The sequence below is a fragment of the Schistocerca gregaria genome, chromosome 5, assembly GCF_023897955.1.
Source record: "Schistocerca gregaria isolate iqSchGreg1 chromosome 5, iqSchGreg1.2, whole genome shotgun sequence".
Taxonomy (NCBI): domain Eukaryota; kingdom Metazoa; phylum Arthropoda; class Insecta; order Orthoptera; family Acrididae; genus Schistocerca; species Schistocerca gregaria.
The window spans coordinates 101,859,827-101,931,915 of NC_064924.1; positions in this window are offsets into that span (position 1 = coordinate 101,859,827).

The window sequence follows — 72,089 nt, forward strand, 5'->3', positions numbered from 1 at the left end:
CTCAATCAGAGAGGCTACAGAATATATACTGCACATCGCAAATTCGCAATATGTTTGAACAAGTTTCGTAATTCCGACCGAAGTTAGTTTAACGAAACTTTTCTAATGGTCTCTGCAGGGAAGTGCCTCAGAGAGGGGAAGGTGGCAGCGGGATAACGATAGGTAGTTGTTGGGAGAGGGGAGTAGGGGGGGGGGGGGGTGGAGGAGGGCTGTTGAAAGAGCGCAGAGCACGCTGTCGCAGGCGCTGACCTGCGCTATAGGACAGCGGTGGAACGGCGGTTCTCTTAGATCTCTCTTAGTACAGACGTGAGAATTGCCTCTCCCACCCTAGTGCAGGCTTTATGAGTGCGTGTGCATCTCTCCGTAGAAGCGTTCCTGCCGTTTTTTAATTTTTTTGACAAGTCCTGTATAATAATATAGTGTTAGGGAGATCTGCCAGTCATTTTTTGTGTTGGTAGAAGAGACAACACCGTGTTACGAGTGGAGGCCGAAATGCACGCGTTTTAGCTCACGCAGGCTGACGTGAAGAGGGAAGAACTATACTGACGTGAGGTCTGGAACATGACAAGGAATGAGAAGTCAGGAAGCGGACGTAACTAGTTTGACACTTAACTTTAATCCATTAATGATGAACGTCGCTCTTGACGGTACATGACTCACAATATTATCTGTTCAGAATACATTCTTGAAGTAATTATAGTAACTGAATATGCTGCCTTGCTAGGTCGCAGCAAATGACGCAGATGAAGGCTATGCTAAACTGTCGTCTCTGCAAATGAGAGCGTATGTAAACAGTGAACCATCGCTAGCAAAGTCGGCTGTACTACGGGGCGAGTGCTAGGGAGTCTCTCTAGACTAGACCTGCCGTGTGGCGGCGCTCGGTCTGCAATCACTGATAGTGGCAACCCGCGGGTCCGACGTATACTAACGGACCGCGGCCGATTTAAAGTCTACCATCTAGAAAGTGTGTTGTCTGGCGGTGACACCACACATTTGTACACAAATCGTGTGGGGGGGAAAGGTCGTTTAAGTGAATTGTAGGCCTGATGCATATTTTGTTGATGAATAAAAATTGTCTAACGGTGAATATCCATGTTATTCGTTAGATTACCGCGATGTGGTGATTATTTGACCAATATTTTCAAGCGTAAGTTCCTCAGCATAGCAGTTGCTTGTGGAATACTAGGAACGAAGATCTTTAAAACTGTACTCAGCAGCCATGTTTTTTTTTTTATACATTCACAGTGGATCTTCCTAAAAACGGCGAAATTACCATAAAACTGTAAATAGCGTCATATGTTGAGGTGCCTGCGCGAAATGTGTAATGCTGGTATTTTGAAACCCACATGTGTCTTCATAAGAAATCAAAATAAAAAATATACAAGAAGCCAATATCTACGTGCGGTGCAATCAAACACGAAACGCATGTTTAAGTGCATCTCCTTAAAAAATCGTCAAAAATAGTCAAGAAGCCCGTATTTAGGTGTATGTTCTTAAAAAGTGTCCGAAATCTATAATATAGCAATGAAATGCGTGTCTTTTTAAACATCGCCAAAAATTTGCGCGAAATCGAAAACAGTGATATATGTAGCAGAAAATGGCATGGGTGCCGCATATTCACAAAGTCTAGCCCAGTGCCTCTGGGTGCTAAACTATGCTGGTAATTTGCGGTATCAGGTGAATTAACTGATGGTCCTGCTACTGCTGCTGGAGTGACTTACAATGTAAGAATGACAGTCTCATGGTGCTGGATGACGCTAAGGACCAGTGGAGGTGGTGGTGGTGGTGGTGGTGGTTGGTGGTGGTGGTGGTGGTGGTGGTAGTGGAATGACCAATACCAGCACAATGGGGGGTCATAAATTGCCATAATTAAAAATGACAATTATCATTTTACCGTAAAACCATCTGAGCACCTGGGTAACCATGAATTCTTCGCGCCACCTTAGCCATAATTTATGATAATATCTTGACAGTTATTGCCCTTCCATGATGTGCTACATAGATAAAACATGCAGCCAAGTGTTTACATACGGGTCATTAAACTAGGCTACCGCAACTGGCTGGTTTGTTTAATTAAGAGAACGTTTCCCGCAGTTGAGGTAGAACTGTCATACGCACATTACTATTACCGTTTTGTAACCTCCGGTATCAGCATTTCTCCACTTTTACGCTTCTTTTCCCTGCTACAGCAGGGCATGACACTTATATGAAACGAAGTTTATGGACCAGTAAAATGTCGACGGTTTACTTACGTGAACTTAAACAACACAAACTTAATCATTTTACGTCTCAGATCGGATTTTATGTGCACAAAAATTTAGTATATGCTTCAGTAATACAACGTGGGGTTCCCAGAACACTTCTATTGATAACAAAGACACTTTACACCATATTTCTGCGCGTTACGTCACTTCATAAATTTTGTTTTCACCTCACGCCGAATATTATGTGCGCAAGGTTGTTCGAGATCGGGTTATTAGGAATATACCGTACAAATTTTAGCCATTAGCTGTGAATAGCATTCTTGGAATCCGTGGCCCGGTTTGGTTATCTAAAACGACATTTCCCGGGGTTTCTGCGGAAGATTAAATGTCACTTCCTTAAGCTCCATAACACGTACCATGGGTCATATAAAATTCAAAGAGAACCAACATATTTGCTCCATTTGTCTAAAATGGAGGAATTGTGTACGGGCCAAGGAATTACTGTTTAATCGCAGATTAGCGTGGAACCAAACTGCTCAGGTCATCGGTCCTTAGATTTACACACTACTTAAACTAACTTATGCTAAGAATAACCCACACACCCATGCCCGAGGGAGGACTCGAACGTCCGGCGGGAGGGGCTGCACAGTCCGTGGCATGGCGCCTCTAACATCACGGCCACGCCGCGCGGCCTCAGATTAGTACATCTTGAGAGACATCTGGCTCAGTGTCAAGAATATCTGTACTAGCTGAACTTCGAAACAACGCATTTATTAATTACGTTAGTGCACCGAAGAATATACACTGGTGAACCCGAAATTTGGCGTTAATTGACTGTGGCAACAGACGAGTTGCGCGACTGCGTTTGACTAACACTACGACATCCCTGCAGCTCCTATCCTGAGATCTTTACCACATCAGTTGGACTCTAGACAACTGGAACACTGTGGCCACATCAGATGAGTCCCGATTTCAGTTTGTAATAGCTGGTGGTAGCGTCTGAGTATGGCGCTGAATCTGCGAAGCCAAGGACCAAGATCGCTGTATGTTTGCCTTCTCAGATATGGTTGCGGGACCTCGGATGTTCGTATCAAATTTATCTTTGAATGTATTGTTTCGAGAGTTTGTGTAACAGTCGGCATATGATGTTTGAATTGAGCGCTGTATCAAGCAAAAATCTACGGATCGCAGTCTTTGAATGCTGGCTAGATGGAAGCGATGTTGGAATGTTCGTACACGCCGGTCAGGGGTCTTGAAGATGCCATAATATATCGCCGAATCTGGTAGCCAAATAAAATAACAGTTTGTAAATTAGTCGTCTGAAAGGTGTTTGATTTGACATTCGACGGGGCTAATGTTATCAACAAGGCACTGTACCAGCTGCTAATGGTTCGAGAATGCTGTGGGCTGTGTCTACATGAAATGAACTGGATCCTCTGGTCAAACTGAATCGATCACTGACTGTAAATGGTTATGTTAGGCTACTTGGAGACAATTTAAGAGACAATGTAAGTAGCACTATTTCATTTTAGATGACGCTGTCATTACTGTCTTGTGACTTCACTAGATGATCAAAAATAATTCCAAAATGATTTAGACAAGATGTCTAAATGGCGCCAAGTGATTTACACAAGATGTCAAAGTGGTGCGAAAAGCGGCAATTAACTCTAAATAATGAAAAGTGTGGAGTCATACCACAAGTAATCCGCACATTTCGGTTACGCGATAAATCACACAAATCTAAAGGCTGTAAATTCAACTAAATGCTTATAGATTACAATTACAAATAACTTTAGTTGGAACGATTGCATAGATAATGTTGTGGTAAAGGAAACCAAAGCCTACGGTTTACTGAATGAATACTGGGAAAATCCACAGATATACTAAAGAAACTGCCTAAACTGCGTTTTTACGTCCACTTCTGGAGTATTACTATGCGGTGTGAGATCTGCATCAGATAGGATCAACGGAGGACATCGAAAAAGTTAGAAGAAGGGCAGCTTGTTTTGTACTATCGCAAAATATGGGATATGATACATGAATTGGGGTGGCAATTTCAATATTTTTTAAAATAAAAATATAAATGACAGGTTATTTCGTTGCGGCGGGGTCTTTTCATGAGATTTCTGTTACTAACATTCTCCTTAGTGTGAAAATATTTCGTTAGTGCCCACCTAAATAGGGAAGAATGATCATCACGTTAAAAGAAGATAAATCAGAGCTCGCATAAAGGGATTTAAGCGTTCGTTTTTCCCACAACCTGTTCTAGAGCGGAACGGTAGAGTAATAGGTTGCAGGTGGTTCGATGAATCCTCTGCCAGGCACTTTAGTGTGGATTGCAGAGTAATGATGTATATTCAGATATATTAATGTGAATATCTTTTGCTATGGAAATAGTTACTGTTTTACTTTTATACAGCACTGGACATGAAGAACTTTTCCAGTATGTCACAGAACATGTGATACGTACGCTCTCTCAGAACTCAAAATTAAAAATCTCTCCATTCCGTAGCCCTGGTTACTTATCCCTAGAAAACAGGCAATAAAAATACGCAAGTGAAAAAGTAATAGCACCAAAGTAGTTCATATGTTACATACATTTCGCATAGTTATTTGAACAGCTGATTACAGCCATAATAAAAGAATGAAAAGCAACGGAAGGAAGAGACCTACATAAATACCATATGTGGCCACGAAATAGCATTATAGCTCACCAAATTTTTTCAGGCTCTCAGCGTAAAGGGGAGTGAAAAAAGTCATTTAATACAATGGCAGCAAGAGCTGTGCGGTCATGTAACGTTCACGGTTAATTAGCGCCATACATTAATTTAGGAGTTAGCTTGTTTGCGGTGTAGGCTTGTTTAATCCGCAGCTTGTAGGCAGTGTCTTGCTAAAAAAAGTAAGGTTGACCTAAAGTGATTCTCATACAGTGTAGTGATACATGTAATACAGCCTTGTAACGTTTCCTTGTCTTCCGATTTGTGGGTGAGACAGAACAGACGCCCCCACTAATCTGAAGACACGAAGCTCACACAAAGTTTGGCGGTCTTGCCGTGCGGACGTGATTCAGATGGTCGAGCATCTGCGAACGCTTCAAATTAGTGTAACAATACCGTATAGTTATCTGTGAACTAGACAATTACTCTTGCAAATAAGGCGTCGCGAACCTTGTGAATGATTTCATTCATTTTTCCCTGATGAATGGACAACTTTCAAAGTATGCCTGAAACTCAGGCACTTACGTATAAAAGAGATTTCTTCAATCTCCTGTACGGTATACCGTGACACATGCAGTACGCTCGTTTGGTCTGTTTTCTTAATTAGAAACAGTATTGCATAGACTGCGGACTATCGGATAATAGAGCAATACTTTGTCTGTAATAATCATTCGCTTTATCTACAAATTGTGCTGTATGAATGCTTGGGGCACTTTTACAGTAAGTCAGTGATTACACCCTCACAAATCAGTTTACTACACAATCAGTTTATGTTCGCAAACGTAATTTCTGTGACCCGTTAGCTGTTCAAAGCAAATATGGAAAGTGTTTCTTGGAAATTATACGAATGGCTTCAGACAACTTAAAGTTCTTGGAAAACAACATAAATAAGCCTCTACGTGAGACTATCCACTGAAAAGTTCTCTTGCAAACGAAAGCGACTATCTTCTTAGACATCAACAACAGGCAGAAAATTAAAGTCCCTTCTCACGAACACTACAAAGAGATCCAGCTATAGAGTCCACAACCGGAGCTGCAGGTTGCGATGCCTGGTTGGCCCGGGGACCAAGGGCGATGTCAAGTGTGGGCGGCGGCGTGGTGCTGGCGATCTTCTGATTCTGCTGACGGAGACGGATCTGCCCCCTGCTACCTGAGCGAGGGCAGTTATACCCGCGTGGTGGATGACTACCAGTTAGCTATTGGTCTAGCGATGTGAACTTGGATTGGCTGAGGAAAATGAGGTGGCGGATGCACCAAAAAGTCCGTAGATATGGCGACTGCAACTGCTGTTGAGCGTGCCTCTGAACTAGCTTGCTTCCCGCAGGCCAGGCAGAGTTCGGCTAACTTCGGCTGGTGTGCCTGCGGAGCTGCAGCGATGGCCCGCATAGCGGTGCTGCGTTGAGGGTTAGCGACATTGCAGGAGACCCCACAAACACGACAAACACTTCGTACTGACACAGTTGCAGTTATTTAAAGATCAGATAATTGAATCCTGGGATAATCTGCACTGTCGGAAAAAAGTTAGTAGACTTCAAACGTTCAGTGGACAAACAGGAAATTAAATGCAAGGACTGGACGGACCGGTGTTCACATCATTCACCTTTGCTTATTACAGTAAAGCGACAAAGAAAGCGGTATAGGAAAATGTATTCAAATGCAGAGATATGTAAACAGGGAGAATGCGGTGCTATGGTCGGCAACACCTTTATAAAACAGCAAGTGTCTAGCGCAGTTGTTAGACCGGTTGGTGCTGCTACAATGGCAGGTCATTGAGATTTAAGTGAATTTGAGCATAGTGTTATAGTCGGCGCACGAACGATGTGACACAGCAACTCCGAGGTGGCGATGAAGTGGGGATTTTCCTGTACCACCATTTCACGAGTGTACCTTGAATATCAGGAATCCGGTAAAACATCAGGTCTCCGTCATCGCTGCGGTCGGAAAAAAGTCCTGCAAGAACGGGACCAACGACGATTGAGAAGAATCGTTTAACGTGACAGAATTGCAAACCTTCCACAAATTTCGGCAGAATTCAATGCTGGGTCATCAACAAGTAAGTGTCAGCAAGCGAACCATTCGACGAAACACCATCGATATGGGGCGAAGGCCCACTCGTGTACCCTTGACGATTGCACGAAATAAAGTTTACGCCTGGCCTGGGCCCGTCAACATCGACATTGGACGGTTGATGACTGGAAACATGTCACCTGGTCGGACGAGTCACGTTTCAAATTCTAGCGTGCTGATGGATGTGCGCGGGTATCGAGACAACCTCATGAATCCATAGAACCTGTATGTCAGCAGGGGACTGTTCAAGCTAGTTGAGGCGTGCAGTTGTAGTGATAAAGGACACCTGATACGTCTAGACACTACTTTGACAGTTGACACGTACGAAAGCATCCCGTCTGATCAGCTGCATCCATTCACACCCTTTGTGCATTGTGACTGACTTGGGAAATGCCAGCGGGGCACTGCGACACCCTACACCTCCAGAATTGCTACAGAGTGGATCCAAGAACACTCTTCTGCGTTTAAACGACTCCATTGGTCACCAAACTCGCCAGACATGAAGATTATTGAGCATATCTGGGATGCCTTGCAACGCGCAGTTCAAAAGAGATCTGCACTGCCCCGTACACTTACTGACTTATGCATAGTCCTGCAGGATACATGGCATCACTACTTCAGACATTAGTCGAGCTCATCGTCGTGTTGTGGCACTTCTGCGTGCCCTACGAGATATTAGGCGTGTGTATAGTTTCTTTGGTTGTTCAGTGAAATTATATATTTATTTAAGACAAATAAGTAAAAGCTAGATTAACAGTATTACAAACAACGCCCTGAACTTTTCAAATTTAATAAATTACACGCCATTGTTCGCTGACAGTTTAAATAAGGCAACAGTTAAAGACAAAAGTTGTGTCTGATAGCGGTTCTTAGAGTTCAGACTCAAAATTCCCACCTTTGCGAACCACAACTCAGATAATGGTTCAACAATTGAACAAATAATTAATATTTGGTAACATATGGTTCTTAAGACAACATAGAAGAATAACTTATTTCAGAGGTTAAAAACTAATAGCTATACGGGAAGACAGAGTAACTTACAACTGCCTCGTGACAACTAGGAAAAGTAAATTCTTAAAATACATCTCCAAGGCCATCTAGATAATTTAATAAAGTAAAGAGATGCACAAATTTACAGAATTGCCTTAAGGTACATGTTGAAAGTATCCTTAAATCTCGCCCCAATGAGCAGTCAAGTAATTAATAACAGAAAGAGCGTGCACAGATTGATATAACTGCCTTCAGACAGGCTGTGAAAATTCTCTTTAGGTATACCCTGGAAAACTCTTAAGTGATTCAGTAAGTGAGTGTGCATGCATGGCTCCTGAAAAACATTTAAAAAGGAGGAGAATGAATAACTATTACTCAGAACCAACTTGTAGCAAAAGGTAAATGTATAAATAAATAAAAGGTGATGAAAGGCCACCCCATGAAAACATTTAAATAAGAAATGTTTGAATAATTATATCCAGTAAACTGTAACATTTACTCTTCCACTCACAAATGGCTATCTAACGAACACACAGGAAACTTCAGAGCATAGTAACACTTAACAGTTTTACACCCTTTTGCTTTTTACAACCTGTGAACCTCAAACGGGCCAGTTAGTTCTTGTTAAAGGGGCTATATTTTCACAAGTCAGCACGACATCTCAATATGACACTTGTGATTCATATCAACCGACCAACATGTGGCTGCCCTATCGAGGTACGACACTATGTCCGAGAAGAGCACGTGACTGACCAAATCCCCAAATATCAAAATGTGCACAATTGTAATACAAAATTCAAACAGTAATTTACATAATTTGAGTGAAGGTAGCCCAGGGGTAGCCGACGGCGGTGCATTCCATGAAGCCCCTATACCGAGGCGACGCTAACAGGCACAATACGATGAGCAGATCCAAGCCAGTCGAAGAGTGCAACAACAGTAAAAAACTGGAACAGACTAAGGGAGTGTTTAAAGTCCACTGTAATTCTCACTTAATACAGCCCCATGATCATTGAACTTGTGCAGATCAACGGACACTTCAGATGAACCTCTTAAAAAATTTGTGCTAAGACTGAACACGATCGCACCTAAAACAATATATAGGATTAGCAAATCATCGCATACACTGCTGAGTGTGGGAAATTTAAGTGCAATAACAAGTGTCTCAGGTTGCTACCCCTTCCAAGTCAACTCGTCAAGGTATTAAGTCGCGCCAAACGACTCAAATCAGGCAGTTTACCGAATCGAAAAGCTCCTTGCATGATGTGATTTCCACTGAGAAGAACCAACATAAAATTCAAGTAGCCAAAACCACACAAATGTTCCGTCTTTTGGTAACACCTGTGGGCACAACTATTAAATGGAGAAAACGTTTAAAGGGCTACCAACCACTTGTCCAGTTCGGCCGAACGGCACCTACTGACCACGGCTCTGGGCTGCCACACTCTGATCCGGCTTCGAAACGCCGACCACCCCGTGCCGCTCATCGCCGCCCAGGGCGACTCCACCACGCCCCCTGGTGCCACAAGCTCCGAGCCACGAGAAGGTGCGCGAGGCGGGAATTCAAAAAGGGAGTCGACCTTGGCTCAGCACCGTTTTAGAAGCTTCCAGTTCACTCAGGATTTATTGTTGCAACAGGGCATAAGGTGTACATAAAATTATTACATTTGCAGATCAATGGCACAAGCGGATCAGAGGCACCAGGTAGACCCATTCTGAAACACCCATATTAGCACGTGGTGCAACCTCTGCAGGCGGCAGTGCAGGCGCTGACTCTGGCAACCAGACGATCCTACAGATGGTGAATACTGTCCTGGGATACATTATTCTACTCCTGCTCGACCTGTTCACGTGGTTCTGCAAGAGTTGATGGTTGACGAGTCGCATGAGTCACATCTCGTCTCATCCCATCCCACATGTTGTCGATTGGGAAGTCCAGAGATCGTGCTGGTAGGAAAGTTGTTGCATGTCTTGCAGAGCCCTTTGAGTTTAACGTGTAGTATGTGGGAGAGCATTATCCTCTAGGAACAACACATCACCTTCCTGCTGCATGAAAGGCAAAAGAATGGGTCCAACAACATTCAGCATGTACGGAGCGCTGGTCAGCGTCGCTTGCAGCAATACAAAAGTGGCCGGCCGCTGTGACCGAGCGGTTCTAGGCGCCTCAGCCCGGAATCGCGCTGCTGCTACGGTCGCAGGTTCGAGTCGAGGCCTCGGGCATGGATGTGTGTGATGTCCTTAGGTTAATTAGGTTTAAATACTTCCAAGTCTTGGGGACTGATGACCTCAGATGTTAAGTCCCATAGAGCTTAGAGCGATTTGAAACATTTATAATCACAAAAGTGAACGGGAGGCCATAATGCCTTCGGCGTGGCCAGTGCGTCTTGGAAAAATGCACTTTGAGAGACAGTGCTCATCAGGTTTACGTCATAAGTGCAAATGACCATCACTAGCGTGCAGAAACAATATGCTTTCATCACTGAAGACCGCGTCGCGCCGTTCCACCTTCCAAGTGATCCTCTGACGGCACCAGTAGGGCCTTGCACGTGGATGCCGCAGTGTGAGTGGAAGTCGGGCTAGAGGTGTGGTTGTCACTAGTTGCATTGCAAATAACCAATTTGTAGCAGTTCGTGTTTACATATCTCAGCTCACAAGTCATTTCATCTGTGGTGTGGTAGCTGTACGATCATCCACTGTTGCCGTTACAATAAGACGATCCTGGCGGGCATCTGTCCTGCGTGGACTTCCAGAACCTCGTCTACGAGTGTGAGAATGTTCACGAAACCAGTGATACCAACATCGTTGCACAACTGATGAAGCACGTCCAGCTTGTGTGGAAATTCCTCAGAAGGACGATACCACCATTTGAAAGGTCACAATTGACTCGTTTCAATAACTCGATCAGTTGGTTGTAGGAAGCAAAGGTGCTTCTCCGTGGCATGGTTACTTTCTTGTTTCAAACGTCTGTACCACTCTGAGTCTTCTGACTGTGAGCATTCCCAAGTAAAGGGTACACACAGATGGTGCACAGTTCGCAATATTAGTACATCTACTTCGTCCCATGTGGCATATGCTGTTGTCGGATCAAAATCGACGTAGTCTTTGCAGGTGTACTAACTTTTTTAAAAAATGAAATTGTATAAAGGGAAAGGGACGAGAAGGAGATCTTCACTTCAATGTTTGCGAACTTTAGACTAGCTGGGATCCTGAAAGGATTATGCAAAAGTCATTCACAGTGTTAACTCAGACACTACCTTCATACGGCCATACATATACAAACATCGCACACATCAAGACGTTAAGTGACATTTACTATAACAGTAATACAAGCAAGATACTGACTGCAAGGGTATCAGACTGCACAGAAGGTGCAATATTTGCGTTAACCAATCTGTAATAAAATAATGAGAAGCAAATATAACATTTATAGACGTTTGTCCCAGTAATAATAACTGATGCTACAAAAATAGATAACTATTCCACATAGATGCACTGTTTATTGCGAAAGCGTTAAATCGTGTTAAAAATGGTTCAAAGGGCTCTGAGCACTGTGGGACTTAAAATCTGTGGTCATCAGTCCCCTAGAACGTAGAACTACTTAAACCTAAGTAACCTAAGGACATCACACACATCCATGCCGGAGGCAGGATTCGAACCTGCGACCGTAGCAGTCACACGGCTACGGACTGAGCGCCTAAAACCCCGAGAACCCCGCGGCCGGCAATCGTGTTAAAACATAAGTATGGAAACAGTATTAACTTTTACTAACTTCATCACAGCTTGAATTCCCGTTTCTTTGTAAATCAAACAGTTACCTCTTATTGTACAGTTGCGATTCATTATATACATACTTCATGCCTCACTTCAGCTTAATAATCGTCAATTATCTCCTGTCATTCGATAACATGCTTTATTAATTTAATCTGCATCAAAGCAGGTATAATTAATTGTGGAATGTTATAATGAAAACTAGTGAAGCCATCATTATAAATGGAAATGAACTCACTAAAATGCACACTGCGGATTAAACACATTATTATTGCAAAGAGTCATAGAACTGAAAGACAGACTTCGGCTTTACACTCAAATTACTACCTATCTTGAACATGCAATACGCCTGTACTGACCGTCAATAGCAGCATAACAGAACTCAAGCTGAATCGTATCTTACGATCACTACATTACTTGCTTCCACCATTTAGAATAACTATTGCTCAACTCGTTTCTTCCACATTTGCAACATTTCCGTTTGTTACTCTCGCGATTAATTGATACATCTGGCTACGTATCTCCTGCCAATTCGTCAAGCCAACAGCATGAATTTCGACTGTATTTACTTCGCCAGTTGTAGGAAACTCTCTCCAACCTGAGAGCAATCTGGAACCAGGTTTTCACGAGATTTGTAGTGTGATCCTGTGCGTGCGTTCGTGTGTGTGTGTGTGTGTGTGTGTGTGTGTTTTGTGTCGGTCAGTGTTTGTGACTGCATCAGGATTAACAATTCCGCACGCCACTCACTCCACTCAGTCAACAGGGTAGCAGGATTCTCCTCGCTGGTCGACTTCCCCCTTTTTCTCGAATGTCATTCGTGTACCAAGTTTTACTTGCAACCCATTAACCCAATTGTACTACTGTCCCAACAAACAATGTCAACATTTTACAAATGGTTTTTCTTTATTATTTCTACACTAGTCACTTAACACTTCCGGGCTGAGATGCCGTAGTCCATACATAAGACTCTCCCCTGACGTTTCGCCTTCGACTGCGGAAGGCATCCTCCGAGGACAATCGGCGAGCAGTTCGCCGATTGTCATCGGAGGATGCCTTCCGCAGTCGAAGGCGATACGTCAACGGAGAGTCTTATGTATGGACCACGGCATCTCAGCTAGAAAGTGTTAAGTGATGGCAACACGTGCCGTGAAAGCCTACATTCTATCTCTACACTCTCAACTCATTAATTTTTAATGAATATTACATACAATTTAAGAGTTTTCAATATGATTTTAATAAAAACAAACATGCAATAGGCATTTACAAATTTCTCGACAAATACGCTGACAGAAATAATCACAACATCAAGAACGAGTTGTGCAACAAAAAAGAAAGTTGGTAAGCGTGTTTCTATATCTGGAAAATTGTGTCTGTACAAATTTCGTGCCAGTCTCATAAGAATGGTGCTAGTGGTGCCAATATGAAGATAAAAAGCAGGTTTGTTCTAAATACATGCTGTATTTCAGTTATCATGGTGATTGGACGTGATGAGTTGGTGTCATTCAAGCATGTCTTTAAGGCAAGAAAGACGCCATTATTAGCACCTCACTGAGTTTGATCAAGGTCGTGTAACAGGGCTTTGAAAAGCTGGATGTTCCTTCCACGATATTACAAAAAGACGTGACAGGTATATAGCCACAGTACTTGATTTCTGGCACAGGTACTCACGAGAATGTACTGCATCTGCAACAGCAATTTGAGCAGCAGTTGGCAGCACCTTGACACAGCGAACTGTAACAAATTGCTTACTACAAGAACAGCACCGAGCCAGATGCCCTGCGGCGTGCATTCTATTGACCCCATACCACCGCCATTCGCGACTTCAGTGGTGTCAAGCGAGAGCTCATTGGCGGGCACGGTGGAGGTCTGTTGTGTTTTCTGATGAAAGCTCTTTCTGCCTCGGTGCCAATGATGGTAATGGGTTCGTTAAGAGGAGGCCCTTGAGGGCCTGAAACCAACCTGTCTGTGTGCTAGACACACTGGACCTATAGCTGGAGTTATGGTCTGGGGTGTTATTTCTTGCGACAGCAGGAGCACTCTCGAGGTAATCTCACGCACCCTGACTACAAAATTGTACGTCAGTCTGGTGATTCGACCGGCTGTGCTGCCATTCATGAAGAGCATTCCAGCGGGTGTTTTCTATCAGGGTAATGCTCGCCAACATAGCGCTGTTGAAACCCAACAAACTGTACGGAGCGTCGACACGTTTTATTGGCCGGATCTGTCTCCAGTCGAGCACGTGTGGGACATCATCGGACGACGACTTCAGCTTCAACCACAACCAGCTACAACCATCCCGATATAGACATACCAAGTGCAACAGTCATAGAGCTCCATCCCACAAACTGATATCCACCACCTGTACAGCACATTTTCATGGTTGCGTTCAACGGTCTGGCGGTTACATCGGTTATTAGGTGTACGAGTGTTTCACGTTTGCAATGGCTTGTCTCGTGGATCTTATAATGCTAATCACTTAAATACACTCCTGGAAATGGAAAAAAGAACACATTGACACCGGTGTGTCAGACCCACCATACTTGCTCCGGACACTGCGAGAGGGCTGTACAACCAATGATCACACGCACGGCACAGCGGACACACCAGGAACCGCGCTGTTGGCCGTCGAATGGCGCTAGCTGCGCAGCATTTGTTCACCGCCGCCGTCAGTGTCAGCCAGTTTGCCGTGGCATACGGAGCTCCATCGCAGTCTTTAACACTGGTAGCATGCCGCGACAGCGTGGACGTGAACCGTATGTGCAGTTGACGGACTTTGAGCGAGGGCGTATAGTGGGCATGCGGGAGGCCAGGTGGACGTACCGCCGAATTGCTCAACACGTGGGGCGTGAGGTCTCCACAGTACATCGATGTTGTCGCCAGTGGTCGGCGGAAGGTGCACGTGCCCGTCGACCGGTTACCGGACCGCAGCGACGCAAGGATGCACGCCAAGACCGTAGGATCCTACGCAGTGCCGTAGGGGACCGCACCGCCACTTCCCAGCAAATTAGGGACACTTTTGCACCTGGGGTATCGGCGAGGACCATTCGCAACCGTCTCCATGAAGCTCGGCTACGGTCGTGCATACCGTTAGGCCGTCTTCCGCTCACGCCCCAACATCGTGCAGCCCGCCTCCAGTGGTGTCGCGACAGGCGTGAATGGAGGGACGAATGGAGACGTGTCGTCTTCAGCGATGAGAGTCGCTTCTGCCTTGGTGCCAATGATGGTCGTATGCGTTTTGACGCCGTGCAGGTGAGCGCCACAATCAGGACTGCATACGACCGAGGCACACAGGGCCAACACCCGGCATCATGGTGTGGGGAGCGATCTCCTACACTGGCCGTACACCTCTGGTGATCGTCGAGGGGACACTGAATAGTGCACGGTACATCCAAACCGTCATCGAACCCATCGTTCAACCATTCCTAGACCGGCAAGGGAACTTGCTGTTCCAACAGGACAATGCACGTCCGCATGTATCCCGTGCCACCCAACGTGCTCTAGAAGGTGTAAGTCAACTACCCTGGCCAGCAAGATCTCCGGATCTGTCCCCCATTGAGCATGTTTGGGACTGGATGAAGCGTCGTCTCATGCGGTCTGCACGTCCAGCACGAACGCTGGTCCAACTGAGGCGCCAGGTGGAAATGGCTTGGGAAGCCGTTCCACAGGACTACATCCAGCATCTCTACGATCGTCTCCATGGGAGAATAGCAGCCTGCATTGCTGCGAAAGGTGGATATACACTGTACTAGTGCCGAAATTGTGTATGTTCTGTTGCCTGTGTCTATGTGCCTGTGGTTCTGTCAGTGTTATCATGTGATGTATCTGACCCCAGGAATGTGTCAATAAAGTTTCCCCTTCCTGGGACAATGAATTCACGGTGTTCTTATTTCAATTTCCAGGAGTGTATATAAACAAGAGAAACGTATTCCAGATATTCCAGATATTAATTATTTTGAGGTGTTGGGATTTTTTTCCTTCGTGTGTGTGTGATAATCATCAACAGTTGGCACTAGCATACGGAAACCAGCATTATCTAATAGTCATAGCACAATGAAGTACACGTATACTTCATTCACCGAAACGAGAGACTACCTGTAAACACACAGGATCGCGTGACTATAGCACTGCTGTCGAGGGGTGAAGAAGACAAGGCCGTGTAGCCGCATCCGTTGCAGGCATAAGCTGCTGTTGGTTATCAGAGTACGTATAAGTAGTTATAATTGCATTCAAGAACCGTGCGACTGCTACGGTCGCAGGTTCGAATCCTGCCTCGGGCATGGGTGTGTGATGTCCTTAGGTTAGTTAGGTTTAAGTAGTTCTAAGTTCTAGGGGACTAATGACCACACCAGTTGAGTCCCATAGTGCTCAGAGCCATTTGAATTGCATTCAGCATTCACTGTTTCTGTGCCCGTCTAATAATATTGTATTTTTTTCCATTAGCATCACGTGTCAGCAAACTCATAATGCAATTCTCAACGGGTACAGCGAACGATGTCGACGTGACAGTTCTGAGTACACCCAAGAGGTTAACAAAGAAGAAATCGGGGCTCTTAATGTGTAGAAATCGGAGCTGTTATATCCAGAGCAGTCAGTTTCCCGATATTGTTCTGATAACAGTTGCATCTACAGGTGTTGCTCATTATTAAATGTATCGTGTGATAAGTGAATAGAAGGCCATACACACATTTTGAAATCCCCAACAAAGAAAAATCACCATAGAAGCTCTCAGAATGTGTGGATGACATCGACAGAAATGCGATACGGAGAAAAGTTCATGAATTTTTTTTCCTCCTAATGAATTGCTAACAACTGACAAAGTGTTTTCTGCCGTTAGCAAAGATCCAAATTTAGGCAATGTTTGGAGTACCTCTTTTTATGACTTATTAAAAGAAATGAATTTTAAATATGTTTGGCGTGCCATCGTTTTATGGAAGTGGCGTTATCTACGAAACATTAAATTGTTGAAAGATGAAGGAAGTCCACTTAGTGTTTGGACGAGAGACAGTTCCACACAGGACATACTTGAAGTAACTTCTGGGAAGATGACACCATAAAATTCTCAAAACGAGCGTTGTCCGGATTATCCACCGGAAACAAAGTCCCACTTGGTACAGGAAAACGCCAGGTTTTCATACACGCTGGGAGAAACGGAGGTTTCGTTGAAAGATGTTTGTGGATTTTCGAATCCACAGAGAATGGAGATTATCGCGAAGAGATATGCATCGATACATTTGAGGAGTGATTTCTAGAAAAAAAGAAGGTTGTAATGTAAATTCCAATTAGCGAGATGTATCAGAATGGCTGCAATCTAAAAATATAGCTTTTGAAGGCTGTATGTTGAGGAAAGAACTAGATATTATTTAAAAACACAGAGTAACGCACAACGAACACGCAGCAGACGAAATGGCTAAGAATGTGGGAAAAGCAGGTCAAATTCCTCCATGCCACTGCAAATTAAACACCGTCAAATTAGTTGGGTCCAGAATCACAGGGTTTGTTAAAAAAAGAAAGAAACGGAACATGCAAGTCGGAAGTCAAAGAACTGCGCTCAAGTGCCAAAGAAACTGGTACACTTGCCTAATGTCACGTAGGTCCCCGCGAGCACAGAGAAGTGCCACATCACGATGTGACATGGACTCGACTAATGTCTGCAGTAGCATTGGAGGAAACTGACATCATGAATCCTTCAGGACTGTCCATAAATCCGTAAGAGTACGAGGGGCTGGAGATCTCTTCTGGACCGAACGTTGCAAGGCATCCAATATATGCTCAGTAATGTTCTTGTGTGGCGAGTTTGGTGGCTAGCAGAAGTCTTTAAACTAAGACGAGTGTTCCTGGAGGCTCTCTGTAGCAATAATGGACATGTTTTGGGTCGTATTGTCCTGCTGGAATTGCCCAAGTCCGTCGGAAAGCTTAATGGACATGAATGGATGCAGGTGATTAGACAGGATGCTTACGTCCGTGTCACATCCCTACCTATCACGTAAACATTCAATGCAGGTAGTGGTCGGTCATGTGAAACTGTTTTGCTTTCGTCCCAGCTCTCAGTGAATAGACTACAGTTACTAAGTGTCACCAGTGGATGGAGGTGGTATGCAAAAGCCGTAGCTAGCGGCGAGCGTTGTTAAATGTATCGTTATACACATATCAGTATTCATGTAAGATATTCTTTGCTCAAAATTTAACTATCACACGACAAAAGACAACCAATTTTCGGTAGCCGTAGCTGTTCTCTAATACGCTTTTTTGGACAGAACATGATCCAGTGGGAACGAAAGACAATTGTGGAACCAATGGCTGCTGCTGTGTAAGAGTCCAAGAGCACGTGAACACCGTAACTTCTGACACCTTTCGAATTTATTGGTCTTTTTTCTTTGAATGCTGTTAAACGTAATGTAGATGCGGTAATCTGAAATACACGGCACTAAATCTACCGTGCTGTGAAACCTGACATCAGGATTCTGAGCACACCTTCACTTGTGCACGTTTTAAGGAGCTTCTGCGCATGTCCAGCTGGAGTGATGTAACTGCCTTACGGGCCAAATACATACGAATCTGATAAACAATGTGCACAGTACGCGGTGTCCGCTTCTGGTGGCTGAGTGTTCAGCGCGACGGAATGTCATACCTAACGGCCCGGGTTCGATTCCCGGCTGGGTTGGAGATTTTCTCCGCTCAGGGACTTGGTGTTGTGCTGCCCTTATCATTATCATTTCATCCCCACCGACACGCAAGTCGCCGAAATGACGTCAACTCGAAACACTTGCACCAGGCGAACGGTCTACCCGACGGGAGGCCATAGCCACACGGCTTTTCCAGTACGCGGTGTGCACAGCTACTACCACCCAGCTACTAGCTTACGTCAATGCCACTAGGTGGTAGAAAATTGCAACAGACTTCTGTCTACCTTCAGTATAAATCCCGCAGGGTGGTAGCACACTCCACAGATATGCGAATTCACACATTTCTTTCTCTTGCGCCTTTGTCACGCAGGTACGCAGGGTCAGCATGGTTAATCGGATTTGGCAATGTTAGTTTTAAGGGTTGCCAGATGTCCTTCCTGCCGCCACCCCGTACTCCCCAGGACGGAATTAGTGTACCCCAACTGTCTGCGACTAGTGTAATCCATGGAGTAATGCGGAAGTGTTCAGATGTCTGCGAGCGATGTAACTGAGGCTGGATGCGAATTCACACATTATATACTAAAATTAGATCGGACATCAGTATATGCTATACTGAGAGAAGAACCTAATTTATGGGATTCTGAATGAGATATGGCACATACATTTGTGGATTTTATCATAAAGTAATCCATTTGAGACGCTGAGAACCACAAAGCACATCATCGTCGATTGTGAGACCAGATTTATTCGTGCTTCTGACATCTGCTGATCCTTTCGTTTATCTGTACTGTAGGCCGGCATTGTACATATATTTGAACATTCACGAAAAGGTGTCTCACTGGTTTGTCCTGTATTCACTTAAATAGAGGGTGGGGGTGGGGTTCGAAGACGGTGTGCTTTTGGCCCTTATAGCTCTCAGCATCTCATTTGTATTTTAGTCAAGTCACCTTGTTGGTGGATGGTACTGCTTAAATGTGATCATTTCTGCAAACGGCAGTTTGTCTTTGGAGTTGGGTGTCTGGTGTGCAGGAATCAGCTTTCATGTAGAGTATCAACTTTGTTGAACCTGTGTTAAGCGCTAACAGAAAAGAAAATCATGGGGAAAAGTTAGCCGCAAAGAAACTAGGGCAAACCAGACTAGATTCATTGTCTGGGAAGGTGAGGAAATCAAATTACTATGACTACAAACGAACACTTAACAAAGAAGTGCCGGCCGGAGTGGCCGAGCGGTTCTAGGCGCTGCAGTCTGGAACCGCGCGACCGCTACGGTCCCAGGTTCGAATCCTGCCTCGGGCATGGTTGTGTGTGATGTCCTTAGGTTACTTAGGTTTAAGTAGTTCTAAGTTCTAGGGAACTGATGACCTCAAAAGTTAAGTTCCATAGTGCTCAGAGCCATTTTTGAAGAAAGAAGTGTATAATAAACGTAAGTCGTTTTGTGGGTGCAACGTAAGAATGCCTGATTTTCAGCCCAGAAGTTAATTCGCTAATAATAAATGAATCAAGGATCTTGTGCATTTGTCCGAAGAAAAATCAAGAAAACTCCTATTTACACAAAAATGACAAACGAAGAGGAGAACTTAAACATTATTTCGTTCTTGTCATAAAGTGTACTTAATTATGTACAAAACAACAAAATTCCACAAAAAATTCTTCTTTTTTTTTCAGACAAGTTATGCATGTTATTATTCTTATTATTATTACTCACAAGCGCTGAAGTTGTATAAATATATTGATGAGCACAACTGTTATACAGCTAATGCTATTAATTTCGTACTCTCATATTTATCTGAATTTAAAATTTTGTAAACACCCAGAACGTATATCTTTGAGCCGCCACAGCGTGGAACGATTGCTAGCAATATCTTAAGTGAGGCTGCTTCCGATTCACTCCGACTCCCGACAAAGCGGTCTGCCTCAGCACAAGAATTTCCGGAATCTACCACTGGCCTAGAACCGTCTGCATCGCAGAGCTCAGATTTATGCCTGGGTCTCATGGAGACAGCGATCTACCGAACCCATTTTTCCGTACTACAATTTGATGATTATGTGGCTCATGATAACTACTGATACGACTGACATGGACAAAACAGAAATATAGGCGAGAGTGTCAACATGGACACGTTTCAGAGTATGTCACGTATTGCAGCTCGAAGAGTCCATGTTCGCAATTCCAGACGATTTTCAGGTACTGCGTAGACCGGTCAAAGCAGCAGTTTGTCGCCCCATACCATTTAAGGAGAGGTTTACTATCTTTTGGTTCAAAAAGTGGATTATTTTAAAATTGCATTTTCGGATCTATAAAAGTGTTTAGATACCACCCCTGAAATGGTTTTTTCCGAATACGGAACGGAAATGTTTGTTATTCGCGGTTGAACAAAAAAACCACCTGCCTGAAATCGGCGTTTTTCACGCACCCGTTTTTTTCGGGAATTTAGACTTTGGGGCCTTGAAAAATTATTCTATGTGCTTGCCCATGACTAAAACTGATAAAGTGATCAAGGAGCTTACGACGTACTAGGGCTTGGTAATCCGACGGTATTCCAATTCGGTAAAACAGATGAAGAAGACAATTTAGGCAACGTATTTCCACACGTGTTCGACGGATGACCACCCACAACACCAAAATTGTCCGGCTGGGGAAACTAGTTGGTGCAAGTGGCGCATTGCAGAGGCTACCAGGCGTCTGGACGAATGTCAACACGACCAGCCGCTCTCCAAAGAAGTTCAAAAAGTGATTCATCTGATCTACGAGGCCCCTTTTGGAGGACGGGTTATTGTACCGGTGCTTGGGAGGAAACACACAAAATTCAAATGAAAGTTTGAACGCGTGTGTTTGGAAGTTAGCCCCCAAGCATTTGCATTCTGGTGCGAAGACTGTGGACACTGCGAGTTTCCTGGAAGTGAGAAGCTTCAATGGAGAGTATTCAGCAATTCTGACGACGTCACACTGGGACTCAAAAAATGCTTCAAATGGCTCTAAGCCTGGGGGACTTAACATCTGAGGTCATCAGTCTTCTAGACTTAGAACTACTTAAACCTAACTAACCTGACAGCACACAAGTCCATGCCTTAGGGAGGATTCGAAAATGGCTCTGAGCAATATGGGACTTAACTTGTGAGGTCATCAGTCCCCTAGAACTTACAACTACTTAAACCTAACTAACCTAAGGACATCACACACATCCATGCCCGAGGCAGGATTCGAACCTGCAGCGGTAGCAGTCGCGCGGGTCCAGACTGTAGCGCCTAGAACCGCTCGGCCACCCGAGCCGACGCAGGATTAGAATCTGCGACCGTAGAAGCAGCGCGGTTCCACGCTAAAGCACCTAGAACCGCTCGGCCACAACGGCGGGCACCGTGGGACTCTACTCGACGCAGTTCGCCAAGCATTCGGACGACCAACGGATTCAAGCGGCCGAAAACCGCTTGTCACCGGCCGTACGAGCTGTTCTGCAGTAGCGCAGGATGGCCCACATCGAGCTGAACGCCCTCTATGCGGAACAGGAAGGACTAGTTTATGGGCGCGGAAGAGCAGATTGAAGGTAAGTTGCATAATATAGCATTTATATGTAGTCAAAACGTGAAACGCGTGTTTCTCGGAATGACTTTCTTTTATCGCGCGGTATAGTAACTTCAAATCTACTGAACGGATTGGCATGATTATTCGTTTCAGACGAAGTTAACTAAATTGTCTAGGAGTTGTACCACTTTTATTCCAGTCCATCAATTAAAAATATATTTACTTGGCCGACGAAGTCGAAAAATCGACGAAAATAACCCATTTCTTTTTCCAAATGGCCACCATTTTGATTCCTATGGTCCAAATAACTTAAGCGAGGTACAACTTCTAGAGAATCTTATATACTTCGCTAACGTCAATTCAATTTTGACTTGAGACTAGGCTGCTGACCTGTGATATATTGCTCGTGGAGGTCTACATCAAAATTTTGTTTCGTTCCGACGGCACTTCCCCCTTTGCTCTTCGACATTTCCGGTCGAGAAAATTCCAGTTTGTACAGTAAATATCAATAAACATTTTGAGCAAATTTGACATTGATATCTGTAACATATCCCGAGAAATAAATGCTTTTTTCGGGCCAAATGTAGTAAACCTCCCCTTAAGAATACAACAAAAATGGGACGGAATGACCCAGGAATATAAGTTACCCCCGTCGTACGTTATACAGCTGATGAATCTAGGCGCACCAGAGACTAACTTCGACACGTTTCAAAAGCTCCGGTTTGCAGCCAAGTGGCGGAGGAAGCGACAATACTGACACAGTTCCTCGCCCAAGAGACTTATTCTTCGCCAATTTCCATTCACCCTAACCAACTGGCCCGTTTCCATTCCGATTGCTGCGTCATTACGCTTTAGAGAGCGCTACATTTAGAGAAAGAAAGCAGATATTGCCTTTTCGGCGAAATATGAATTGGAAAATATTTTAATATCCGCGGCGCGGAGAGCTGTGCTACCAGGTCGTCGCATAGAAGGCGGCATCGGCAGCAGCGCTTATCATCGCCTCAGGGGCCGACGCAGTCGGCTGTGCCCGCCTGGATCAGAGGGTCGGAAAGAGGGGGAGGCGAGGGTGGATCAAAGGGGTGGGAAGTGGTGCTGAGGAGGAGAGGGGCGAGAGGTGGGAGGAGGGTTTACGCCGCTGAAGTCGAACGAAAGGCCCGGCCGCGCTGCCACTCCATTTGCGCCGATATTGTCGCAGCATATTGGATACGGCGCGTCCAGGCGCTGGCGATGCACACGGCTGGAGGCGTGGCCGCCCGCGTCCCACTTTTCCCTTCCGCGGACGCGGAAGCCGGCCAGCGCCGCCGTGGGCCGCTCCTTTCGTCCACTCGCATAAATATTTACGCACTATAAAAGTCGCCGCTCCGCCAGGAAATTCGGAATTATGGGTCTGCGGAGCGGCCGAGACGTGCTCCGGCTCCGGTATGGGAAACGCTGATCTGTGCACGCGGCACATCGATTCGGATGCCGCGACCCGGCAGAGAGTGTACAGGCTGCACCGAATGGTGTCGTTGCAACCTTATGGTACTACTGCGACAAGTGTCGTTTCCGGTTCCACAGCGTATGTTCACTGCTGACCATTAAAAGTGATACACCGTCAAGGTGGACTGCAAAATACGTCTACATCTACATCTACATTTGCAATATACATCACACGCAGTGTACCGTAAACCAACACACACGGACTTATACTTACAGGCCACCAGCTGTCACCATCGTTCGCAACGAAATGGCGTACTGAGGACGTTGGTTCACAGGGCACGAGCCATATCAGACTCAGACAGCTTACCCAATGAGCTACTCCACCTGCGTACCACTTTCCAACAAAATGGATACTCCGGTTGGGAGATTCGCCGTGCCTTACAACCGAAGCGGGTCACCCAACGTGAGGAAGTGGAAGAATGGGAAGAACAAAGGGGAATGGTCATCTTGCCATACATCGGCAGTGTTCTTTCAAAAACAGGAAGATTATTGAAGAGGCATAAAATTAAATGTGTCTTTCGTCCGCCGGCAAAACTCAGAGCTCTCTTGGTCTCATCTAAGGACAGCCTTGGCCTAAGAAGACCCGGTGTTTACGAGATTCCTTGTAGCTGCGGCATGTCGTACATCGGACAAACTTGTCGCACTGTAGAAGATAGATGGACTGAACACCGACGCTACACTCGTACAGTACAGGCCATTCTATGAATTATCAACATACCAAAATTCTCGCATCGACGAGTTCGTACTGGGACAATGTTGTTAAGGAAACAGTGGAAATACGTAGCTCGACGAATCTTGTGAACAGAGACACGGGCTCTCAGCTTAGTACAGCTTGGGATCCAGCACTGGCCATATTGAAGTCGCTTCGAGCAGAGAGGAGTACTATTGGGGTCATAGCACGGATGACGATTCGCCAGCAACATAAATATTCTGTTGACAACGGGATGATAATCAAGGCGCCTACGCGGACGCGCATTTTTGCTTGCGGCTTTCGACAGACGTCGCTGTGGCGGCCGATGGCAGCACAGCGCAGCGGCGGCAACCTCAGCGCGTGCGCCGAAGTCTTTGGTTCTTCATCCTGTAGGTGGCGTTGCTGTCCTTCCAGCTATCGGTTGATATCGTCGCTATTGGGCATCGAATTTGACGCCTCCACGCATGCGTACATCGTGCCTAAGACTGGCGTATATAGGGGGATCTGGTCCTGCCATAGCAGTGTGTTCGTCGCACCTGAAGATGTCGGCCAGTTGCACGGATGAAATGTTGTGGAGTTTTCACGTCTCGCCCGAGAACCATATATACTACATTTACATAGATAGTGCGCAAACCACGGTAGGGTGCATGGCGGAGGGTACCCTGTACCGCTACTTGCTATTTCTTCTCCTGTTCCACTCGCAAAGAGAGAATTGGCAAAAACCGAGCGAGGTGGTGCAGTGGCTAGCACGCTGGACTCGCATTCGGGAGGACGACGGTTCATCTCGCGTCCGGCCATCCTGATTTAGGTTTCCTAAATCGCTCCCGGCAAATGCCGGGATGGTTCATTTGAAAGGGCACGGCCGTCTTCCTTCCCTGTCCTTCCCTAATCCGATGAGACCGATGACCTCGCTGTCTGGTCTCCTCCCCGAAACAACCCAACCCAACCCAATGGGCAAAACGACTGTCTGTATGCCTCTGTATGAGCCCAAATTTGTCGTATCTTATCTTCATGGTCCTTACGCGCTTTGTACGTTGGCGACAGTAAAATCAGTCAGCTGCAAGTGTCGACTCCCTAAATTTTCTCAATAGCGTTTCTCGAAAATAACATCTCGTTTCATCCAGGGATTCCCATCTGAGTTCTCAAAGCATCTGCGCAACACTTACGCTTTGTTCGAACCTACCGGCAACGAATCTAGCAGTTCGCCTCTGAATTGCTTCGAGGTCTTCCTTCAGTCAGGCCAGATAAAGACCCCAAACACTCGAGCAGCAATCAAGAATAGGTCGCACCAGCGTCGTGTATGCGGTCTCCTTTACAGGTAAACCACTCTTTCCCAAAATTCTCCCAATAAACCGAATTCGACCTTTCGCCTTCCCTACGACAGTTTTCACATATTCGTTGCACGTCACACCGCTTTGCAACGTTACGCCAGATATTTAAACTACTTAACTGTGTCAAGTAGGCCACTAGTAATACTGTATCCGGAAATTACACGTTTGATTTCCGTACTCACCCATATTAACTTACATTTTTCTGCATTTAGGGCTGGGTATAATTCTTCACACCAATTGTAAATTTTATCTAAGTAATCTTGTATCTTCTTACACTCACTCACTTCGACACCTTAAAGTGCACCACGGCTTCATCAGCAAACTACCGCTGATTCCAGGATGAGATTTTCACTCTTCAGCGGAGAGTGCACTGATATGAAACTTCCTGACAGATTAAAGCTGTGTGCCGGACCGATACTCGAACTAGGGACCTTTGGCTTTCGCGGGCAAGTGCTCTGCAATCATTCTGGATACATCCAACAGGTTGTGGCTAAACCATGTCTCCGGAATATCCTTTCTTTCAGGAGTGCTAGTTCTGCAAGATTCGCAGGAGAGCATCTGTATAGTTTGGAAGGTAGCAGACGAGGTACTGGCAGAAGTAAAGCTGTGAGTGAGTCGTGCTTGGGTACCTCAGATGGTAGAGCACTTGCCCGCGAAAGGCAAAGGCCCCGAGTTCGAGTCTCGGTCCGGCCCACAATTTTTTTCGGCCAGGAAGTTTCAACCGCTGATTGCTGCCCACCCTATTAGCCAAATCATTTATGTTTACAGAGAAGAAGAGCGGTCCTATCACACTTCCCTGGGCACTCCTGACGATATCCTTTTCTATGATGAACACTCGCCGTCGAGGACAATAGCCTGGGTTCTATTATTTAAGGACTCTTCGAGTCACTCACATATCCGGGGACTTATTCGATATGCTCGTGCCTTCGTAAAAAGGCTTCATTGCGGCACGGTGTCAAATGCTTTCCGGAAATCTAGAAATATGGGATCTGCCTGTTGCCGTTCATCCATATTTCTCATTTTAACTTGTGCGAAAAGGGCAAGCTGAGTTTCTCACGAACGTTGCTTTCTAAAGGCATGCTGATTCGTTGACGTAAGTTTCTCAGTGTCAAGAAAGTTCATCACATTCGAACTGAGAATACATTCAAGGATTCTGCAGCAAACAGGAGTTAGGGATACTCGTCTGCGATTTTGTAGGTCCTCTCTTTTTTAACTTTCTTGTATACTGGAGTCACCTGCGCTTTCTTCCAGTCACTTGGGAATTTCTTCTGGGAGAGAGATTCACGATAACTGCAAGCTAGGCCATTAGCGTGAATCGTACTACATGTCTGAAAAGTTTGTTTTCTTCTACAACTTTTTTACAAGGTGCAGTGGATCGGCGTTGCCATGACGCATGCTATCGGCACCGCAATGGTACTCCTTGCTATCGGAGCATCTCTTGAGGCACCAATGAGGCGGAAGCAGCGAAACATGCCCAAGACAGTTTTCCGCGTCACTGCCATATGGTTCAAGCTTTGAGCACTATGGGACTTAACATCTGAGGTCATCAGTCCCCTAGAACGTCGAACTACTTAAACCTAACTAACCTAAGGACATCACACACATCCACGCCCCAGGCAAGATTCGAACCTGCGACGGTAGCAGTCGCGCGATTCCAGACTGAAGCACCTAGAACCGCTCGGGCGCCACTATCGGTGGCCTCTCTTGATATAGACCGACACACGAACACGAGGTCAGTACTACCCCGGGCGCCGTTCCGGTCACCGCACGGTCCACTGCAAGCAGCGAGAACAGTACCGCTTCCGGCGACAACAGAGTTAGAGTCAACCAGTTAGACTCTTCAAGTTAATCTGCAAGCCCCTGCATATGTCTGTGAACTTTATCTTTGAACAGTGCTACGAGGAAAGAGTTTCTATTGAACAGTGCTCCGAGCTGTATTACCAAAGATAGTCTATTTCTGCACAAGTGTTAGACTTTCTCTTTATGTCTACAAATGTAGCTACGATCCTCTCCGCAGTTACTACAAAGAAGACGTTGTATATAAAAAAAGATAGACGTTCATTTTTATAGTAAACATACTTCAATTCTTCAATTTTAGCGTGCAATAGCAATGTCATTTGTTACCCGTTTACAGCTCAATTCATTAGTGACAACAATTCATAACATTTCACGTATGTGCCTCTATGAACTACTTTTATTCCACCAGTTTCACCTTTCTTTTCTTTCAACATTTCTTTCATCATGCCTCGATGTTTCTCTCTTCTTTCTTCCGTCCAAGCCTTTTTCGTGAAAATTTTAGTTTCTAGCAATTTCTTTCTGACTGGTACTCGTTCCACAATTGCTTATGAAGAAAATCAGAGGTCGTCTATGTCCCTTCTAGTTTCATTGGATCTTGTATTATTCTTCCGCTATGGCTGAACAGTCTTTTTGTCAGTCTTTTAGAACTCACCATGTGATTCTTTTATAATAGGATGTATGTGTGGCGTCGTCCAAAGATTGAGGTCTAATGGTAAAGTGGGTTGCTCACGACGGAACCTGAAGCTGAAACCAGTACTGCCAGAAGCTGCCACCAATGAGAGCCGTCGACAAACACATGCTGTCCAGACCTACCGCACGCCGCTCCTGATACATCAGAACGCAACGCCGCTCTGCCCCTCTCTGATAGCAGCCTCATCGTAGTTCACAGCCAGGAGAGAGCTATTGACGTAATTCAGAGTACCCAAGTGCAGAGCTAAATGGTATTGGACTGTCACCTTTAACTGAGAACCTTCTGTGAATGACTGTTATTCAATACAAGAACAATATACAGGGTGTCCCATTTATCTTGACCCCCAAAATAACTGTTTGCCCAGATGCAAATTACAAAATGTTTCAAGTAAAACTTCTTTAGCCATCAGGAAGACATCAATCAGCATGATTGCCTTCGCTGTAGCTTTTTTTTTTTTTTTTTTTCAAACATATGAACAGCGGTACTACTTTTTTAAATTGCACCCTGTATTTTTTACTCGGTAATTCATTTCCTCTCCTAAAGACCTGTTAAAATCTATCACAGTGTAATATTCACAGAAACACACCGTTATTAATTACATAACACAATATTGACGTTGACGCTCCCAGCACTTAGTGCAGGTACTCAGGTTAATGGAACACATCTGCGTGTACACGTTGACAGAGGTCAAATCTAACCATCAGTAGAATGTACACCTGTCATTCCGTCAACCATCGTCAGTTGAAGAGTTGTGTCAGTAGAATGTACAAAACGAAGAGATGATAGAAATGCTACTCATCTATGGGGAATGTAAGTTAGCAGAACGGTAACTGCAATACTGTTTTCTTATGTACGGCTACACATAGTACTGTAGTTTAGTCTTTTTAAATACTGTTGCGTAGAGTAGGCATACATGCTGTTCTTCCTACAAATTGCATGGACATAACGTTTCTTTTACTGTTGTTATTGAAGGTAGGCGAAATGCTACGCAGGCAGCGGAACTGTACAGAGAGCGATATGCTGACAAGAACCCACCTTCCCGACGGATATTTTCTCGTCTTATTGCGACGCTTCACGAAACGAGAAGTTTCAACCCACGACAACGCAGTCGTTGTAACACTCGCACATACGAAGCTGCCGAAGTTACTGCTCTCTCTTCCGTTGCTATGAATCCATATGAAAGCACACGAAACTTGAACACGAGATTGGCGTTCCTAAAGCCAGTGTACACGTCACCGGTTCCATCTCTACCATGTACACCTATATCAAGAACTGCATGGGAATGACTTCCAGAATCGTGAACGGTTTTGTCAGTGCCACAGTAGCAAATCCTCGCCAACCTGAACTTCTTCTCCAATGTTCTATTTACCGATGATTGTTCCTTCTCAAACAAAGGACAGGTAAGTGCAAGGAACATGCATTAACGGTCCAGCGACAACCCACGATAGCTTAGACAGGTGGAACATCAGCGTCAATGGAGAATCTGGTGTGGAATTCTTGGTATTACAATTATTGGCCCTTATTTCATCAATGTAGTCGAAACGGTACACCGTATGCCAACTTCCTCAGACGAATTCTTCCTCCTCGTTTGGATGAAGTGTCGCTAAGAACCAGAATGCTTATGTGCTATCAACACGATGGATGTCCGACATATAATGCCTTGCGTGCACGTCGTGTTCTGAACCGAAAGTATCCTTCCAGATGGATTGGTCGAAGAGCAGTTACTTGGCCTGCTAGGTCTCCTGATGTAAATCCTCTGGACTTTTTTCTTTGGGGATGCATTGAGTACGTTATCAATCGCGATATTCCAACCACTCCAGAGGACATGCACGAACGTATCGTGCTTGCTTGTAATTCTCTTCAGCAGGCAACACTGGAAGCAGTAAATAATTCTTTCATTCAACGATTGCACCAGTGTATCGGTGACCAGGGCCACCACTTTGAGCACCTTTGAATGTTCTACTCCTAGGCAATGGTACAGGAGAGTCAAAGTCAATTTGTGTCATGTTTTTTATTGGTTTTCATTTATTTTCTGACAACTCCAGCGAGTGGACGAGGTTGTGATCCCAGGCTCAAAGTCAGTGTTATGTTATGTAATTAATAACGTTGTGTTTCAGTGAATGGTGCACTGTGATACATTTTTGAATAGATCTTTAGGAGAGGAAATGAACTACAGAGTAAAAATTACAGGGTCCTATTTAAAAAAGTCATACCGCTGTTCATATCTTTGCGAAAAACAAAACTACAACGAAGGCAATCGTACTGCCTGATGTCCCCCTGACGGCTAAAGAACATTTGCTTCAAACATTTTGTAGCTGTCATCTGGACAAACAGTGATTTAGGGTGGTCAAGATAAATGGAACACCCTGTATAAGGGCGGTCGACCGGCCGGTACTCATGAGTAGGAGCGCAGAGCTGATGTTAGGCGATATAATTTTAGTCAAATAAAGAGCGTTACTACGTAAAGTCAGCGCCGACACGCCAGTCGGGAACGAAAGAGAGAGACGGCTATGAGAAGAGATCAGACTATCGCACGCTGACCAGAACTCCCTCCAGGACGACAACGCGACAGCAGCGGCTTCTGTGAGAAGAGGACGTAAGCGCCGCTACCGACTGGTGACAGCCCGGTTCAATAGCAACTTCATGATTAGCTACTTCGATAGCAGCGTCAACGTTAGGCACTTCAATAGCAGCTTCAAGATTAGCCACTTCGATACCAGTTCACGACAGACTTTTCTCAGTTAGAAATCAGCAGCTACTGCAGCGACTGATTATTTCTTATGTCAATCTTTGTTTGTGACACATCTGTGCAATCACCAATGTTAAGAATCGTATTTGATTAATTGTAATAAAACTCATTAATACGACTTGTTTGACTGTTTGTGTAACGAACCGAGTTGGCAGGATTTCTAGACACAACAAAGAGAAATGTTACATTGAACGAGACACACAGGTTCCGCCTAGGGCAGGAAGTTACCAGGCGTAGGCTAGTCTAGGAGGTGGAATAAACTAAAGCATATGGGAAGTGGACGGGACACTGTTCATGGTAAGATCTGCCGCTGTCCGCTCTTGAGGCGGATAGCCAGAGGCTCTGCCTCCTGAGAAAGGCGTCTGTTTTATTCGAGATCTCGATCACAGGGGAGAAAAGTGACTCTATTCTGCTCCCCAGAAACCTCCAACGTCCAAACATGTGACCTGCCTCCGATAAACGCTATTGGCTACACTGATGGCATGAATTTGTTAGCAACTACAGCGGAGCGCAGAAGGGGTCCCTTGTAGTCGCTTTAACCAAAGAGAACTGCCTCCGTTCTGAAAGGCAGGCAGTTTGTGACATGTAGGCATAGTCGTAGTTCCTCTGGAAGGAAACGTGCAAAGACTTGACCAAGACTTTTTAAATCAGTTCCCTAAATATTACTTGACTGTCTGCAGCCTTGCACATATGACAGTTGCGACAACAACAGTATTCTTTTCCAATTTAAAGAACAGTTTCCTATTGAGCAAGTTTTGAGATTCTATTATACTGTGCCTCATCGTCCCACATATAGACATGGATGTCTCCTAAAGTGAAGTATCTGTTATTAAAGTGCTTTTATGAAACTGATCTAATGACAATTATATGTTGTAGAAGCTACTCGACTTCTTCCAGAAGTCACAACTTTCGAACTGTCGTCTAGACTTGCAACAAAAGTATGTGCGTATGTCCAGCATCTCCTCTCATACCACTGCACCAATTTCAACCCAGTTTGGTATGCATACTACTTCACCCACGAAAATCAGCTCTTTGGGAGATAGAACATTCTAGTTCCTATAGAAGCAGACATATGAACAGATAAATTTTTCCAGCCCCTGAAATGTAAACTGCCTAGCATGACAAGTGTGGTGAGCAGATAGTATCGCCATGTCTTCCATGGCTACAAATGTGGACAGGGGGAAAGATAAGGTGGACAGAAGTGGGGGAAGAAGGAGATGGACAGAGTGGAGAAGGATAAGATAGACAGCGAAAGGGAGACAAGATGGACAGAGAGGAGTGTAGGAATGAATGTATAGAAGGAAGGAAGAGCAGATGATGGACAGAGAGATGCAGTAGGAGGGGAAGATACGGGAGGGAGATGGAACGTGTAGAGGGGAAGTGGACAGGTGCAAAAGGAAGAGGGGGAGGAAGACATGGACAGAAGGACGTGGGGTAAGGATGGACAGAGAGACGGAGGGAGGAAGGAGGAGATGTGTGCAATATGTGTGTCGAACACATACGCTAGTTAAACCACAGGGAAAATACTAGTATCTGTATAAAGTCCACTACTATGATGTCTTGTGTTTGGTGTTTGCCCTTTAAACGTTATGTTGCATAAAGTGCTTCTGCAAGAACCACTGTTGCATCTAAGTTTAGCATCTTTGGATCCTGATTTCTAATTATATACATCCTTAGTAAGGTAGTACACTGTATCATAGTAGCAAAGTCTCATGACGTGATAGAAGCAGGAACAGGAGTCGGTACAGAGGAGATAGGGGTCTAGTATTAGAACCAGAATTTAACAGAACTTTGGAAGACTTAAGATGTAATAAGGCAGAAGGGACAGATAACATTCCATCACAATGTCTTAAATCATCCGGGGGAATAGGCAACAAAACGATTAATCTCGTTGGTTTGTGGAATGTATGAGTATGGCGATATAGAGACTTTCGGAAAAATATCAGCTACAAAATTCCGAAGATAGCAAGTGATGACAAGTCGAGAATTATCGCACAATCAGTTTAACAACTCATTCATCCATGTTGCTGATACGAAAAACATACCGAAGAATGAAAATTGAGGATGTGTTACGTGAAGGTCAGCTTACCTTTAGGAAAGGTAAAGGCACCAGAGAGGCAGCTCTGACTTTGCAGCTGGCAATAGAAGCAAGATTTAAAAAAACTCGAGACAGATTCATAGGATTTGTCGACCTGGAAAAAGCCTTCGAAATAGAAAACGGGGCAAGATGTTCAAAATTTTGAGAGAAATAGGGGTAAGCTATACGGAAAAACGGTTAATATACAATAGGTAGTAGAACCAAGAGGGAACCATAAACTCAAACTAAAAAGGGTGAAGACAGTGATCTAGTCTTTCGCAAATGCTGATAAAACTACACTCCTGGAAATTGAAATAAGAACACCGTGAATTCATCGTCCCAGGAAGGGGAAACTTTATTGACACATTCCTGGGGTCAGATACATCACATGATCACACTGACAGAACCACAGGCACATAGACACAGGCAACAGAGCATGCACAATGTCGGCACTAGTACAGTGTATATCCACCTTTCGCAGCAATGCAGGCTGCTATTCTCCCATGGAGACGATCGTAGAGATGCTGGATGTAGTCCTGTGGAACGGCTTGCCATGCCATTTCCACCTGGCGCCTCAGTTGGACCAGCGTTCGTGCTTGACGTGCAGACCGCGTGATACGACGCTTCATCAAGTCCCCAACATGCTCAATGGGGGACAGATCCGGAGATCTTGCTGGCCAGGGTAGTTGACTTACACCTTCTAGAGCACGTTGGGTGGCACGGGATACATGCTGACGTGCATTGTCCTGTTGGAACAGCAAGATCCCTTGCCGGTCTAGGAATGGTAGAACGATGGGTTCGATGACGGTTTGGATGTACCGTGCACTATTCAGTGTCCCCTCGACCATCACCAGAGGTGTACGGCCAGTGTAGGAGATCGCTCCCCACACCACGATGCCGGGTGTTGGCCCTGTGTGCCTCGGTCGTATGCAGTCCTGATTGTGGCGCTCACCTGCACGGCGTCAAACACGCATACGACCATCATTGGCACCAAGGCAGAAGTGACTCTCATCGCTGAAGACGACACGTCTCCATTCGTCCCTCCATTCACGCCTGTCGCGACACCACTGGAGGCGGGCTGCACGATGTTGGGGCGTGAGCGGAAGACGGCCTAACGGTGTGCAGGACCGTAGCCCAGCTTCATGGAGACGGTTGCTAATGGTCCTCGCCGATACCCCAGGAGCAACAGTGTCCCTAATTTGCTGGGAAGTGGCGGTGCGGTCCCCTACGGCACTGCGTAGGATCTTACGGTCTTGGCGTGCATCCGTGCGTTGCTGCGGTCCGGTCCCAGTTCGACGGGCACGTGCACCTTCCGCTGACCACTGGCGACAACATCGATGTACTGTGGAGACCTCACGCACCACGTGTTGAGCAATTCGGCGGTACGTCCACCCGGCCTCCCGCATGCCCACTATACGCCCTCACTCAAAGTCCGTCAACTGCACATACGGTTCACGTCCACGCTGTCGCGGCATGCTACCAGTCTTAAAGACTGCGATGGAGCTCCGTATTCCACGGCAAACTGGCTGACACTGACGGCGGCGGTGCACAAATGCTGCGCAGCTAGCCCGATTCGACGGCCAACACTGTGGTTCCTGGTGTGTCCGCTGTGCCGTGCGTGTGATCATTGCTTGTACAGCCCTCTCGCATTGTCCGGAGCAAGTATGGTGGGTCTGACACACCGGTGTCAATGTGTTCTTTTTTCCATTTCCAGGAGTGTATATGTCATAGAAGCAATTACGGAAAAAAAGGAAGATTGAAGAGTGGAATTAAAAGTCAACGTGAAAGGGTGGTAGTTATAAGATTCTTTGAAGACATTGCTATCCTCGCTGAAAGTTAAGAAGAATTACATGATCTGCTGAATGGAACGAACAGTCTAATATATGGAATATGGACTGAGAGTAAATTAAGGAAAGACGAAAGCAATGAAAAACAGAAGAAATGAGAACAGCGTGAAACTCAACATCAGGACTGATGATTACTAAGTGGATGAATTAAGGAATTCTACTGTCTAGGCAGCAAAATGACCAATCACGGAAGGAGCAACGAGAATATCAGAAGTAGACTAGCACTGGCAAAAGGGGCATTCCTGGCCAAGAGAAGTCTACCAGCAGCGAACATAGACCTTAATCTGGGAAAGAAATTACCGAGAATGTGCGTTTGGAAGGTAGCATTGTATGGTAGTGAGACATGGACTGTGGGAAAACTGGAAAAGAAGAGAAAAGAAGAATTTGAAACGTGGTGCTACAGGTGAATGTTGAAAAATAAGTGGAGCGATAAGGTAAGGAATGGGAGGATATCCGGAGAAACGGTCAGGAAGCGAATGTATGAAAAACACTTATATGAACGAGGTACTGGATCATAAGGCATCAGGGCATAACTTCAGTGGTACTAGAGAAACCTGTAAAGGATAAAAACTGTAGAGGAAGACGGATTTTGGAATACATCCAGCAAATAATTGAGGACTTAGGTTGCACGTGCTACTCTGGGATGAAGAGGTTAGCACACTAGAAGAATTCGTGGAGAGCCGCTTTAAACCAGTCAGAAGACTAATGACTCGAGGAAAAGGAGGTTTTCCGGATGAACAGAGGCCTCAGATCGGTGCACAAGGTCTGGCCTCTAAGTAGCTGTGCCATGCTTTCGTGTGAGTGTTCTCGTTGTCTTTTCTCCGACCAACGGAACATAGGAATAGTCAGCCGCCTGACCCATATTTACCCGTAGCAAATGGGTGGGGCATGACTCGCGACTGGTTAAGAAATTAACTACGCCTGCACATGGAAATGATTAGCACAACAGCGCAAAGTACTCGTAAACAGGAGTAACGTAGCCTATATTCTGCGATGACGAAACGTTACGCAGTGGTTTTCTCATTCAACGATCACATTTGCATGTTGTTTGTTTGTGGAAAGATCGTGTTATGCCTCGTGTAGGAGAGAAGAAAGCCTACCGTTATTTGTCGGAAACCCTATGGAGACGGCAGCTGATCGTTGTGCGATACTGATACGTTTCTTGGTCTCCCACGGCTCATGCTAAAAGGCATCCGTGGCGTAGAGAAGCAGCTGAAAACGTTTAAAACAAATAAGTAGCCAGATCCGGAAGGTGTCCCAGTTCGGATTTATAGAGAATACTCTGCGCCTTACATAGCTTGTATTTATTGCGACTCCCTCTCTTAACGCAAAGTCACAAGGGACTGGAAACAAACGCAGGTAACGCGTGTGTATAAGAAAGGTAAAAGAACGGACCCGCATAATTATAGGCCATTATCCCTAACACCGTTTTAGTGTACAAAACTTGGCCATATACTGAGTTCGGGTATAGTGATACAGAAGAGCTTCTTTCCACAAAACAGCACGGATATAGAAAGTATCACTAGTTCGAAACTCAATTTAACCGTTTCTCAGATGATATCCTGCAAACAATGGATGGAGAACAACAGGCATATTCCACATTATGTAAGTCTACAGGCTTTCGTGGCCGTTCTCATTAAAGTTAACATCTTCTGGGTTGTTAGGCCGCGTCATATTTCCTGTAAAACAATCGACATTTAGACCCCTCTGCTAGGATCTTCCGGTGTCCACTATCGCCAGAACAGTGTCAGAGGCTAGTGTCGCGTCCTCTTATAAAGGGGAGTTTTACCGCGTTTGTGCTGGAGAAGCGGGAGCATTGGTTAAAATTACTGTGGCTACCATTGGTGGGCCATCGTCATATGCTAATATTTCTGCACTTATACAGAAGAAGGGGCGTTTTCGGCTAAGCTTTTGTGGATGCTATTGGTGGCCCATCGTCATTGGATAGAAAGGCACTATTTCACACTTACACTGGAGAAGGTTTATTGACTGAAATTGTTCCTGCTGTTATTGGCTGGCCGTCATCAATGGCTATACGCGAAACGGACAGACCTGGAGAGGGGGAACGCCCAAGATAGATAAAGAATCGGTTCCTTTATGGCTTGTCACTGGGATTAACTCGCAGACCTATTTTTTAGCACGTCATTTATGTGGTAAATTGAGACATATTGTTGGTAAAAGGAATATTTTCGCCAAAGATTCGAAATTTTTTTTAGAAATTTTACGCACACTGAAGTTATCTTCAGGTGAAATTCTTGTTAGCTTCGCTGTGAGATCGTTATTTACTAACGTCCCAGTGAGAGATCCAATGGAGATCGTAAGGAAGAAATTTGCTCTAGATTTTTGTGACTTGATTGAATTTTGTCTGCGTTCGAGTTATTTTAAATACAATGGTGAATTCCATAAACAATCTGTCGGTCTTCCTATGGGCTCAACCATTTACCCAGTTCCAGCTGTCGTTTTTATGCAACATTTTGAGCAACAGGCATTAAGCTGTGCTCCTTTGAAGCCTTCTTGTCGGCTTCGCTATGTGGACGAGACATCTGTTATATGACCACACACCATAGAGGAACTTCATGAATTCCACAATTTCTTAAATGGAACTCACCCCAAAGTCAAGTTTACACTAGAGGCTGAGAGTGAAGTCGGTCTCCCGGTCATAGATGTGTAGGTATACAGAAGATCTGATAACACTTTGGGTCACAGAATTTATAAAAGCCGACTAACACCAACAGGTAATTAGATGGCTCTTCGCACCACCACTCAGCCCAGAACCAAGCAGTGCTCAACACTCTGTCTTCACGTGCCTTCCGTATCAGCGATGACGACAACTTGGAATTGGAGTTGAAGTTTTTAAAGAGGACATTGAAAGCAAATGGCTTTGATAGTTGTTCATTCGACAGATCTTTTAGGCGGTATATTAATCACGCTAATAAGAATGACGAGGAATCGCCTTCTCCCTCCCTTAGGTTACCGTTCTCTTCTGGGTTCATTGACCGCATAAGCAGAATTCTAAAGGAAAATGGTATCCAGATATCTTTCTTTAGTCAAAACAAAGTAAAAGATTTTCTCCGACAAAAAACGGATGTACCTGATTGCCTACACAGTGCAAGGGTCTATCAAGTGACATATGGCTGCTCAAAGTGTATATAGGTGAAACGGGAAGAACTGTTAAAGAATGCATCAAAGAACACGAACGGCACACGAGGCTATGACAAAAAAAAACTGGTTCAAATGGCTCTGAGCACCATGGGACTTAACATCTGAGGTCATCAGTGCCCTAGAATTCAGAACTACTTAAACCTAAGGACTTCAAACACATCTATGCCCGAGGCAGGATTCGAACTTGCGACCGTAGCGGTCGCGTGGTTCCAGACTGAAGCGCCTAGATCCGCTCGGCCATATCGGCCGGCACGGCTATATCAAAGTGTAAAATCAGCAATAGCAGAACATGATGAGAACTGTGGCTCTGACGTCGATTTTAATAACGTACGTGTGCTGGCCAAGGAAACAAACATTTATAGAAGAAACATCAGAAAAGCGGTTGAAATTTCCAAGAATGCATGTAATTTCAACAGAGAGGACGGCTATAGGCTTCGAGCATCGTGGCTCTCCGCCATCAAGGAAGTAAATACGAGGCCGCTGTGTGTGAGCGGCATAAACAACGTGCTGCAAGTCACCTCGCCGGACAATAATATTTTGGGTAAACATTCCCCCTCTCTTGCCCTGTCCCTTTCGCAAATTGCCAAGGATGACGGCCAACCAATAGCAGTAGGAGGAATTTCAACTAATAACCTTTCCCCAGCGTAAGAGTGGAACAGTGCCTTTCTATCCAATGACGATGGGCCACCAATAGTATTCAGAATAATTTAGCCAATAACGCCCCTGCTTCTGTACAAGTACAGGAATATTAACCTATGATGGCCCACCAATGGTAGCCACAAGAATTTCAACCAATACTCCCACTTCTCCAGCACAATCGCAGGAAATCTCCCCTAAGAGAACGCGACACTAGTGTCTGACAGCGTTATAGCAATAGTGGACACCGGAAGATCCTGAAGAAAATCCTATCAGAGGGGTCGAAACGTCGATTTTGGAGGAAATACGACGCGGCCTAACAACCCAGAAGATTTTAACATTATATTCCTTTTTCATAGACTTCCCGCAAGCGCTGCAGATAGTGCCCCACTGCAGACTCATGACGGAGGTCCGGGCATACGGGGTGGATTCTCAGATATGTGAGTGAGCCCAATACTTTTTAAGTAATAGATCGCAGTACGTTGTCCTTGGTGGCGAGTGTTCGTCAGAGATAAGGTCATCGTGAGGAATACCCCGTGGAAGTGGGATAGGATCGCTCTTATTCTCTTCATACATAAATGATATGACAGACGTAGCGAGCAGCAATTTAAAGTTGTTTAGTGATCAAGCAGTGTTGTACGGTAAAAGGTCGTCGCTGAGTGATTGCAGGGTTGTACAAGATGCAATTTCGTCATATGATGACATGATGGACACCGTGGCTGTTGTTTAAAGACAGATGTTGATGGTGACGGGACAGCAACCAGCTACAAATTTACTTTCAGATCCATTATTCAAAGGGTGCCGTTACCGGTTACGAATCGTTGTGATTCATCCTCAGACGGTTTACACTCTTTCTTTATGACCTGTGGTGTGTTTTTTACTGATTAATTGTCCTAAAATGTAAATAATACATAATTATAAACACGCCACACACAGATGGTTGAGTTACAGATTTTCGTTGCATGTGACTTAACGTGAAATGTCCGTTTGGAGTGTTTGTTTTCATAACATTCGTCCAACAGATGTGAATACATTTCCACTGCATTCTTACTGTAGCACACGTTAAATTTTTTCTCACTGAACTCTGCAGATTTGTCACTGAGAAGATTTCTACCACACACCACATGTTTTGATACATACAAAGAGCTTAAAAAGGTATGAGTATGAAAGATGCTATGACATATCGTAACATTTGACGATGATGTCCTATGTTTGGAAAGGATCATAAATTCATTTACGCAACTGTAATGCCTTTTACACTAATACAGAGATATTGATATTTTTTAGTTGATGTTGTTACATTAATTGTAAAGTTGTTTCTTTAATACATATATTTACAGTGTCTGCTAGATTGCTAGATGTAACATTTTTTTTTAAATTGTCCCCACTGAACGGTTTTCTTCAGAAAAAAAAATCAATATCACTCTATTAGTGTAAAAGGCATTACAGTTGCGTAAATGAATATATGATCCTTGCCAAACATAGGACATAATCGTCAAATGTTACGATATATCATAGCATCTTTGATACTCATACCTTTGTAAGCTCTTTGTATGTATCAAAACATGTGGTGTGTGGCAGAAATATTCTCAGTGACAAATCTAAAGTGTTCAGTGAGGTCATAAAGAAAGCGTGTAAACCGCCTGCGGATGATTCACAACGATTCTTAACCGGTAACGGTACCCTTTGAATAAAGGATCTGAAAGTAAATTTGTGACTGGTTGCTGTCCCGACACCATCAACCTGTACAAGATGACTTACACAGAATTCCCAGGTGCTATGATGAATGGCAACTTGCTGTGAAAGTAGAAAAACGCAAGTCAATGCTGATGAGCGGGAAAAGTTATCATTTACTGTTCGAATACAGTATTAGTAGTGTGCTGCTTGACAGAATCATGCAGATTAAAATCTGGACGTAAAGTTGCAATGAAATATGAAATGGAATGTGCACGTCAGGTTCGCAGCGGGGATGTCGAATGCTCGACTTTTTTTTATTGCGGTAATTTTGGGAACGTCTAGTTCATCGATAAAGACGTACAGAACGCTAGTAGGACCCATTCTAGAGTACTGCTCTAGAGTTCTCGATACCCACCAAGTCCGATTGAAGGAGACATGGAAGCAACTCAGAGGCAGGCTGCTAGATTTATTACAGGTAGTTTCTATTAGCAGGCAGGTATTACGGAAATGCTTGGTAAACTCAAATGGGAATCCCTAAGGGAAGACGACTCTCTGTTTCCGAGGCACTGTTGGAGAAATTTCGAGAATAGGCAACTGAGGCCGACTGCAGAACGGTTGTTTTGCCACCAGCGTACAATTCGCGTAAGGATTACGAAGGCAGGATGTTAGAAATTAGAGCTCGCACGGAGGCCCTTAGGGAGTCGTTTTTCGTTCGGTCTGTTTGAGAGTGGAACAGGAAAGGAAATGATTAGTAGTGGTACAGAGTACCCTCCACCATGTACCACACGGTGGCTTGTGGAGTATCAGATTGTACATTTCCCTTGTTCGTCCCATCCTTGAATACGCGGTGGTGGTATGGAGCAATGCCGCCGCCACCCACCTCCGGCGACTGCAAACCAAAATCGGGCTCTCCGGCGTGCCCTCCACCTCCCCTTCGACTTCCCATGAACTCCACATTCTGTCCGAGGTAGCACTCCTTCAATCCCGCATCCTCTGTACAGCCACTTCCCATTACCAGCAAACCCGCCACTCTCCCAGTCCTTTAATCCTTTCCCTGGACACCCGTGTACACCGTCTGGCCACCATTCGATGGCCTGACCTTCTCTTCCGCCCCCCCCCCCCCCATGACTCCCCATTCACTATCCACTTCATTTAATGCCAATTTTTCTTTCTCATATCATCGATCCATCTCATCACCATGTCATGACATTCAGCCTTCCCCCTCCCCCACACGCCACCCACCCCCCCACCGTTCGCCTAATCGTGACAGGCCCTACGCCTTTTCACTTCTCCATCTGTCACTCTCTGCCTTCTTTCTCTTTCCCACTCCTCCCCGCCGCTCCACCGCCTCTAGATTGTCTGCCACCGCCATCACCGACGCCGCCACAAAGATGAGGCCAGGACAATGGCCTTTCGTTATCATTTAACTCTTACTGTCCCTCCTCCTCTCCTTTAATCTGTCAATTAGTTGTAATGTATTGGCTAGCCAATGGACCGTTCGTTTTCCTCACACTGCTACTGTCCCTTCTACTGTCCTGGCAGCTTTTATTTTTAAATATCACGCCGGCCAGTCAATTGCGCCGTTCGTCTTCCTGCTTCTTCTGCTATCACTCTGACTATTCTTTCATTAAAAGAAGAAAGAAAGAAAAAAAAACAGCACAAAGTCAAGTCAAAATTATGTCATCTCCCCACCACCGTACCATGCAAGAACGAGAAGCGCCCCAGAGACGCTAAGACTTCGCCCCCAGCAGAGGGTCCAACCGTCCATCATGTGCGTCTGCGTATGCTTGCGGAGTATATTTCCACTTACACCTGTAGATGTGGATGTAGATGAGTGTTTACCGATGCGTTGAGGGAGACACACTGGACGGCATGCGGCACCTCGACAGGCCCAAACACGCCTGTTTTGTGTGTGGTTGATGTTTCAGGGCACTTAACGGTGAGGCCGTCATCACCGCACACGAATAGCTCTCGATGCGGGAGACGTATTGTCCCTTCGACTCTGTACGGTCGTGCTGCCACGTCACGTGTGGAAACTCTTGTTGACAGCAAGACAGACCGTGGCGCGGCCAACAACCCGGACCGCAGGTGTGGAACTGCGTCGTCTTTTCGGTCGAGTGCCGCTACTGAGTGCAAAATCGTCATGGTAGACAAGTGTATTGAAGCTCAGTGGAGAACGTATGTTGCCAGATTACGTTCGTCACCATCATATGGACCCATCGCTTGACGTGAAGCAAAAAAATATAATTTCTGATTTCGGTTTGGACCCGTTGTAGTTGCCACATGTGGAATCTGGGTGTACACTCCGATGAAAATTAATTCGTCATTGACACACTGCAGTGGCGGGGACAGTGTCGCTGGCGTTAACCAGCCTGACTCCACAAGGCGGTACACGTACCTACACTCCTGGATATGGAAAAAAGAATACATTGACACCGGTGTGTCAGACCCACCATACTTGCTCCGGACACTGCGAGAGGGCTGTACAAGCAATGATCACACGCACGGCACAGCGGACACACCAGGAACCGCAGTGTTGGCCGTCGAATGGCGCTAGCTGCGCAGCATTTGTGCACCGCCGCCGTCAGTGTCAGCCAGCTTGCCGTGGCATACGGAGCTCCATCGCAGTCTTTAACACTGGTAGCATGCCGCGACAGCGTGGCCGTGAACCGTATGTGCAGTTGACGGACTTTGAGCGAGGGCGTATAGTGGGCTTGCGAGGTCTCCACAGTACATCGATGTTGTCGCCAGTGGTCGGCGGAAGGTGCACGTGCCCGTCGACCTGGGACAGGACCGCAGCGACGCACGGATGCACGCCAAGACCGTAGGATCCTACGCAGTGCCGTAGGGGACCGCACCGCCACTTCCCAGAAAATTAGGGACACTGTTGCTCCTGGGGTAACGGCGAGGACCATTCGCAACCGTCTCCATGAAGCTGGGCTACGGTCCCGCACACCGTTAGGCCGTCTTCCGCTCACGCCCCAACATCGTGCAGCCCGCCTCCAATGGTGTCGCGACAGGCGTGAATGGAGGGACGAATGGAGATGTGTCGTCTTTAGCGATGAGAGTCGCTTCTGCCTTGGTGCCAATGATGGTCGTATGCGTGTTTGGCGCCGTGCAGGTGAGCGCCACAATCAGGACTGCATACGGCCGAGGCACACAGGGCCAACACCCGGCATCATGGTGTGGGGAGCGATCTCCTACACTGGCCGTACACCTCTGGTGATCGTCGAGGGGACACTGAATAGTGCACGGTACATCCAAACCGTCATCGAACCCATCGTTCTACCATTCCTAGACCGGCAAGGGAACTTGCTGTTCCAACAGGACAATGCACGTCTGCATGTATCCCGTGCCACCCAACGTGCTCTAGAAGGTGTAAGTCAACTACCCTGGCCAGCAAGATCTCTGGATCTGTCCCCCATTGAGGATGTTTGGGACTGGATGAAGCGTCGTCTCACGCGGTCTGCACGTCCAGCACGAACGCTGGTCCAACTGAGGCGCCAGGTGGAAATGGCATGGCAAGCCGTTTCACAGGACTACATCCAGCATCTCTACGATCGTCTCCATGGGAGAATAGCAGCCTGCATTGCTGCGAAAGGTGGATATACACTGTAATAGTGCCGACTATGTGCATGCTCTGTTGCCTGTGTCTATGTGTCTGTGGTTCTGTCAGTGTGATCATGTGATGTATCTGACCCCAGGAATGTGTCAATAAAGTTTCCCCTTCCTAGGACAATGAATTCACGGTGTTCTTATTTCAATTTCCAGGAGTGTATTTCAAGTGCTGACTGACCCCCGAAATTTGTGAGCGCCGTTAGCTGCACTGCCTTTTCTTATTTTCTGTTGTGTATATTTATGTGGCACATAGCCAATGTTTTTGAATTAAGGTTGAATTGTTTTTAGTGGTGTTTCAAGTCATGGGCCTTCAGCCGCTTTAAAATTAAATTAAAATTAAAATTCCTTGCTTGTCAAGTGTTAGATTTTTTACCTTCAGCCAAATTGTAGAACTTACTTAACGTGAGGCCTTCTGCCCTCTGAATATTCTCTTGGGAGCCTGAATTTTGAGCTAATGGCTTTTAGCCGTTTTTTTTCCTTTTTTTTCTTTTATTAAAGTGGTTGCGCCCTTAAGGCATAAGATAGTGAGGCGTATTCAGCCGATAACTAAGTTCAAGAATTTGTACTGTATTGTTTGGTCAAATAAAAAAAGTTATATGCGTTCGAGTGTAAATGACAGCCGCTCATTTTGGCCCATTTCTACAATTTCAACTACCTGTCCTGTCCTGCGGGTTTAGCAGGGCGTTCGGCATTGCCATCCTGAAGTCTTCCAATTTCTGCTAGTCCAGAAGTAACAGTCCAGCAGCCAACCAGTCGAACATTAGGCCTCAGTGTAGTGCACACATTTTAGTGAGTTGATTGTTGGACCTAGTGATCAACTGGTAAAGTGCACGCCTGGAAACGGAGGGGTTGCATCATCGAATACCATCAGACCACGAATTTTACAGTCTGAATTTTAACCTAGCCTTTAACGAAGTAAAGAATCGCCAGAAATGACAGGTGCTTCGGATTCGAAGTTAAAAGTGCTGGCGCGCTTCAGCTTTTTGTATAACTGGGGTGGGTTAGGGACAGGCAAGCCGCCGAAGTGGTGCCCAATTGAAAGACGCTCCATCCCTTGCGTCACATGAAGTTATTGTATTAAATGAAGTGCCAATTGTGGGTGAAACAAGTGTCGCTAGGAAGAGAAGTGATGCAAAGGAAGCATGTTCTGTAACAAATGTATGCCCTCAGTGTGGATAGCTTTCTTCTCCGAGGGGGAGTTGCAAGTAGCCCCCTGATGCATTGAGAATTGAGTCCTCATTCTGTTAAAGAAGGTGGTTACAAATAGGCACTAAAATTGTCCCACTGAATCATTAGCTGGTAGTTTAATAAAAAGTAAATATTTATCTCTCGTCATTTTGAAAATGAAAGTGTCCAAAGAAAATTCTTTTTCATTTTAAAGTATAATTAGGCGTCATTGTTGACAACGGTGAGGGAGAGGGGGGCGGGGACACTGGCTAAGAACTGACTGCACTCGGGGGTAATGATCTCAGGAAAATTTGAAACCACTGTTCTGTAGGGTACCGGAATAGTTAACGATTTCGCACGAAAAGATTTCTCATCGCATATTTGTTCATTTCCAGATACGACGACGACTGGTTTCAGTTTGTTCATTATTCGTGTAAAGCGGCACATTTCCCTTCATATATACCTCTGCGGAATCACTCAGGCTAAATATTTTGCAATTTTGAAATAACTCTTAGTGCTCTATGAATCATACAAATAAATTATTTCGTACTCCCCGTCGAAAGATTGTTTGAGCTCCTGTGAAATGAAAACGCTACCTGCCGCCATGAGGTATCATAGTGATGTCGTTTCAGCTATTGGTAAAAAAAGCAGCGAAATCGCGTCTAATATCCAATTTAAAGTAAAATTTAATCGTCAGAGAGCGGAATGCACACATCTAACGGTATCGTACCGATATGTCAGCTCTGGAAGCAAACAGGGTGTTGTGTGTTTGTTGTTCAATATTTGTTTTGAAGTGGTTATAACCGCGGAGGGCTTATGTAATGAAATGCTGTCCACGCAATTGCGCTTCAGTGATATTTGGATATTCCGCTTATATGAGCCAGATGGGTGCATATAGCGATACGCGAGTGTTGTGTATTGGCCTACCTTTGACGACCGTTCGTGTTGAAAATCGTAGAATTTTACTAGCGTGATAGTAATATCATGCTCTGCCACAGACTGATAGGAGGCATTATCGTAGAGCTTAAATGCCGTGGGTTCAGTTCAGTATTAAAAATGGGAACGGATACATACGTTTTTATGGTCAATATAGCAAAATAAATACATAGTGAATGAGGTCTCTGCGTACAGCCGTCAGGTAACGTGTATGCTCTCGGAACGTTAAACAGATACAGAATCGCTGCTCAGTAAAACTTATTTGCTATGAAACGTTGCTTTCAGAATATATTTTACGGACAGAAATTGACACTGAAAATATTGCTGATGAAGTACTCAACGTTTTTCCACTCGCGAGAGGGGGAGAAAGAAACTGAGCTGCTTCCGGTGGTTTTAGGAACTTGTAAATTGAGGCATATAGCGCTACGGACACACGAAAACTGCATTCAGTAAATTATTTTTTGTATGTGGTATTCACAGCTCGTACGTATTTGATGAAAATCGTATCCCAGAGCCGCTAAGACCTGCTGATAAAAGACTGCCTTTTTCTCAACAAGCTTCTGTCATATGGTGATCTTCACGTGCAGTAAAATTGTTTACAGCGACCTAGATGGAAACATTCTTTCTTTTGCATCACACAAATAACAGCCTTCTTGCGTCATTGCCGTCAGTACTGAAATACACTGAAGCGCCAAAGAAACAGATAGGCATGCGTATTCAAATACAGAGATATGTAAACAGGCACAATACGGCCCTGCGGTCGGCAACGCCTGCATAAGACAACAAGCGTCTGGCGCAGTTCTTAGATCGGTTACTGCTGCTACAATGGCAGGTTATCAAGATTTGACCGACTTTTAGTCGGCGCACGAGCGATAGGACACAGCATCTCCCAGGTAGCGATGAAGTGGAAATCTTCCTATACTAGCATTCCGCGAGCGTACCGTGAATATCAGGAATCCGGTTAAACATCAAATCTCCGAAATCGCTGCGGCCGGAAAAACATCCTGCAAGAACGAGAGTAGAGTCGACTGCAGAGAATCGTTCAACGTGACGGAAGTGCAACCCTTCCGCAAGCCGGCCGCATTGGCCGAGCGGGTCTAGGTGCTTCAGTCTGTAACCGCGCGATCGCTACGGTAGCAGTCTCGAATCCTGCTTCGGGTGTGGATGTGTGTGATGTCCTTAGATTAGTTATGTTTAAGTAGTTCTGAGTTCTAGGGAACTGATGTGTTATGTTCCATAGTGCTCAGAGCCATTTGAGCCCTCCGGCAAATTTCCGCAGATTTCAATGCTGGGGCATCAACAAGTGTCAGCTTGCGAACCATTCAACGAAACATCGTCGATATGAGCTTTAGTAGGCGAAGGCCCACTCGTGTACCCTTTGACTGCACGGCAACAAGCTTTACGCTTTGCCTGGGCCCGTCGACACAGATATTCGACTCTTGATGACTGAAAACACATAGCCTGGTCGGACGAGTCTCGTTTCAAATTGCTTGAATCGAAAGGACGTGTACGGGTATTTAGGCAACGTCATAATCCATGGATCCTGCATGTCAGCAGGGTACTGTTCAAGCTGGTGGAGGCTCTGTAATGACGTGGGGCGTGTGCAATTGGAGTAATGTGGCGTCCCCGGTAGGTCTATGTTCAACTCTGACAGGTGACACGCACATAAGCATCGTGTCTCATCACCTGCATCCATTCATGTCCATTGTGCATTGCGACGGACTTGTGAAATTACAGCAGGAGAATACGACACCCCACAGGTCCGGAATTGCTATAGAGTGCCTCTAGGAGCACTGTTCCGCTGGCCACCAAACTCCCCAGACATGAAAATTATTGAACATACTTAAGATGCCTAGCGACTTGGTGTTCAAGTCAGATCTCCACTCCCTCGTACTCTTAAGGATTTATGGACAGCTCTGGAGCATTCATGGTGTCAGTTCTCTCCACCACTACTACACATCGTGTTACGGCACGCCTGCGTGATCGCGAGGGTCCTACACGGTATTAGGCAGGTGTACCAGTATCTTTGGCTGTTCAGTATTTGACCGCCTTCTTCAGAAGTTAATCAGTATTTACAGAAAACAAACGGTTTTTCCGTTGTGTATTTCAAGAAAATAGAGGGAGTCAATAAATCATCAGAATGACGTCGACGTGTGTGATATATCTGAAGTAAAAATTCATATTTTCAGCAATTCGTTTTCTAAATACACTACTGGCCATTAAAATTGCTACACCACGAAGATAACGTGCAACAAACACGAAATTTAACCGACACGAAGAAGATGCTGTGATATGCAAATGATAGCTTTTCAGAGCATTCGCACAAGGTTGGCGCAGGTGGTGACACCTACCACGTGCTGACATGAGGAAAGTTTCCAACCGATTTCTCATACACAAACAGCAGCTGACCGGCGTTGCCTGGTGAAACGTTGTTGTGATGCGTCGTGTAAGGAGGAGAAATACGTACCATCACGTTTCCGACTTTGATAAAGGTCGGATTGTAGCCTATCGCGATTGCGGTTTATCGTATCGCGACTTTGCTGCTCGCGTTGGTCGAGATCCAATGATTGTTAGCAGAATATGGATTTGGTGGGTTCAGGAGGGTAATACGGAACGCCGTGCTGGATCCCAACGCCTTCGTATCACTAGCAGTCCAGATGACAGGCATCTTATCCGCAAGGCTGTAACGGATAGTGCAGCCACGTCTCGATCCCTGAGTGAACAGATGGGGACGTTTGTAATACAACAACCATCTGCACGAACAGTTTGACGACGTTTGCAGCAGTGTGGACTATCAGCTCGGAGGCCATGACTGAGGTTCTCCTTGACACTGCATCACAGGCAGGAGCACCGGCGGTGGTGTACTCAACGACGAACCTGGGTGCACGAATGAACAAACGTAATTTTTTGGCGACATCGCGGGTAACGCACATTGGAAGCGTGTATTCGTCATCGACATATTGGCGTATCACGCAGCATGATGGTATGGGGTGCTATTGGTTACACGTCTCGGTCACCTCTTGTTCGCATTGACGGTACTTTGAACAGTGGACGTTACGTTTTTGATGTGTTACGACCCGTGGCTCTACCCTTCATTGGATCCCTGCGAAACCCTACATTTCAGCAGGATAATGCACGACTGCGTGTTGAAGGTCCTGCACGAGCCTTTCTGGATACAGAAAATGTTCGACTGCTGCCCTGGCCAGCATATTCTTCAGGTCTCTCAGTAATTGAAAACGTCCGTGAAAGCCAAAGGTCCCGAGTTCGCGTCTTGGTCTGGCACACAGTTTTAATATGTCAGGAAGTTTCATATCAGCTGCAGAGTGAAACCTCATTCAGCTCAATGTATAATTGGTTGTGGGAGCCAATACCTTGTACGTTGTTCCATTGAACTCCCTGTTGTGTGCTGGTCGGGTGAAGCAGTGTTTATCTGTCTGTTGGCTGGGTTTTCGTCGGGTCGACAATGGTTAGGCCGACTGCCTGTCTCACCTATGCGAGCGTTCGTGTTTAAATTCCAGGCCGACCCTCGGAACTTCTGAGCGCCCTTGGGTGTCCTACCTTTTCTTGTTCTTGATGTTTGTACTTGTATGGTTTCCAGCCGATTTTTAGATTAAGGTTGTATCGCCCTTATGGCGTCAGATGGTTTGGGCCTTAGCCTAATTTAAGAACTGTTTTACGTAAAGCTGTCGGCATTTTTAAAATTAATGTTATTAAGTCTTAACTGTTGGGCCTTTAGCCGATTTTGAATTTAAGTTGTTCTGCTATTTAAGTGTCAGATTCTTTGGGCCTTCAGTCTAATTAAGAAACTGGTTTAAGTTAAGTCTTTGCCTTTTAAATTTCTGATTCTGGTTGAGCTTTAAGTTACTGGATTTCAGCCGTTTTTAAATTAAAATGGTCTTGCCCTTAAGGCGTGAGATTGTAAGGCGCATTCAGCAGCTAATTAAGTTCCTAAACTAAGGTTTTCTTTTTAAATTTTCTTTCCTCTTGTAATGTTTGATCAAATAAAAGGTCGTATGTTCGAGTGTAACTGACAATGGCTTATTTTGGCCCCTTTCCACAACTTAAAGTACCTGTCCTATCCTGCGGAATTAGCAGGGCGCCTCAACATGAATAAGACTTGGAGTCATAGGAAGATTCCGCTGGAGTACGTTAATGTGAGACAGAAATACGGAAATCAGATATTGGATTGTAAAGAGCAGCCGGGAGCTGATATAGACTTAGATCAAAACTGAGTAATGAAGAAGAACAGAACGAAGTTTCAGGGAACCCTACCGAAATATCAGTTTGGAAGGAAGTGTGGTCCTGAAGCACTAAAGAATGACAGTACTCATTTAAACTTCGTTAAGGACGGGCATACTGCGATAAGGGACATTCAGTAGGGAGTGTAGCTTAAGAGGAGGGACACCTCTAAAAAAGGAGCAACCGCAGATGTTGGACAGTCAGACCAAGGTACAAGGAAGATAACTTCGAAGAAACTTTGTATGACATAAGAAATACTACAAATGATCGAGGAAAGGAGGGAATACAAAAACGTTCAGGAAAAGACAGGAATATAGCAATACAAACCACTTAGGAGTGAAATAAATTGGAAGCACGGGGCAGACACTGCGAAATGGCTGCAAGCGAAATGTGAAAGAACAGAAAAAGAAACGATCGTTGGAAGGACTGACTCAGGTTACAGAAACAAACTTCGGTGAAATTAGAAGCAAGAGTGGTAATACTAAGAGTGCAATGGGAATCTCACTGTTAAACGTACAGACAAGAGACGTAGACGGAAAGAATACGCTGAAGGGAGAGGACTTATCTGATGGTAGAAGAAGAAAGTAGAGTCGATAAGGAAAATATATTGGATCTAGCATTAGTATCAGAACTTGTAAGAGCGCTGGAAGACTCGGGATCAAATAAAGCAGAAGGGACAGATAACGTTCCTCCATAATTTCTAAAGTCGTTGAGAGAATGACAACGAAACGACTATTCAATTGGGGTACAGAATATATGAAACTTGAGACAAACCATCAGACTTCCGGAAAAAATTTCGAACACATTATTCCGAAGGTAGCAAGAGCAGATTTACAGTCAGCGCAATACCTCATCTCAACATGCTTACAAAAGTAATAAACTCAAAGACAAATAAAGGACGACGCACGACGAAGGAAGTATCCTAATGGGATGGGAATGGGTGTATGTCACATACATGAGCATACAAATAAATGGTTACAAATTCAGAAAAATTGGATGATCATTTCAAGAGAAAGAGCTTCACAAAGTGAGCAGGTCAAAAACGCGTAGATTCACCTATGGTCCTTATGCAAGCGATCTTGCTGGCCAAGGTTGGGTTTGGCTAGCACGAAGACAAGCAGTAGATACTGTCGGCGTGTGTGGACGGACATTATCTTGCTGAAATGTAAGTCAAGGATGTCTTTCCATGAAGAGCAACAAACAAGAGCGTAAAATGGAAATGCCGTGTGGTTAGGGCCTACCGTCGGGTAGACCGGTTCCCTCATGCAAGTTTTCCGAGGTGACGCCAAGTCGGCGACTTGCGTGTCGATGGGGGTGAAATGATGATGATAACGACAACACCCAGTCCCCGAGAGGAGAAAATCTCCGACCCAGCCAGGAATCGATGATGGTTCAGATGGCTCTGAGCACTATGGGACTTAACTTCTGAGGTTATCAGTAAGCTAGAACTTACAACTATTTAAACCTAACTAACCTAAGGACATCACACACACCCATGCCCGAGGCAGGATTCGAACCTGCGACCGCAGCGGTAACGCGGATCCAGACTGTAGCGCCTAGAACCGCTCGGCCATCTGGGCCGGCCAGGAATCGACCCCGGGCCGTTAGGTATAACATTCCGTCGCGCTGACCACTTTTTTCTTTTTTTTCATTTTGTTCGGTATTGTTCGTTGTGTTTGGTCTGGGCGGACGTCACAGGACATCCGTTCAAGTTGATCGTTCATTCCTTTACTAATCTTTTTTAATTATTATTTCAGAGGGCAAGCAGCCCTCTAACCGAACACGCTGGGCTGCCGTGCCGGCGATTAAGTGATCACCTAGTCCGCTGCCGGGAATCGAACCCAGGCCCCTTGCGTGGTAGGACCACTTTGCTACCAGGGGCGAAAAACGGAGCGTAGAATATCGTCGACGTACAGCTATACTGTAAGGTGCGTCGGATGAGAACCAGAGGAGTCCTGCTATGAAATAAAATGTCAGACCAGACCATCACTCCCGGTTGTCGGTCCGTATGGCGGGAGACATTCAGTTTGGTATCCCACCAGTGTCCGGGGCGTTTCCTGACACGTCTACGCTGATCATAAAGGCTCGCTTCGAAGCGGGCTCATCACTGAAAACAGTTCTATTCCAGTCAATGAGACTCCAGTCCAAATATGGGCGACATCACTGCAGAAGGTCTTGTTGGTGTACAGAGGTCAGCGGTAGTCGGCGCAAGAGTCGCCGTGAGTTCAGCCTTCTTTCAGAGGGTCGCTATTAATGGTCCTTGTGGCCACTGAAGCACCAGTTGCATGTCTAATCGATGAAATACCTCTCTTGCTGTTGCTCGGTCCTCACTTTCCGTCATCTCTCTAGCTTGATCGCTTCCTTCTTGACGCTGTGTTCGGCCATAGTTTACCCGGTCCTGCCAACATGGTCGAATAGTAATATCGCTGCTATACAAATGTCGAGCGATTGGCCGATAACTCCAACCGGCTTCTTTGATCCAAACTACAGGTCCTCTCTCAAATGCTGACAATTGTATAGTTACTATCCAACTGAGTACACGGAATAAAATAAGCAAAGACCTTATGCCCTGGTATCGCCTTGTCCCCTGCTTAACATCTTTGCTAGTTGCACGGTGAAACGGGGGTGCAGCGTCACACGTCCATCAATCGGCTGCAAAAGTTTACGATTTTACGTTTTCCGTCGACATCTGTGTGGTATCTACAGGTACGATGTCACGGCGTAGGTTGGCACCACGACGCCGACACCGACGACAGCGCCCTCTAGCAGGCGCTGTCCAGCTCTACGAGCTCCGCTCCAGATTCTGCCGTTTCACCAAGAGCAGACGGCCGGGACACTTCGCTTCAGCTTCGCTTCAGCTTCGCTTCAGCTTCGCTTCATATACTTTCCTCTACTTACGTCGGCTCTACGGCTTCGCACCTACGTACAAAGTTATGTATGCCCTGTATATATTCATGCACCAGTAAACCACTTTCACTCAGTTGTAGCACCGACGTGTTTTACCTCACTTCTCCTACACGCTTCCTTCATTCAGCCAACCTCTCAGTTTTCAGGAGCAGATCCACGCCCCGCCTTCCAGGCGGGATAAGTGGCTTTTTTTTATTTATTTTTTTATTGGACGTCTGCCAGTCTCGCTTTAGGAAAGGTAAACACACAAGACAGGCAGTTCTGTCTGCGCTTGACAATGGAAGCATCACTGAAGAAAACTCAAGATAAGCTTACAGGATTTGTTGATGTAGAACAGCTTTCAACAGTGTGAAACGGCGTAAGATATTTGACATTCTGAATAAAATAAGAGTAAGCTAAGGAGAAAGACGGGTGAATTACAGTATGTACAAGAACCAAGACGGAACAAAAAGACTAGAAGGCCAAAAACAAAGTCCTCCGATTAAAACGGAGTTAAGACAGACTTTCGCCACTTCTATTCAATCTGTACACCACAGACGCAATGCCGAAAATAAAACATAGGTTGAAGAATGGGATTGAGCTCAGGGTGGAAGAATATCGATGATAAGATTCGCTGATAATATTGGTACCGTAAGTGAAAGTGAAGGGAATTACACGATCTGTTGAATGAAGTGAATAATCTGATGAATACAGAACATGGACTAAAAGTAAACCGGGAAAAGACCAAAGTAATGAGAAGTAGTAGGAATGGGGATAGCGAGAAACTTGCCATCAATATTTGTGGAATTTTGACACCTTGGAAGAAAAGTAATCCACGACGGACGAAGAAAGGAGGACATAAAAAGCAGACTAGCACATGCAGAGTGGCATTTCTGGCCAAGGGAGCGCCGGCCAGAGTGGCCGAGCCGTTCTAGGCGCTTCAGACTGGAACCGCACTACCGCTACGGTCGCAGGTTCGAATCCTGCCGCGGGCATGGATGTAAGTGATGTCCTTAGGTTGGTTAGGTTTAAGTAGTTCTAAGTTCTAGGGGACTGATGACCACAGCACACAGTGCTCAGAGCCATTTGAACCATTTGACCATGGGAAGCGTCCTGGTGTCAAACTTAGATCTTAATTTGAGGAACGATTTCTGAGAATATACCTTTAGGGCACAGAATTTTATGGTAGTGAGTCAAGAACATTTTCTAAAACTAAAACTGGAGATAATCGAAGCGCTTGAGATGTTGTGCTTTAGAAGAATGTTGAAAATCACGTGGACTGGTTAGAAATGCACAGGTCCTTTGCAGAATTGGTGAAAAAAAGGAACATATGGAACACACTGACAAGAAGAAGGGACAGGATGATCATTCTGGCGATGCTGCAGGCCATAAATTTGGAAAATATCCTAACATTAGCAACTTTGTCAACAGGCATATTGCCATGGTCCGGCTCCTGGGAACGAGAATCTCGGAAAAGCCGTTCGCGTGCTGGTATATCGAGTACCTATGGAAACTGCTTGAAGGAAGGTGAAATCACGAGGGCGAGGTGTTGCATTTGCACGCCTAATCACAGATCATAGTATCAGGAGGCTCGTCCACACTCTAAAGCACAATAGGGACAGATGTGTCGAAGATCTAACAAGTGTTCCGGAGCACACCACTCCGCGCACATTGTTGAAATCCGCAGCAGACAACCGCTATGTGTCCCCGTGTTCGTCCACTACCGTCAGTTACGATTGCTATGGACACGAGATCGTCGAGATTGGAAACGTATCGCGTGATCGGATGAATCGTGTTTCTAGTTACACCATCTCAATGGCCGACCCTAGATACCCTGTAATATAGCCGGACGGCTGTTCGGAACATGCACCACACCACAGATCCGGCTCGTGGGCACACTTTTATGATATGGGCGACAGTAGGGATGGGAAAAACTGACCGGCCAAACCAATACCTGTATTTTAATTCCGATAAGCGGTATTTTTCAGTACAGGTCTGGTCTCTGTTACAACAGGTAGTTTTCTTTTCTATTGATGACCAGATATGTATCCGAGTTATCAGTTGCTGCACGTAGCAGCGGCGCTAAAATTTGGGGGTTTAGATAAACCTTCTCCTAAAAATCGAATTTGGCAGGGCGTTCTGTCGTTTCTGAACGTTACTGTTGTCTGATATTGTTTCTGATAAAATGAGGCACAGACCAACACATTATAGAACTAGCATTTATGAACTGACTGCGTAATAAATATTCGTTCTTCGACGATTTCGTTGCTGACATATTAACTATTGTCACGTAATTGTTCCTGGTAAATGTTATATTTTGCCTACTGTCTAAATCATTCATTTGAATTTTTTAAAGAGCAGTTTCAGTTTTGTCAGCAAAAAAAAATCAATTTTAATAAAATTCCCATTAAAAAGCAAAGATATATACCGGAGTAAGAAACGGATTTTCAATTCGAAATAAATAAAAAGAGCGCCACAAACTTTACGCAAAAACTTATTATTTGTCTGCCACTTCTATAAAGTAAAAAGAGAGAGAGGACGTCATGGGTGCAGTAACTAGTTAAAAGCTCAACAATGTATTCATGGTCTATAAATTATAACAAAAATAGAAAATAGCTGAACTGTTTCCTGTATCTACACAATATACCTTCATCTGATTGCATATCCCAGAAAAGGAGAAATTAACACGAAAAATAGAATTCTCCAACTTTAGCGTTCACCCTTTAGCACTGACTGTCCATGTGCCCAAATACTGGGATGATCCTCGATTACAATGTGATTTTATGGCAGAGATTTAAAAAAATTACAAGCGACTGGAGAATATTGGAGGATTTTTGTAATATTCGAATCCTCACGAATCTTCGGAATAAGCTGTGAACGGTGGACGGACAAAGTTTTCTTTTATTTACAAAGAATAGCAGCTCGTTTTGTATTATATGGGAGATAGTGTCACATTGGAGTGGCAATCATTACAACAAAAGCATTTTCCGTTGCGACGGAATCTTCTCATGAAATTTCAATCACCAGTTTTCTCCTCCGATTGCGAAAACATTCTGTTGGCACCCATCTACATAGGGAGAAATGATCATCACAACAAAATAAGAGAAATCAGGGCTCGCAAGGAAAAATTTAAGTGATCGTTTCTCTCGCGTGCCGTTCGAGAGTGGAACGATAGAGAGACAGCATGAAGGTGGTTCATTGAACCCTCTGCCAGGCAATTTATTGTGAATAGCAGAGTAATCATGTAGATGTAGATTTGATGTTCGATTCTGTGCATCTCGAAACATATAACTCAAAAGTCTGAGGGCGTCTTACTAATTGTCAACATTTGTGCGATATCTAAGTTTATTGTTGGAAAAAATAGCAACAAAAAACTGAAAATTTGTTACTTCGAAAACCGCTCGTTTTAAGCGGTTCCAACAGTCAGATTAAATTGGAGATTAAAAAAAGTCGTGTAACCGAAAACAAGTTGTTTCGCCGATAACCGGCATTTCTAGGCGACAGTCACTTAGGCTTCCATGGGACATGTTAGAGTAGTCGGAGGCTCTAAGAGCTGTGGTCTACGTGAACTCACATTGATAACTTGGTCACCAAATTTGCCTAATCGAATAGTAAAAACAACTGCTCTCCTTTTGAAGTCTTTGTGATTGCCATCTTCCAGAGAGGAGTGCAGTGGAATGATTGTATATTTCTGTTGTTTAAGAATTGATATTAAGCAACATACCAAAAGTTAAATAGGTATAAGTGCGGACTAACATACCTTAAGATAACACTGTACAGTTAAAGTCTAGTACTATGAATCATTAGTTTAAAATGTTTCATAAAAGGGTATGCACATACAACGGTCTACATCTACAAAAACGGAAGGCTAGTGATAATTAATCGCTATGTTAAGTATTCACAACAATTACATGCACTGGTTGCTTGTACGTTAGTTATGACCAAATTCACGCTAAGTTGTCTTTGCTAGGAATTAGTTTTGCCAAAAGCAAACAGCATGGAGACACTAACAGATAGGTGGGAAACTGATTCTCTCATAGGAGAGTCCTCATGAGACAATGACCACCATATTATATCGCGCTATGCTGAAGGAGCAGGGCGACAGTCCAGCAAAAGTAAGCTGATACAGGCAGCGCTTTCTCCAGACTTGAAATCCATCGTCGCTGTCGCCATATCTCGGAAGGTCCCCGAAGCTTGTACAGCTGCCGAGTGCGTGTAGTGAGATTGCTCACAAACCTTGGGGCAATGACGGCATCATCCTGCACGCTACAACTAACATACTTCGCATTACATTTCACAGGAAGTACAACTTAACGCTCCTCATCTAATTAATTGCGTAGTTCTTGTGCTTAATATTCAGTACACATACCGTATAAAATTTCGCCATGCCAAGGGTTACCATCTCTTGCTTGTCTAACTTAAATACAATCGCAATCACAGTGGGTATACTGTGTCAGTCTCGACAACACATCCACCTTCTAATCCAGATCGGCTACGCATGGCGAAGTTCAGCTAAAGGAGAATACAGTAATGATCTGGACTTGAACTTGCTAGAGAAGTCCCTCTAATCGAATGGATAGAGAAGTAGAGGTAATTTTAAAATGTGGACAAATTTTTGTTCGACTGTCGATCAAGATCATTTACCTGTCGAATATAGCATTTGTGTACAGTCTATATTTAAAGGTTAAGGACTCTGAAGGTCGCTGTACACGAGCAAAGAGTTTATCAAACATTACTATGTTTGCCAAATACATGACTGTGCAAAGTGCTGTTTGAGATGATTGTCAGACATGGAACTAATATGACTTGATTGCTAGAAATTTTTACTTGCCGAAAATTTGACAAGATGACGTATGTTGTTTATGTCGATGTTTCGCCCTATACGTGTAGTGAAAAATGGTTTAATTGCATCTTATCTCACTAAGTACTGAGTTGCCGCAACTACGGAAACTACGATCGAGGATAAAAACAAAACATCAGTGGCAGTTACCAAAACGGTAGTAGTGTCGCATCTCTCCTCCCCATATATTACACGGGAAGAGGTTAAGAAGAAAATCAATATTCAATGCACAACGAACAAGCAGGAGTGCAATGAAATAAAAAAAAATCAGTTTTCTCTGGTTCTTCCACTGGCGATGTTGGCTATATGTTCCCTTGTTGTGGCATTTAAATCAACTGTCATTAGAGGACCATGTAGAAGAGATTAAATTGTGGCATACTTTTGCCTTTCTTTTCAATGCCAGGGCGAAGTAACTCTAAACAAGTTATTAATAGACTCACCGTCGATCCGCAGAAATTTGATGTAATCATCAGGTTCTGTGTGTAACATTTCCTTTAACACGTTCTTAGGTGTATATTTCTGTCTCATTTTAACCATTTCGTGGCCTCCTATCTTATTTTCTTTTTCTTCTTTAAACACAGTGCCAAAGGCAATATTATAAACGCTTTATGTTCATTTGTAGCCACCCCCACTGGCGTCAAAATACAGCTTATATGGAAAGTGTCCTCTTCAAAAGTAAGGTTAAATGGACATGCTTTGTTGGTAAGTGCACTGGCTTATTTGACACATCCGCGGCTAGATTAGAGCGAATTTGATAAACAAGTTTCCTGTTTTCCGGGGGCTTTAACAACTAGTGAAAAATTTCACTACCCAGACAAAGGAAGTTCATGACTATCGAATTCCGAGTGTAATATGTACGTTACCAAATTTTCATGGTTAAATCTCTCTCTCATTTTAAACCATTCCTGTGGATCAGCGTCTTGTTTTTTTTCTACTCGTGCTTTAAATATGTTGCCAAAGTCAGTGCCAAAAACGCTTTGTCTGCTCTTGTGGCCATTCTCATTACTGTCCAAATACTCGCGAAGAAGGGCTTCACTCACAAAGGGTGCAGGCTGAACACAGGAAGAACGCAGATACAGGAACCATTGGTATAACAGTTGTAAACTGCCCTAGCTTTGTTGGGAAAGCACCAGAGCTCCAAGCGCTAATAGAAAGCACTGATGCTCAAATCGTTATAGGAACTGAAATCTGGCTAAAGCCAGATATAAGCTCAGCCGAAAATTTTGCGAAGAACCTAAGGGTTTTCCGAAAGGATAGATTGAACACGGTTGGCGGTGGCGTGTTTGTTGCTATTAGAAATAGTTTAACTTGCAGCGAAATTGAAGTAGATACTTCCTGTGAGTTAGTATGGGTAGAGGTCATTGTTGGCAACCGGAATAAAATAATAATGGGATACTTTTACCGACCTCTCAATTCAGATGATATAGTTGCAGAAATGTTCTAAGAGTTTGATTTCAAACACGTACCCGACTCATACGTTAACGATTGGTGGTGACCTTAATTTATTCTCATTATGCTGGCGAAAGTACATGTTTAATTCCTGAGGTACGCATAACATATCATCTGAAATTGTGCTAAACGCTTTCTCTGAAAATTATGTCGAGCAGTTAGTTCATGAGCCCACGCGAATAGCAAACGGTTGTGAAAACACACTTGACCTCTTAGCAACAAATAATCCCAAGTTAATAAAGAGCATCAAAACCGATACAGCAATGAGAGAACACAGGGTTGTCGTAGAGAGATTGAATATTGCAATCCCCAAATCCTCGAAAAATAAGCGAAAAATACACATATTAAAAAACGCAGGTAAAAATTTACTTGTCTCCTTCCTGACAGACAATCCACTCATTCCAAATTAACAACATAAATGTAGACCCGATGCGGTTTGAATTCAAAGAATTAGAATCGGCAGCAATTGATAGATTTATGCCAAATAAATTAACAAACGGCAGAGCTGATCCTCCTTGGTACACAAAACGGGTTAGAACACTGTTGCAGAAACGACGAAACAAACATGCCAAATTTAAACAGACGCAAAATCCCCAAGATTGGCGATCTTTTACAGGAGCTCGAAATTTAACGTGGACTTCAATACGAGATGCTTATAACAGTTTCCACAACGAAACTTTGTGTCGAAACCTGGCAGAAAATCCAAAGAGATTCTGGTCGTATGTGAAGTATGTTAGCGGCAAGAAACAATGAATGCATTCTCTGCGCGATAACAATGGAAATACTATCGAAGCCAGTGTTGCCAAAGCATTGTTACTAAACACAGCCTTCCGAAATGCCTTCACAAAAGAAGACGAAGTAAATATTACAGAATTCGAATCGAGAACAACATAAGTGATGTAGAAGTAAATATCCTCGAAGTAGTGAAGCAACTTAAATCACTTAATAAAAGCAAGTCTTCTGATTTAGACTGTATACCGATTTGGTTCCTTTCGGAGTATGCTGATGCATTAGCTCCATACTTAACAACCATATACAACTGTTCGATCGAAGAAAGATCTGTACCCAAAGAGTGGAAAGTTGCACAGGCCACACCAATATTCAAGAAAGGTAGTAGGAGTAATTCACTGAATTACAGGCCCATAACTTTAATGTCGATATGCAGCAGGATTTTGGAACATATATTGCTTTCAAACATTATTAATTACCTCGAAGAAAACTGTCTATTGACACACAGTCATCAGGGATTTAGAAAATATCGTTCCTGTGAAACACAACTAGCTCTTTATTCAAGTGAAGTGTTGAGTGCTACTGACAAGGAATTTCAGATCGATTCCGTATTTCTGGATTTCGAGAAGGCTTGTGACACTGTACCACACACGGAGATAGTGTTACAGGCCCTTTGCTGTTCCTTATCTATATAAACAATTTGGGAGACAATCTGAGCAGCCCTCTTCGGTTGTTTGCAGATGACGCTGTCGTTTATCGACTAATAAAGTCATAAAAAGATCAAAACAAATTGCAAAACGATTAAGAAAACATATATGAATGGTGCGAAAATTAGCAGTTGACCCTAAATAACGAAAAGTGTGAGGTCATCCACATGAGCGTTAAAATGAATCCGTTAAACTTCGTTTACACGATAAATCAGTGTAATCTAAAAGCCGTAAATTTAACTAAATACCTAAGTATTACAATTAAGAACAAAAATTGGAAGGAAAACATAGAAAATGCTGTGAGGAAGACTAACCAAAGACTGTGTTTTACTGGCAGGACACTTAGAAAATATAACAGGCGTGCTAAGGAAACTGCCTACACTACGCTTGTCCGTCCTCTTTTAGAATACTGCTGCCCGGTGTGGGATCCTTACCAGATAGGACTGACGGAGTACATCGAAAAAGTTCAAAGAAGGGCAACACGTTTTGTATTATCACGAAATATGGGAGAGAATGTCACAGAAATGATATAGGATTGGGCTGGACATCATTAAAAGAAAGGCATTTTTCATTGCGACGCAAACTTCTCACGAAATTCCAGTCACGAATTTTCTCCTCCGATTGCGAAATTTTTTTGTTAACATCGACCTACATATGGAGAAACGATCACCAAGATAAAATAAGGTAAATGAGAGCTCGTACGGAAAGATATCTGTGTTCGTTCTTTCCTCACGCTATACAAGATTGGAATGTTAGAGAATTGCGAAAATGGTTCGATGAACCCTCTGCCAGGTACTTAAATGTGATTTGTAGAGTATCCATATAGATGTAGATGTAGAACATGAACAGCCACTGCTTTTTGAACTTGTACGTGATTGTTTGACAAATTCGCAACTATATAAGGGCGGATTTGACAAACAAGTTTCCTCGTTTATGGGTGTCTTAAAGACTAAAGAAGTTGAAATGGTTGAAGAAACAGTACCATATATGAATAGACTATATTATGATCAGCAAATACTGAAGACTCGTAAATGAGGTATTATCAGATAACAGACTCAAGACGGATGATGAAACAACGAACGTGTAACGTGACACGCTATTTGTTAGTTTGCAATCGTACAAACTCAGCAAGAAGTGTGGCACAGATGTTGTACTATCTAAACAAATACAACTGTCTGTTACGCGGTATAATTCCTTCAGTGAGTCGTGCTTACAGCCTTTATATTTGTTAGCATTCAAACTATGTTTGCACACAACCGAATAGTTCTACGAATAAATGACGTTGATGATGGTAGAGCAGACACAGCCCTAAAGACCTTACGTATTCGGTTTATAATTTCAATTAGCAACCAGTCACAGGTACGCCTTCAGAAGATTTATTTGAATCATACCATGCCCATCTGGAGATTATTGTTACAGGTTTTCTTGTTGTCTTGCTGAGGCCTCGATTCGTATTCGTTACTGGTTTGCTGCACTAGGATAGACAGAAAGATTTTTGTTCAAATTTCGGTAAAATTTGCAAGAGATTTATTTGTTTTGACCTGTGTCAAAATATTCATGAAATCGTTTTCAAGTTAGTAAAACGTGAAATGTCGTGGAAATATAGTGGTTGGATAATTATTTGTGATTAATACGGCTTGTGTTGTCATAAATTTTAAAATTAACAAATTTCTGAACGCGGAGTATGTGAGCGCTCTTCATTTCACAGGGAAGCGTCTTAAACCCCACCATTCTGTGTTTAATGGCACCTCACACGATAAAAATTTTCAAAGCGTGGCCCAACTTCTCTTGAAAAGCGGGAACAATATTTTCAAATACATTACGGTGGTAATGTAAAGTGGTAATGTAATGTAAAGTTATCAGTTCTTCATACAGAGTGTTCGGAAATTCGCGTTACGAACATCTAGACTTGTAGAGGGGAGTGAGTATATAATATTTTGAGCAGGAACCCATGTCCGGAAAAATACCGTTTCCGTTCTACGGACGGTTCAGTTCAGATGTTATGCGTGTCCGCGTCTCCTGGCGGGGAGGGGGGGGGGGGGCGGGGAGGGGGAAGAGAAAAGTCTCAGAGTTTTTTGTTCTGGCATGCAGTATGGTAGACAGGATGACGTATTCTACGTTAGATGACCACTTGACATCATTTAACCCTGCCGTGGTGATAGATCTGTTAACTACACATGTTCGGAATATACAGACATGCTCCTTGTGTATGGCGATGCTCGAGGTAAGGGTAGAGCTGCTACTCGGCTGTATCACGGACGTTTTCCTCAATGTAGCACGCCATCGCAGAAACTTTTTGTCCAAGTTACTCAGCGGCTCCGAGAAATACGTACGTTCACCCTGAGGAGGTAGGACTGTTGTGTTCTACGGCAATGCTCCACGCATGAATGTGTAGAGGATGTACTGCATCGTGTTGAAGAGAACCCGTCAACGAGTACTCGAACAATTGCGTGTGCATTGGGTATTAGTTAGTCACCGTATCGTCTGGGACGTTTTGCTTGGGCAACAATTACATCCCTCTCACTTACCTAGGGTACACGGTATGGGTCCAGCCGATTTTCTACAACGCGTTGCCTACTGAACGTTGTTCTTGCACAGCTGCGTCAACACATCCCTGTTTCCATGTCGAGTTCTGTTCACAGATTAATGTAAGTTCACTAGGGGTTGCGTTCTGAATTCGCAAAACAGCGATACCCAGATAGACGAAAACCCTCGTGCCATGCATGTTCAAGGATTTCAGCACCGGTTTGGTATTTATGTGTGGGCAGGTATTCTGAATGTCACCTGAGTGAAAACATCTTTCCACTCAGACTAACTGGTCTGCATATTAGATCTTCCTACAAAACATTTTGGGCCCGTTCTTGAAACCTGTGCCACTGATGATTCGTCACGAAATGTTTCATCGTGATGGTATAGCACTCACTTCTTACGTGCGGTTCGGAGACATCTCAACAGACGATATGGTGAAAGATGGAGGTGGTCCAACCGTGTGACCACAGCGATTTAACTACTATGGACTACTTTTTGTGTATGCAAAGTTTGATTTATGAGACACCTTTAGAGAGCGAGGAAGATCTGCTCGCACAAGCTGTCGCCGCTGCGGCCAGCTGATATAGATAGTGAGTACCAGAGCATGCTTCGTAGGTACAGTGTCTGTAACAAAGTTGGCCGTCGCCCCGTCGAGCAGCTGTTGTAATGCATCGGTACTGTTCTGTACGCAAGGTATCATACGTTCTTTCGTACTCTGGAATAACGTAAAAAATTAATGTTTGATTGTTAATACAAACAAATGTACTTAAGTAATAAAAAGGTGCATCGTTATGTTTGCTTTCGAATTGATACTTAATAACTGTACTACGTCACACCTAATTCAGTTCCTCAAGCAGAAGTGATGAGTTAAACATCTGAATTGAAACTATCATAGGACGGAAATGGTACGTTTCCAGATATGGATTCTTGCTCACAATATTACATACTCACTCGCCTCTAAAAATCCTAGAGGTCTGTAACTGGAATTTCCAAACACCCTGTAGAGTCTTCGTACAGCCATATTTAATCTGGATGAACGTGGGACGCAGCTGGTATATTTTTATTAAAATGAAACTCCTCCAGGTGTACTTAAGATTTTGTATTTACTTTGCTACCAGTTTCGACATCGCCTCAACGCCATCTTCAGGCCCGTACACTTTGATGAACTCAATTATGTGTGGCGCAGTACTACAAACTTGTGCCACTGGCCGCCATCCATGTGGAGCCCGTGTTAGTCTCACCGCGGACTTCTAGTTCTGAGCCACACACAATTGAGTTCATCAAAGTGTACGGGCCTGAAGATGGCGTTGACGCGATGTCGAAACTAGTAGCCAAGTAAATACAAAATCTTAAGTACAGCTGGAGGAGTTTCACTATAATCAAAATCCTGTAGCATGTATGGGTGTAATAAACTATTTCTTTGCTAGTGTAATGGTATTAATTTAAAAACTGAAAGTGTAAATAAAAGGGTAATATATTTTACAGACCAAATCCCTGGTAAATAATGCCGCAATGGCGAACAAAAAATGTTTGTCTATTTTAGTGCAGGTGATGAGTTAAACATCTGAATTGAAACTATCATAGGACGGAAATGGTACGTTTCCGGATATGGATTCTTGCTCACAATATTACATACTCACTCGCCTCTAAAAATCCTAGAGGTCTGTAACTGGAATTTCCGAACACCCTGTAGAGTCTTCGTACAGCCATATTTAATCTGGATGAAGGTGGGACACAGCTGGTATATTTTTATTAAAATGAAACTCCTCCAGGTATACTTAAGATTTTGTATTTACTTGGCTACTAGTTTCGACATCGCCTCAACGCCATCTTCAGGCCCGTACACTTTGATGAACTCAATTATGTGTGGCGCAGTACTACAAACTTGTGCCACTGGCCGCCATCCATGTGGAGCCCGTGTTAGTCTCACCGCGGACTTCTAGTTCTGAGCCACACACAATTGAGTTCATCAAAGTGTACGGGCCTGAAGATGGCGTTGACGCGATGTCGAAACTAGTAGCCAAGTAAATACAAAATCTTAAGTACAGCTGGAGGAGTTTCACTATAATCAAAATCCTGTAGCATGTATGGGTGTAATAAACTATTTCTTTGCTAGTGTAATGGTATTAATTTAAAAACTGAAAGTGTAAATAAAAGGGTAATATATTTTACAGACCAAATCCCTGGTAAATAATGCCGCAATGGCGAACAAAAAATGTTTGTCTATTTTAGTGCAGGTGATGAGTTAAACATCTGAATTGAAACTATCATAGGACGGAAATGGTACGTTTCCGGATATGGATTCTTGCTCACAATATTACATACTCACTCGCCTCTAAAAATCCTAGAGGTCTGTAACTGGAATTTCCGAACACCCTGTAGAGTCTTCGTACAGCCATATTTAATCTGGATGAAGGTGGGACACAGCTGGTATATTTTTATTAAAATGAAACTCCTCCAGGTATACTTAAGATTTTGTATTTACTTGGCTACTAGTTTCGACATCGCCTCAACGCCATCTTCAGGCCCGTACATGCAAACCGAGGCCCCAGCAAGAAAGCAAGGAAACTTCTAACAATTGGCTGAAGCTGGATGTATAGGATATCCGAAACAGGTCATCCTTAAGTTCAAATAAACCTTTTTAAATCGTACTTGTGACTGATTCCTATTTTAAATTGTAAAACTTAAACAGTACTACAACACACAGTTCTCAGAATGCCATGTTTAGAGGAGATAGCGTTCTGTATTCGGTTGTAGCCGATAGAACTAGTATACTTCCCTTGCGAAGACGACCAATGACCAATTACAATGTCTATACAGGTTGTTTTAATTAAAGCGACACATGTTCTTGCTCAAATGTAGACGAAGAGTTCCGATAATGATATGCCTGTAAACTGATACCTATTGAGACATGAGTCAATCTATCCTCTCATTCCCGTCTATTTCACGTAGTTAAATACTATAAGCAGTGCCGCATGTCGTTACCACTCATTGTGACACACCCCACAGACCTTTGCGCTGCGAATCTCGCACTCTTTCAAATGATTCTGGCTCCACTCGAATTCTGCACATTTTCAATGGGTAGTATTTACTCCAATGTCTTTAAATGTCCCCCTGTCCGGAACCCTATGCATTAAGAACCGGCGAGCGGCGAAGCGATGCTACCTGATCCAGCGTCCGTGATGTGATGCGGCGAAGTACCGCCGAATAGTCCTTGGATAATGAAGTGCTAACCTCCGACCATAAACATACTCCTTGTCTATTCACAGCTCTTGGTCTAGTAGGTAGAGTTGTTGCTTCTGGCTCACGGGGTCCCACGTTCGATTCCCGGCCGGGGGTGCGATTTTCTCTGCCCGGGGACCGGGTGTTTGTGTTGTCCTCATCATTTCATCCTCATCATCATCATTAGTGACAGTGGACTGTGGACTGTGTAAAAAAAATAGGACTTTGTAAAAAGTGGGACTTTGTACTGGCGCTGATGACTGCGCAGTTGAGCGCCCCGCGAACCAAAACCACAGTCGTTGTCTTTCTGCAAGGGTACCGTTCTCCACTACCGCTCTTAATTCATCGGCAGCAGTCAATGAGACACAGCGTCTGTTAATCTACTTGGTGCAGTGCATGGCCATACGAGTCTGTCACTGGCAACTCCGGCCCATACTTTGATAAAGCCATCCTGATGCCTCACCTCCGTGACTGCAAGAGGATTTGCATCAGGCCACATGTTGGTATTTGGGTTATTGCCATCTCTTGTGAATTCTACATCATATGTAAATAAAATGTAGGCTGCAGGTGCATTAAAATTAATACTGGCCGTTTTCCAAGAGGTACAGATTTCTGGCCGTATAATTATATGAACTTTTCTTCTAGTTGTGACCAGTACTACCTCCTGTGACACACCCTGTATTGATTTCACTCATAATTCAAGCACATCACACATGGATGCCCTCCCAGCAACGCTTTTAACTAATTGGACCCAGCATAAATGAAAGGAAATCGGAAAAGAAGATGAAACAGTCATGACGTAGGTTAAAGATATGATGAGTTGGAGCAGCAATGAGGAATTATACTTTTACCTGCAAATTATGTGAATGTTGTTCAGAACACTACGTGCACCAAGCAACTCGCAGGTCATTTTGTACAGTTTACAGTCAAATAAAACACTAATACCTGCACGAAAGCAAAATATCCCTGCTGTTCGGGAGGCTCTATACAATTTTAAAAAGTGTAATATAGTATTCCCAACGATTATATTCCATGCTGATAACGCTGTTAAAGCAAACAGATTCCGAAAACTAGTGAGATGATGGCTGAAATGGTAGATATCAGGACTGTTTAATATTTATTTCATTTTAACTCATTTATGTTACAATACAAAAGTATTTAAAAAATTTTGCTATTTTTAAACACTGAAGTTACGTAAAAGGAGCAAATGTAGTGTTGGGAATAAAACAGAAAATCCGATTCTTATGCATATTAATTGTTGAAGACTGAATCATATAGGAAATAGAAGAGAGGCAAATGCTATTTAACACCTTCTCTGTAGTCTTCTTGCTGCAGAGACGTCAAAGGCAGACACTTCAAAAAAATATAGCCATAAGTTAGGGCTTGGACACACAGGAAGAGGAAAATCAGGATGCGGAAGAGGAAACATGAAATACAGAAATATCATCATGCCGCTACGGTCACAGGTTCGAATCCTGCCTCGGGCATGGATGTGTGTGACGTCCTTAGGTTAGTTAGGTTGAAGTAGTTCTAATTTCTAGGGAACTGATGACCTAAGATGTTAAGTCCCATGGTGCTCAGAGCCATTTGAACCATTTTCAACTACTAGGCGAGGTCCGTACGATAAAAACCTCTCCCAGAGTATATTAGCCTCACCAAGGATATGTAAAACTAACCAGTACTACTCTCGACGAAATATGTCAAGCAGTAAGGAGGGTAGGACTTAGGGCACTGCAACAGTTTAAGGCGAAACTGGAACAACTGAACATGAACAAGTGGGAATGTAATATAGTAATGAACTGGGTGGCACACAATATATAACGCTTGCAAGAAACCAGGTTTCTAATAACTCAGTGAACTAGACTAGCAAGGAGATAAAAGAGAGAAGTTCTTAGTTTTGTGGGAGAAATCAGCAAGATATTGTTCGTAACCTTGGACGAGGCCGCTGTCCGCTATTTTAAGTCACACAGAGATCGGAACAATTATTGAAAGTAACCAAAGAACAAATGTCAGTAGACAGAGCCAATTTGTCTGGATTGAATCGAACATAGGACTACTGCAGTCATGACGATTAATGAACAACTCCTACAATTACAAATTCTATTTAATGAACTAAGCAGCTAATCTTTAGGTTAAGTTCAGTATACAAACAAGACGATTGTGAAGTAAAATTGTTACAGGGTAATTATATCTGTAAAAATTATCTAAAGAAAACTATTTCCTTAGAAAGAAGTTTATGGACTAGTTTAAATACTGAAGAGAGGCTTTACATAATACTCAAGGAGGAAGACATAAGAATCATTTAAAGATATTAAAGAAAATGGGTCAGGAGAATAAAAGTCCAGAGAACTTCTAAAGGGTGCAGTCTACATGTTTATATCCAATCTGGTAAAGTAATTCACACAAATCACACCAGAAAAGATATAATTCCAAATGTCAAGATGTACTTGGAGTACTGCGAATAAATGGAGAAAAAAACCAGCACCTCAACCATACAACTGGACTTAGTGCTGAAACACATTACACTCAATGTAGATGATCTAAGGATATCTGTAAGACGAGTAGAGGGCATTGACAAGTTCACAGATCAAGAACAACTCGAATCGGAACGGATGAAGAAGGTCCAAATTTATTCCAATGCCAGTCACCTAAAGATGATTTTGATTGTTTTTATTATTGTATTTTTATACTGTAGAAAATGGAATTGTTGTAAATATTTGTGCAACGCTATTTGATGAAAGCGGAGAACGAATTGCCGTCGTTCAGTTTCTGTTGCGACGACAGTTGTGCCACCTTTAGAAATAAATAGGATACCCATGAGAACAATGGAAAGAGATGACGGTGTGGTCCTCTACGAAAGACAGCCAAGAAGGACGGATGATAGAGTATTAATAAAGAACAGACTTTAAAACGTCTTACAGAATAAGATTGTTCTCTTTCAGAAAAAAGAACATGGAAACTTTTGTAGAAATACATGTAGACTTTCTAAAAATCAGTTTTGTATTAACGGTACCTTGAACAGTGTCCACTTATGTAACCGTGTGAGAAGGTGTCATGATCTCAACAATTGAAACGTCCCCTTTGAAAAATTATTACAAGACTGTGCTTAAACTGACACACAATATTTTTAGCGCAACGCAATCTGACTTCCAAAAATCCCTACGAAAGAATGGCCCTGACTAACATTAACCTATACGTTTCACAAATCACTTACCTCACAAAAATCTTCGTTACTCAAGCTACTGCAATACAGAGAGCGCCACTACTGCCAGCTAAATAAAAGATTCAAACTACGGAAGGCACTAACTACTGATAGGTATAGTTAGCAAATGCAAGATTTTAATAGAGAACAAACGATGTATTTACCTTAGTAGCCATAATATATATATCACTTCATGACACCAACTCTTACAAATTTCAAAACTCCGTCACCTCTCTACCCACGTCCACCACTGCTGGCGGCTCACCTCCAACTGCACAACGCTACGCGCTTTTTGCATCCACCTGCCGCTGCCCGACACTACAATGGCAGACAACAATGCAAACTAGCCACAGACTGCGCACAGCACAGTCAGTGATTTTTCATACAGAGCGCTATGTGGCGTTACCAATAAGAAAACCTAAACAGCCTACTTACATAGCTCCCATGTTCCCCACAAAAAATTTTACAAATTGTTTTGGGCACTGGCCAATAATGATTTGATAAAATTTTTCATCATTACAATAACAAAGATATCAAATGCACACACTTATTGATACAATGTTGGTCAAAAGCTAAAATTTTCTCACAGTCCATATAGGCAGTCCTGATCATTCATCACAGTAAAATAGTAGTGTTTTTCTCAAAGACTGAGCAATAAAAGAAAATGCACATGGAAGTAGTGGATTTCCATGCAGTCTTGAAGAAGTAGTGTTGTCCTTCCAACGGAAAAAGACAGTGCTGACTCTTGACATGCAGACAGGTAATGGGCCACAGCAGAGTCAGTCGACGTTGAAGACTATCGGTAGGTAGGTCATCACAGCGCAGACCCACTGTAGTCCTGGTAGAGATTACTGTTGGTGGGCCACCAGAGGTGCAGACCCACTGCAGTCCTTGTAGAAATAGTGGTACTGGTGGGTCATCAAAGGTGCAGACCCACTGTAGTCCTTGTAGAGATGGCCAGCAGCCATCTGTTTGACTGTGCAGGCGCACAATCACCATTGAAGAGTCTTGCAGATAATATAGCAAGTCCATAACCACCACTTGTGCACTCACAAAAATTGTTTTTGAAATGTCCTTAGAACCAGCAATGCTGTTATCCAGTCCCTTACTGAATTATTAACACATGTGCAAACACTATCAGTCCCTACTTCTCACATATTGTCCATATACTATGACCAACAGAAATGTGTGCAGTGAAATGAAATTTACAAATTACTTAATTTGATGAACTGGTGTCAATTACAATTTTATAACATAAGAATACAATAACAAAGGTACAAAATACATCTTTAAAGAACATAACAATACAGATAACATTTGCAGTAGTACAGGCTTTACAAAAGAATCGAAATAGCAAATACATCAGTGTTACAAACATTACAACATAAGTACATACATAAAAGATCAGAATAACTTTTGAAACATCAACTTCACACATGAGCATTAGAACAAAACAGAATAAATAATTTCTAAACATATTTACAAAGAAAACGACATATTATTAATGCAAATTATGTTTGAGGATAACAGTATTCCTCATCATAGTGAATGTAGCTGAATATTAGAAAATTCTACAACATAAGTCTTATCAGATGAACATATAAAGACAGGAAGAACATAAAGACACAAGGGTACACAAACACATAGTGGGATAACACAAGGAAAGGGCAGGGTTTGTTTTACTGCAGTATTTTGCAAACAAAACTTTCTTTACTTCTCGGAGATCTCCCTTCGTTCTTCATTATTTCCAAAAAGTCATATCTATACCTGCTTTCTGTACTTTTCTCATATAACCTCTCAGTGCATTTCTTCAAATCCATCGCAACTCATTCTCTTATATAGGCTACCCCGTCTTAAGCTAACTTAAATCTACTGAGCTCAGATGCTAAACTAAGGGACGAGGCAATGCAGCGGCACAAAACAATTAATACAAACAGCAATGACAAAAAAAATGCAAGTAAGCATAGCGAGCAGCAATAAATGTAATAATTTATATCTAAACATGACAAAGCTGAAGCAGAAAAAATATTACGCTAAAGACAACAATGAAGATAAGGACAATGTCTATTCACATCTTAATGTCTATGTAATGAAAATGGTGCACCACAAAAACTTATTGTAAAAAAAATATTACCATGTACTTGAAAAGAAAATGTTGTATTCAGTTACTGTAATTAATCCCTTCTTATTGTTCTTTCTATTCAAAGTGCTCCTTTTTCGAAGAATATGGATCATAAAATTATTATTTAATAGATCTGTTGGCAGAAAGTGTTCACATTAGCAAATGCATTTAATTTTATTTTATAAAATCAATTATGCAACACAGCTGGAAAACAGATATTAAATGAAATAAGCAACCATGAAAAGCAAAGCACAAAAATATCATTCAATAGTCATGTGACATCTCACAAGTTAGTAGAATTTCTCTCAACTCTCGTACAAAGATGCTTGTCATAATCAAGTGTGGAGATGTAAGTATCTTTCCAAGTAATGAGCGTGTCGTTTTTGCGATGCTTTCTACAAAGGAATGTCAATAGCG